Source organism: Acomys minous (assembly GCF_964271855.1).
Source record: "Acomys minous genome assembly, chromosome: 16".
NCBI lineage: Eukaryota > Metazoa > Chordata > Mammalia > Rodentia > Muridae > Acomys > Acomys minous.
Genome location: NC_140498.1, coordinates 70293458 through 70365133, shown reverse-complemented (window position 1 = coordinate 70365133; position 71676 = coordinate 70293458). Strand labels below are relative to the sequence as shown.

At 51.2% G+C, this 71676-nt stretch overlaps 2 long non-coding RNA genes across 2 annotated transcripts; one reads left to right on the top strand and one right to left on the bottom strand.

Annotated features, from left to right (window-relative positions):
* Window positions 1-53266: 53266 nt before the first annotated feature.
* LOC311586265 lies at window positions 53267-57274 on the bottom strand. The gene is made up of 3 exons (XR_014775500.1): window positions 57122-57274; window positions 53826-53961; window positions 53267-53441 (listed from the first exon to the last, which is right to left on the bottom strand). It is a non-coding gene; the product is annotated as an uncharacterized lncRNA (long non-coding RNA).
* Window positions 57275-57377: 103 nt separating this feature from the next.
* LOC311585967 lies at window positions 57378-71023 on the top strand. Its single transcript, XR_014775407.1, has 5 exons — window positions 57378-57552; window positions 66738-66976; window positions 68071-68347; window positions 70265-70386; window positions 70789-71023. It is a non-coding gene; the product is annotated as an uncharacterized lncRNA (long non-coding RNA).
* Window positions 71024-71676: the final 653 nt, after the last annotated feature.

Sequence of the window (71676 nt, the reverse complement as noted above, 5' to 3'; positions counted from 1 at the left end):
AAGCAACAGAGCCAAGGGACCACAAACTGAAAACTCTGAAACCATGAGCCACAATAAATCTTCCGCCCTTTACCTCAGTGTTCACGGGTACTCTGTAACAGAGAGGCTAGCTAACTAATGCCTGTGAAGGTGCCGCTCACGTATTCGAAAGCTCACCCCATACTTGCATAGCCCCACAGTATGACTTCAGCTGGGTGTGGCTATGGAACCTGGGTTTGCCTGGGGCCAGTGTGCCCACTCCACCGCCAGATTTGTAAGTGACTCAAGGGAGTGCGTAGATGGGGGTAGAGGAACCTCTTTCTGGAAGCAGGTGCTAGGAGATCTTTGGGGGTCATGTGGTAGGATGCTGTGCTGTGGTAGTGAGATGGAGCCACGCTATCACGAGGGCGCTGGAGACATGGGGCCTGCAGTGGTCATAGTCAGATTGTGGCAATATATCTAGACAAGTGTTTGGTATGGGCATGGGACGGTAAACACGGGTTGCGAGAGACGCCACCCACACTGTTTTCTAAGATATCAGTGTGCCAATGTGCCCTCCTGTTGTATGAGATCTCTCTCCCTGGAGACACACACACACACACATTTACTCACCCCCCAAAAGAGGGAATGGCAAGAGAGCAAATTAATGACTGCACCAAAATGAACTCGGTGAAGCCGGTCAGTGGTGGTGCTCACCTTTAATTCCAGCACTCAGGAGGCAGAGGCAGAGGCAGAGGCAGGCAGGTCTCTGTGAGTTCGAGGCCAGCCTGGTCTACAGAGTGAGTTCCAAGACAGCCAAGGCTAACACAGAGAAAATTCTAACCCTGTCTCAAAAAACAAACAAGCAAAAGATCAGCTCAATGAGCCAGGATCTGTTAGGGTTACTAATAGGGGTATGTGTGCGGAGGGGACAATGTTACTTATAAAAGCAGGGGTGACCCAAAGGAGGCTCCATCGCCAAAAGCGCACTCCAACACAGGTGATGACTCATGAGAGCTGCAAGCGCGGTACTCTCCGCATAGCTTGAAGGCAGCTCAACAGGGTCCGACAGATCTCCTGATAGCTCTGCAGGCCACAAGGCTCCACCCCCAGCAATTGTTTATGAAGCTGGAGAGAGGCCTTCTAGAATCTTCTAAATTTCCACTTTCCCCAGACATGTGACCTTCTGTTTACCTTCAAAGAATCTAGGGTCACCTAGGAGATAAGCTCTGAGTGTGTGTGTGTGTGTGTGTGTGTGTGTGTGTGTGTGTGTGTGTGTGTCAGGGAGGGAGCAGTTTGTAGACTGGGTTAACTGAGGAAAGAAAACCCATGCTGGATGTGGGCAGCAGCATCCATGGGCTGGGGGCCAAGATGCAATGAATAAGTGAAGGAAGCTGTTTTAGTTACTTATTCTTTATTATTTATAGTTTTATTATTTAGAGTTTCTATTGCTGTGACAAAAACACCATGACCAATGCAACTTATAAAAGAAAGCACTTGTTTTGGCTTACAGTAAAGTAAAGCCGTGGTGGCAGAAACAGCTGAGGGCTCACATCTTGAACCAAATGTGTGAGGCAGAGAGAGCTAACTAGGAATGGCAGAGATTTTGAAACGCTGCAGTTCCCTGCCCCCCCCACACACACACCCAGTGATACACCCCCTCTAACAAGACCACACTTTCCAATCTTCCCCAAACAGTTCCACTAACTTTAGGACAAAGTATTCAAACACATGAGCTTATAGGGACCATTTTCACTCAAACTACCACAGGAACTGAGCACCAGCATCCATCTCTCTCCCTGACTGCAGATGCAATGAGACCAGCTGCCTCATGTTCCTGCTACCCTGCCCTCCTCACCATGAAGGACTGTGTACCCTCAGACTGTGAGCCAGAATTTAACCCTTCTTCCTCAACTTGCTTTGATCAGGAGTTTTATTACAGCAATGAGGAAAGTGACTAAAACAATGGCCTATGAAGACAGAAACTACAGTATTCGCTCATCTCCCTCGGTGGCTCAGCATACCTGAAGTCAGGTGGGGTGGGGGTGGGGTGGGGAGGGAGGGGTACTGTCAAGATTTTCTTTATCATGTATGTCAGGTCCTGTACTGTATCAGCTTTGGGGATAAGGCCATTTTCACTCTTCAGGAGGTTTTGAGATCTGGCCATGTTTGTTTTCTGTTTCTTTTCATTGGTGAGTAGTATTCTTAACTATTTTAATTGATATATATGTATATATATATACATATATATATATGTATATGTATATAACTTTTCAGTCTGGTTGCTTTTTGCTCATTTCTTGCTATGTCATCCTACATATAATGTCCATCCCAGTGTTGGATGCAAGAGTGGACACCTTTGCCTGATTCCTGGTCTTAGGTGGAGAAGCCTTCAGGCTTTCATGGTCAAGCGTGTTTCTTATGGATATGCAGATACCTTTCCCAGACTGCAGAATCCCCCTTCTGTCCCAATGCTGCTGGGAAACCTGCAGCTCTCCTTGGTTTATCCCTCTGTGTAGAGCATGTCTTTCTCTCTAACAGCTTATAAAATCTCCACTGCATCTGTTTCAGATGCTTTGGTTGGGAGATGCCTCGGCGTGGTTACTGTCTGGTTTCTAGTGCTCGGGGCTCATCAGGCATCTTCATCCCCTATTATCACTATTTTCACCATCAAATCTGAACATCAGTCTGTCTTCTTTATTTTCTCAAAATCTCTCTGCCTGCTCCCTTTGAATGCTCCAGTAGTTTGTGCTTGCAAGCCTTTCCTGGCTCACCTGCTAGCCAGTCTCACTCTGTTGCCTAGTATCTCCCTCTGAAGATTATAGAAGGTCCCTCTCCAGCTTTATAAACAAGTGCTGGCAGGGGGTGGGGTGGGGGTGGGGACTGTGACCGGCAGAGCTGTAAGGGGATCCATCTGACCTGCTGAGCTGCCTGCAAACTGGATAGAGAGAATCAGGGTTACAGTTTTCATGAGTCATCAACCATGTGTGCTTTTGCTAATGAAGCCTCTTTTGAGTTGTCCTCAATGGCTGGGGTAGGGGGTGGCTCAGCAGTAGAGCATCTGCCTAGAATCCCTCAGTAAGGGGCTGAGAATGGCTCAGCTGTAAAGCATCTTTCTAGAATCGCCCAGTAAGGGCCTGAAGTTGCGGCTCAGCAAAGAAACGTTAGATCCTAGGTTCCATTCCCAGCACCACAAAAATAAATAAATAGTATGGCATTTTTGATTGGACGTTTTAGGTAATAGTGTACATGATGAAACTTGAGTTTATTGTGCTCTCGACACACACACACACACACACACACACACACACACACACACACACACACACACCTTGAATGCTTTGAACAGTAATGGCTGACCAGGACTGGATTCAGCTGAGAGCCTGGGCTATTTGTTGAGTTGACATTCTTTGTTTCTCAGGGCAGGGTCCAAATGGGTAGGAACAGGGGGTCAGTGTTTTCTATAGAGATAATTCCGGCTGTGGAGTTGCAACACCCATGGGACAGCCTTTGTATGCTTACTTCAGAGGGACAAAAGCACGGGTCCCATGGTGCGTCACCCCATTCCCTGCTGATACTCTATGACCAGACAGCCTGCACCGCAGGACACAATGCCAAGGAGGGAATAAAGGCACCCCCGCTTCCACAATTTGAACAGTTTAACTGGTCTCTCCTACTTGTCCACAATGCCAAGCCCCCAAAGCAGCCAGCAGGACCACAGCGCACTCCTCTTCTGGCGCACAGGCTGTAATTATATCTGTTTTTGCGTTGCCCTTCTCCGTTAGCTGTCCACTACACAGTCCAGTCTACGCTTACCAAACTCTGATCACTTCTCAAGCTCAGTCAGTGCTCAGCAGCCTGAGGTGCCGAAGGCAGATACGACTCAGCTTTCCCAGAATGCACCTAAGCATGCATCCCTCTGTTTGGCCCGGCTTCCCCCCACCTCACCCCCCCCCCCCACCACCACCAGGAGAATTTAGGAACATTCTGTGATTGTGAGACCTTCCTGTTCACTGAGCTCTTTACTGTGCCCTGGGTCTGGAACGTGCCTAGTCTTGGATGAGCTCCCAACCAGCCTGGGGGGAGGGGGGCCCCGTCTGACTACCCTATCCCGCGGTCAAGGGCACACAGAGAAGCCAAAAGTTAGGTCTGTATCGCAGAGTGTTGAGAGGCCAGGCTGTGGTCCAGGGCCACCCTGTGTGGCTGCAGCCCATGCTCTCAGTCCCTTCTTTCTGGGTCATTTGTTCTCCAGCTTCAGATGAAAGCCTAGCCCTGGAAACCCAGCCTCCGAGTCAGAGAGCCCTCCTTACAGCAAAGGACTTAGCAGAAGGGCTTGGCAGGGGGCGGGGCGAAGGGAGGCCGTCTAAAGGCAAGAGTTACAGGCAGGGGCAGGAAGCCTAGGGGTGTGTCCTGGGCTGAGGACAGTGGAAAGGAGAGGGAAAAGTGTATGGAAGATGCCATCCCTTCATCATTTCCTGTCCCTAAGTTTTCTTCTAGGGCATGGCAACAGGAAAATGACAACCTCCCCAAAAAAACAAAACAAAACAAACAAACAACCACAAAACCCCACAAAGGACGGACCAGAGAATGGCTCTTTCTAGAGAGCACTAATTCTCAAGCTGCTGTTGGTTGGCTATGAGCCTCCAGGCCAGCCGGTTTCTGGCAGGGGCTTTTACTTTCTCATACTCTGTGCCTTCACCGCCATGAATGGCAGCCTGTGCCCCCTGAAAGTGGGACCCCTCCCTTCAGATATTTTTGGTCACAGTGACCAGAAAAGCTAACTAGTAAAGACAAATTACTCCTCCGCCTAAAAAGGGAACTGCAGAGATGGCTTGGTTGGTAATTGTTTGCTTTGCAAGCATAAGGACCTGAGTTTGTAAAATCAATTAAAAAAAAATCAGTTAGAAAAACGGGCAAGATGTTCGATGACAGGTGTCTCCAAACAAGATGCCCAAATGACTGACAAGCTCAGGAGGATTGTCCAGGATGCTGGTTACTAGGAGATATGAACCAAAGCCACCACGAGACACTATCTCACATCCTCTAGGGAAAAAGGAGAGAGCTGGGTCATGGAGATGGCTCAGTGGATGAAGGCGCTTGCTGCCAAGGCTGACAATCTGAGTTCGATCCCTGGGGCCTACACAATAGAGAGCATGAACTTCCACAGGTTGTCTCATATGAATGCCAAGGCACATGCATGCCCTAATCGCCCGCAACATAAACAGGAGTTTTTTTGTTTTGTTTTGTTTTTAATATATAACAGAGTTGGTTGGTAACGGTTCAAAGAAATGGAGACCCTCCTACCCAGCTGGTGGATACACATTGGGATGGCTGCCTTGAAACACACATTAGCATTTTCTGACAAAGCTAACCCAAATTCTCTGATAAACAACCTCACCCCTAGGGGTATGCCCAAAGAATTGAAAGCAGGGGCTGCTGAGATGGCTTTCCTTGCGAGCATAGGGACTTGAACTTGGGCACCCAGGACTCATGTAAACCTCAGCAACAGTAGCATGTACTTGAAATTGTTGCTCATCCAGGTAGGAGGCGGAGACAGGAGGCTACCTGGGAGTTTGATGGACAGCTACTGGGCTCTACAGGGTGAACATCAAGGCCAGGGACAGACCCTGTCTTAAAGGAAAGGCAGAAGACATCCTGAGGACACCGCAGCCTGTACTCTGACTTCCAGCCCCCCTGCCCCATCCTTACTTCTGCACACCTGCTGAGAACTGAAAACAGGGGCTGCTCCATGAACGTTCACAGCAGCATCGTAAGGGTTCAGCTGTAGGGCTCACTCAGCACCCATCGACAGACGACAGGGGGAAAAAAAATGGCACACCACACCACGTCACACCTCGGACCGCCACTTCTTCACCAGACAGTAACGTTCCACGATGCTTGAGGACATTCTGTGGGTGCGAAAGGCCACATACTGGGTGACATAACATATATATATGATGCATAGCCAGAGAGGTCAAAGCCACAGGCTCAGTGGCCGTCAAGGGCTTAGGTAGCTTGGTTTTGTGTGTGTGCGTGTGTGTGGGGGGGGGGAACCTCTCACTGAATTTAGGGACCATCCTATCTCTGCTCTCCTACAACTGGGATTACAAGCATGTGCCACTACATGAGGCTTAACTCCAATGGTTCTCAACCTGTGGGTCATGACCCTTTTGCAGGGGGGAGGGGGGGAAGAGGTCAAATGAACCCTTTCCCAGGGGTCGTTTAAGACCATCAGAAAACACAGACACTTACATTACAAGTCACAGCAGGAACAACATTGCCGCTATGAAGTAGCAACGAAAATAATTTTAATGGTTGGGGGCGGGGCAGTCACTACAACATGAGGAACTGTATTAAAGGGTCATGTCATTAGGAAGGTTGAGAGCCACCGTCTTACGCAGACACTGGGAACTGAACTCAGGTCTTTGTGCTTGCCTGGGGAAGCACTTTCCTGACTGAGCCATCTCCTTAGCCCCTTAGGTTCTTTGGGGACGGTGTGAATGTTCTAAAGTTAGGCAGAGGTGATGGCTGCGCAGCACTGCGAACACACTGGACTCCTCGGGGGTGATACGCTTTGAAATGGCGAACATCCATCAAGGGAGTGGCTACCTTAATACCGAAACAGCACACACCCCAACCCTTGCGCTGTTGCCACCTGGGATGAAGTCACCGCTGTTGCCCCTGGCTGCTGCAGGAACAGCAACCCTGTCACCTTCAAGCCTGCTTCCTTGTGCCTTGAACGGGGGACAATAAAGCCTTACTCACGCAGCTGGTAGCGTGCCACGAAAAGAGATAAGCCCTGCCTTGCCCCGGGTTTTTATGCTCTGTAGCTAAGATAAAGTGTGGAATGTAACACCAAGCTCAAAACAACAGGGCCATTTAAACAGTGTCCTGGCGAGGAGCCCATCACACCTGTGTGTGATCCCAGCCCCAACCTGGCAGTTGGCCCTAATCCTCATTGGCTCCCACTCCCTGCAGATGCCCAGCCTTTATGATGAACTCTGAAGCCACTTGCGGCCTCTCCTGAGCCTTTCACCTCAGAGCTCACCAAGGCCATGCACCTGGTACGTGCCTGTTCCCCTCCCACCGGCCTTCTTGCTGCCAGGGGACCTTTGAACTCGGTTATTCCCAATGCCTTCCCTGAAGCCCCCTTAATAAGATCCCACCAAGTACCTAACGTAAAAGCCCACATCTGCAGCTCCACCCCCTCCAGGCCCTGGCATTCTCCTCGGCCTGGCTCCTTCCCTTGGTTTTGTGTCGAGGCTGAGGGTTCCAAATCCATGGCCTTGATCCCACTGGGCCTTCAGGTCACCCAACATAAAGCCAGAGCAGCAGAAGCATCCTGTGTCTTGTCACTTTATTTTTAATTAGTCAATTATTTTTAAGACAGGGTCTCGCTATGAAGCTCTGGCTGGCCTAAAACTTAGCCTCACAGAAATCTACATTCCTGCCTCAGTCTCTCCAGTGCTAGGTTTAAAAGCATGTGCCATGACACTGGCCACCTCCTCCTCCTCCTCCTTTTCTTTTGTTTTTTGAGATTAGATCACACGTTGCCCAGGCTGGCTTCAAACTGGCTACGTGGCCTTGAGCAACCGCCTCTCCTGCCTTTACTGTCCCAGTGCTGGGATTAAAGTCTCAGGGCCTTCCTGCAAGTTTTCAACTTAACGACAGCACTAACTTTTGTTTTTGTTTGTTTTATTTAGGATCGGGTCTTGCTATGGTAGCCCAGGCTGCCCAGAAACTCCCCATCCCTCCCATCCTGGAGGATTACAGAAGAGTTTCCCCCAATTCCCCACATCCTGTCATTTCCTTTGAACTATACTTCCCAGTGAGGAAGCACTGTGGCCTTAAATCATAGGTTGTGAGGGCATTCATTACAGTACACTTTTCTGCTTTGCCTTCCTCCCCCCAGGAGACGGCAACTCCACCCACAGGCAGGCCTTGATCCACCTCAGCCCTCTAAACAGAACTGGTGCACTCCACCGTGGGCCAGAAGATCGCTTCCCCCCTCCCCCCCCCTCCCACCCCCACTTTTTTTGTAACCTCAGGGACTCCTGTTGCAGCAACCCGCCCTCCAGGAGCATGCGCGCATCTGCAACGCCAAGGTGAAGTAAAGAGGATGCCTGGCCAAAACTAGACACCAGGTGGCAGCAGAGGTCTAGCCATGAACCTCTCCCCAGCAAGTACCGGTAGCCCAGGCCCCTGGTACAAAACAAGCCTTGCTTCCCACCCCTTAGGACACACATCCTAAGCCACATTCCCTGAGGCTCCAGGGCCCCCTGCTCTGACCCAGTAGAGATGAGACCCTAGGGGAGGGGGAGAGAGTGGAGAGCTCTTCACACTGGTCTTTCTTCATTTATTCTTTTTTTTTTTTTTTTTTTTTTTTTTGCAGAGAGCTTGGGAGTTAGGGCAAACAAAAGCAGTCTTATGGGAACATAGGTAGAGGAGACCCACAAGGAACAGGACAGAGAGCCCTCGGGTGGGGTGAGACTGTTAGCATATTGCCCCCAGTCTGCCTAGCAACCTATGACATCATTACCTGCCCGCCGCTAGGTGTGCCAGCTACCCCGATATAAAAAAAAGGCAAATCCACCTCGTCTTTGTCTTTCTCTTGTTTGTTACTCCTGCTTTCTCTTCCTCTTCCTCTCTCTTGCTGTCTCTGTCTCTCTGGGGTGCTCCTCCCTCTCCCTTGCCCTCCCCCTCCCCCTGCCCCCCCCCATGCTTCTATAATAAACTTCTCCACACTGTATCCGTTGCCTGGCCTCTCATTTTTTCATCGTGTTTCATCAGAGACAGCTTCTCATGAAACCCCAATACAAAGTGAAACCGTGACCATTGTAGACACGGTGGGTACACTCACCCTAAAGTTCTGCCCAGGAGCCTTGGCCCCAAGACCAGGTGAGATCTGGCCACACAACCCTGTAGACATTTGTCCTAGAACCCACTGTGTTCTGGCCCATGGTCTAGTGGGTCTTTGACCTTGCACAAAGTTTCTGGAGACTTCTTCCCTTGCCTTCTAGGAGGGGTGTCTCAGGGGACACTGTCCTCAGGGAGGCTGTGAGTGAGAGGCTCACGCCCTTTCCAGCTTCTTTACCGTTGCATATCTCACCTGACCCTGGGCCTCTCTGAGACTCACTTAGGGGGTCTCTGAGCTATCAGGGTTCACGCCCTGTTTGCCTCAGGGTAGTTCTAATTGGCTGGGCCCTGAGGGGCTGGAAGGAGGGGGGGGAGGGAGCACAGGGTCCCTGAGTGACTACCCAAGAGAGACCCCAGGAGGCCCCTGGCTCTCCTGCTGACCTATTGCACAACAGTGACCCCTCAGAGAGCCATCGGGTTTGGAAAACCCAGAGCAGTGGCTCTCAACCTTTCTAACAACTGTGACCCTTTAATACAGTCCCTCATGTTGTGGTGGACTGCGTCCCTCCCCAACCATAAAATTATTGTCGTTGCTACTTCCTAACTGCAATTTTGCTACTGCTATGAATCGTAACGTAACTATCTGTGCTTTCTGATGGTCTTAGGAGAACCCCCCCCATGAAAAGCTTGTTCAACACCACCCCCAAGAGTGGTAACGACCCGCCCCCGCCCCCCAGGTTAAGAATCACTGAAGTAAAACACATCCACCTGAGGGAAGCCACTGACATGCTGTCGAGTGCTAACACACACAGACACTCTGACACTGAAGGCAAAACTTCCTTGAAACCCAGAAACGCCGAAGAAACTTTGAACCCGAGAGGAGCTGCTTGAGGTCACGTCCACAGATGTGTGTGGAGGTGGGGGGGGGGAGGGGGAGGAAGGGGACACATTTAGTGGCCTCTGACTTTAAAGCCATGCCCACAGAAATACTGAACGATACCACGGAAAGCCATTCCCCTGACACTCACATTGTATTAAGAATAATTTAGCCAGAAGCCCCAAGAACCTGTGTGAGCAACGGTGGAGTAGCGAGTCTCCATATGGCTGCCTAATTGGGTGTGTTTCCAGGAACAGCAGGGCAGGTCCAGCACCTGCAAGGCCTTCCTGCCAGGTTCCCCAGCCGCTCGCTCCAGAGCTCAGACCCACCTGAAACCAGGTGGATAATAAAGAGACCGTGGCATGAGGCCGGTACTCAGAGGTTTTGTTGAACTTAGGAAGCAATGAGGAAGCCAGTAAAACCTCAGACTGACTGCCAGCACGGAGATGGGGATGCCCTGGTGAGCTTGGGTGTGATGTGGCCGTCTGTCCCCAAGGGGCAATCCACGGGGTTCCACCAGAGACAATTCATACATGCTTCTAAGAACATGAATCATCATCCCCCGAGGGCATCGGCTTCTCTAGAAATGGCCACAGTAGCCTGGAAGGTCCCGGAAGGCAGTGGGTACAATCAGTCCGCCCGTCTCAAAGTCTTTCGAAACATCATGGCCTGGGTGGGTCTGCTGAGACACACCCCTCGGGTCTCCGGAGCATGCCTGAGTGTGTTCTCTGCTTGTCTTGAGTGGAGCTTCTGGCCAGCACGTCAGTCTTCCGATGTCCAGCCTCTGGTCTCCAGCAAGCTCTAGTGCACTGGCCATCCCATGATTCCTCTCGCCCTAAACTTTACATAGCCCTTATCTGAGAAATAAACCCAAGTGATAGCTGGGGGGGGGGGGGGGGGGACGGCGGAGACGATGCTCACATCTGAACCTTTGGGCAACAGAGGTCACCATTACGTACCCAGCATGCATCGCCCGCGTCCGTCTCCTACACATCCATCACATCTTCCTCCCCCCCCCCCCGCCCCCACTTCCCCCCTCCCTCATCACATGTGCATGATGAAGGGTAGGCACCTAACCTAAGGGGCCCCATTACGATTCTCTGTGTGAACAGCTGGAACAGATAAGTGCCCCCCCCTTCTCTCCCCCTCCCCTGTGTGGGGGGGTGGTCCTTGGATTTGAGGCCTGGAACTACAGCAGCTCTTTTGTGTATAAGTGTGTCCTCCACTTGATTTGGAATGAGGCCAACTAGGCAGAAGGCAGGGATAAAAAGAAATCAGGGCCCTGTATCTTTGAGCCATTGATACCAAAACCCACCCTGCTTGAGGCCTTGCCGCCTTATGTGTGGGCCTACTCTCTCCTTGTTCAAACAGTTGACTCCAACTAAACTTCACTCAGCCATCCCTACCTGAGGAATGCCCTCCACGAAGCTCTCCATAGGTGATCCAGGCTCCGAGTGGCCATCTGTCATACCCACCCCACTTAGCATTGTGCCCAACACTTAGCTGGCACTGATAGCCAAGTCCTCAGCAAGACTGGCTTCCTTAAGAGGCTCCTCCATCCTTCGTAGAATCAGATACCCCAGCCAATGGCCACGCCAATGACCCAGCCCAGAAAGCAGAGGCCTGGGGTTCCTAATGCTACCATTTCTTCTGTTTTAGTCTCTTTTCTCCCCTTTGTGTGCAAGAGTCTAAGACCTGGGCAGGAGGTGAAGAAACAGCCAGACCCCCAGGAACCCACAGGCCCAAGAATGTTCCAATTCCACATTGTGGACTTTGTAGAGTCTCTGCTTTCTGCTGCCCCACAGCAGGAGTAGAGCACGGCCTGACGGCCTGGCCTCTTTCTTTGAATGACACTGGCTTTGTTTCCAGAACAGGGCCCAACTGACCTGGTAGGGTGGCTCCCAGGGGTGGGGGTGGGGGGGACTCAGAACTCACAGAAAGCCATCACCCTGCTACCGCCAGAGCCTAAGGAGATTTTCGAGGAGAAGGCAGAAGTGGGGAGACCAATAGGCGAAAATGACTAGCCCTATCCCAGCCACCATGACCTCTGCCTTTCTGATCCTAGCTTCCCCAACCCCTTCCTCTATAACTTTAGGCCCTTCAATGCCAGCTCCTCTGTTCCCTTGTCTCTACCTCAAAAGAAATCTTGGTGACTTGGTTGACTAAAATGTTGTGTCATATTTTTTTAAGCATAAAAGCATGGTATTTAATCACCGCCCCCATGTTTGGCCTTAATTTTTCCTTTCATCCTCCCTTTTTCATGGGTGGTGGTGGTGGTGGAGGAGGAGGTAGAGGTGGTGATGGTGGTGATGGTGGTGATGGTGATGGTGGTGGCAATGGTGACGGTGGTGGTGATGGTGGCAGCGGTGGTGATGGTAGTGGTGAAGGTAGTGGTAGTGGTGGTGTTTAACCTGAGGCTCCTGAGGGTGAGGCTCACTCTACCCATGACTCACTCGGCTGTCACTGCTTACCCAGCCTCATCTATGCGTAGTCCTCAGATGTGTGTTTGGGTGTCTTCCTGGCTTTCCCGGCATAGTCTGAATGACTGAGTAGTGAGGACAGGATGTTCCACTTCCCTGTTGCTCCAACACGGATGAGGCCCCTAGTGGTGTTTTGAGTGAGAATGCCTCCCCCCTTAGGCTCACATGTTTGAATACTTGTTCCCCAGTGGGTGGAGCTGTTTGGGAAGGATTAAGGGGCATGGCCTCGTTGGAGAAGGTGTATCACTAAGAGCAGGCTTCGAGGTTTCAAAAGCCCAGAACATTCCAGTTGCCTCTCTATGACTCATAGTTGGGTCTCAAGATATAAGCTGCCAGCTACTGCTCCGGTGCCATGCTCGCTCGCCTGCTGCCATCCTCCCTGGTGTGATGGCCACGGTCTCTAGCCCTCTGAAAATGACAGGCCCCAAATAAAGTCTTTCTTCTATAAGTTACCTTGACCATGGTGTCTTTTTTTTTTTCTTTCTCCTTTTTAATAATTTATTTTCTTTTCTGTGTCTGATTGTTTTGCCTGCATCTATGTGCACCACACACTTGCCTGGTGTCTAAGGTGGTCAGAAGAAAGGATCAAGTCCCCCGGAACTGGAGTTACAGATAGTTTGTATCTGCCATGTTGGTGCTGGGAATTGGACCCAGGTCCTCAGGAAGAGTAGCAGGGGGTGCTCTGAGCCACTGAGCCATCTTTCCAGCCCCCGGTCATGGTGTCTTACCACACAATAGAAATGTAACTAAAGACACCCCTCTACTCAAGGATGGTCCAAGGGCTGGGAAGGTGATTCAGTGAGAATGCTCGTCATACAAGCATAAGGGTCTGAGTTGCATCTCCGGCACCAGGCAAAAAGTTGGACGTGGCTGTGAGCACCTCTAATTCCATTTCTAGGGGGTTGAGAGAGGAGGGTCACAGGGGCTCACTGCCCAGCCAGCCTAGCCAAATGGGTAAGCTCTAGTTCAGTGAGAGACCTCCGAAGTAAGTCAGAGACGTGACTGAGAAAGACACCTGATATTGTCTCTGGCTTCCACGTGCACAGGTTGGTGAGTGGCCACTGGTGAGTGTACCTGTGTACGTGTGCATGCACATACACACACACACACACACACACACACACACACACACACACACACACACACACACAATAATAAAATAAAGAGGATCCTACACTCTATAGAGTTCTACAGATGCCATGTACGTGCTTGTCATCAGCCTGGCGGGACAATAATAGAATTTGAGCCCCCTCCTGGCCTCAGGTAGCAGGATGGAGTAAGGTTGGAGACCATGCGCCCTAAAGTAGGGCAAAACTTCAGGCAGAGGCTGAGTGACACTCATCCAGACCAGGCCAGGAAGCCGTGAGCCAAAGGTGAAACCCAGCCGGCCACCAGGAAAGGAAGTGACAAGGAGTCACATCCCAAACACGTGGAGAGCACCTAGGAAATCATCAGTCTGTGGGGAGACTCAGGAAGTGGAATCGACTTGCTCAGTCCACGGAGGGGCCTGGCCTGGAATAGGAAATGAGAACAGGAAGGAAACGGGAATCCTCTTTATTACCAGACGGACTGGCAGAGAGGAAGGCATTGGCTGGTGTGGCGTGTGGCAGGCCAGTGGAGGCACTGTCTGCAGCTGATGAGCTGCAGGACACTCATGGTCGATCAACCAGTGGGGTCAATAGAAAGTGTCAACATGTATACTCTTTACCCCCAACAAAGCCCCACACCCTTATGGCACCACTGCCAGCAAGCAATCATTCACTGTGACATTTAGAATGTTCTGGAGCTCTCCAGCCGGAGATGGCTAAACGATTTCTAACAACCATACAGTGGCATGCATCTCTGCCGGTGTCGTTTTGAGACAGGGTCTCACCTTGTAGGCCAGGCCGGTCTGGCATTTTCTATGACACCTGGGCGGGGCCTGAACTCATGATAATCCCTCTGCCTCAGCCTCGGCATGCCGGGATTGCTGACAAGAGCTACTACACCTGAAAGTGCAACCTTTACAAAGAACGAGAGCTGCATATGGAGGTACATACCCGCGACCTCAGTCCCTGCGATGCTGAGGCAGGAGGATCAGAGGTTCAAGGCTACACTTGTCTTTTTCCTTCCCAGAAGCTCAGAAACTGGAAAACACCCACACTGAATCCTACCTTACCTTCATATTTGAATGCAGGAGCCTGATTAGAGAGGGTGGGGAGATGCCTTAGTTGGTAAAGTACTTGCTGGGCAAGCATGAAGACCTGTGTTTGATTCCCAAAGTCTGGGGGCCTCCACCTATCCAAAGTGAAGAACTTGTCCCCCCCCCAATTCTAGGGTAAGACTTTTCTCACTGTGGCACTTGCCCCCCCCCAACCCCCCATGCTGGGATCAGACTTTTCTCACTGTGGCTGCTTTGGGATTGCCCACAGTCCTGTAAGTAACCTGTTTCACATACGTTCTGCAAATAACACTAATAAACTCATTGGCTCTCCAGGTTGAACTTGTGTAGAACTGTACTTTGGCCTGCTGTTGGGGTGCTATCTGGAGGACTGGAGGGAATAGATTTCTCTCCATTAGAACGTCTATACGGCAGACCAAAGATTTCCTAAAGTGAATGAGCCAGTGTGCCCCCCAGCACTGTTGTCTCAGGTCTGGATCTTATTTATCGTGACTTTCTCCAACTGTGCCTCTCTGTTTCCACCCCCGACAGCATTTGGCATCACGTGACTGTCACCCATCAATGGAACTAGTTGACTCTTCTTCCCTTCGTTTTTCTTGGGACAGGGTCTCACTCTGTAGGCCAGGCTGGCTACATGTTTCCAGCAATCCTCTTGCCTCAGCCTCCTGTGTGGCAGGACTGTGGGTAAGGACTTCTCTACCTGTCTCCAATTGTTTAACTTTTTTTTTTAATGCGTCTCTGGGGGCCGGGGAGATGGCTTTGGCAGTTAGAAGGCAATGGTGTTCTTTGTTTGTTTGTTTGTTTTGTTTTGTTTTGTTTTTCGAGACAGGGTCGCTTTGTGTTAGCCTTGCCTGTCCTGGTCTCGCTTTGTAGATCAGGCTGGCCTCGAACTCACAGCGATCCACCTGCATCTGCTTCCCAAGTACTGGGATTAAAGGTGTGTACCCAGGCGGCAGTGGTGTTCTTACAGAGGACCGGAGTTTGGTTTCCAGCACCTGCCTGTGTTGGGAGGCTCAGAGCTGCTGGTAGCTCCAGCTTCAGGGCATCCAATGCCTTTGGTTTCTGAAGCCACCTGCACACAAACCCATACATAAACACCCGCATATACACATAACCAAAAAAATACATCTTTAGGAACAGGTTTCTGGGCTGGAGATGTGGCTTGGTTGGTAGAGCACTTGCATAGCATGGAAGCCATGCTGGGGTCCCATCCCCAGCCACGCCCAAGACAGGTGTGAAAGTGCATACCCACAGTCCTATGGCTTAGAAGGTGAAGGCGACAAGATCCAAATGTCGAAGTATCTTTGGGTACACATTGAGATAAAGGTCACTGTGCTGGCTACTTTTATGTCAGCTTGACACAAGCTGGAGTTATCTGAGAGGAGGGGACCTCGTTTAAGGAAGTATCCCCCATAAGATCCGGCTGCAGAGTATTTTCTTAATTAATGATTGATGGGAGAGGGCCCAGCCCACTGTGGGTGGGGCCATGCCTGGGGGCGGGGGAGTCCTGAGTTCTATAAGAAAGCAGGCTGAGCAAGCCAGTAAGTAGCACCCTCCATGGTCTTTACCTCAGCGTCTGCCTCTAGGTTCCTGTTCTGTTTAAGTCTCTGCCCTGACTTCCCTCAGTGATGAACTGTACTATGGACGTGTAAAGCCAAATAAACCTTTGCCTCCCCAACTTGGTTGTTTTGTTTTGTTTAAGTCATGGTGTTTTATCACAGCAACAGACACCTAGAGCTCTGTGAGATCATGTCTTTAAAAAAAATTTAAAAACAAAACAAAACAACCAGAAACAAAACAAAACACACAACAACACTAGCATTCTCCCAACCCCACACTGGCCAAGGAGTAGCCTCAGATCGGTGGCCTGGGTTCCGGCCCTACATGCCACCCGAGACACCTCAAGCAGAAAATGCCACTTTGGGTATGGCTTCTGGGAACATGCATTGCATGTGGGGGGTCTAGGGGCCCCCTGGAGCCTGGGTTCTAGGTGGGTCCTTAGCAGACTAGAGACCATTGTGGACACTGAGCTTCAGAGCATATCCTGCACCACCACCACCACCACCACCACCACCATCACCACCACTACCACCAGGACGTACAGGCAAACACCAAGGACAAAGTTCTGGACAGAAACTGCAAGAAACAGCAGAGAAGGTTTTTTTGTTTTGTTTTGTTTTGTTTTGTATTTGTATTTGTTTGTTTGTTTTTTAAACCCCAGCTTTAAGTAAAGCTTCAGGACAGGGACCTGAGTCCAGGCTTGTAGGATGCTGGGCCACTGGGCCACCAAGGCTAGGAAAGGCGGGCTGTACACAGGTTTCAACCCAGCCTGACAGGACCAGGCCCTGCGCATGTGGGCTGGCACCTGCCAGCAGGGGGCGCCTTTCTCCAATTCTTTACAAGTGGCCACTGTACCCCTGCCTGCAGTACAGCTTGTGTCTGCCTGAACCTGCTCTTCCATGTGCCCGTGTGTTAATGAGCTGTATCAGACTCCCATACTTACAGCAGGAGTCCCACCCAGTTCTAGGAAGCACCTCTGGAGTCGCCTAGACAGTGGCAGGCTGTCACCATCCCTGCCGTGAGCCTTTGCCCCACCCCCATCCCACCCCCATCCCGCAGCCACTGAGGAGACTTTGGTGGGGGTGGGGGTGGGGCGGGATACCAGGCCTTCGGCAGGTGTGGCTAAGCTCAAGCCCTAGTAGGGACTTCTATGTGGGCCTGGATGGGTGGGTGGGGTCCTTCCGAGGGCTATTCAGCCCAGAGTGGGCACCACGGAGCCCTGCCACCCTTCCTGCCTCTGCCCCCTTGAAAAGCCTTTGATCCTCACGCTGCTGGCCGCATCAAAGAACATCTACGCTAAGTCATATTTTTCCCCAAACCAGAGGAGTTCAAGGTCGGGCACAAACATTTGGCTCGTTATTTAGAAATAACACGTCCTCTGGGGCCCAGTATCAGATCAAAGCTCAGAAATTAAACTGCAGAGAAGGCGGCGGCGGCAGCGGCGGCTACGATCAGTGGATTTGTGTTTGCTTATGGTTTTTCTTTTTCTTTTTTTCCCCTCCCCTCGGCAGCTAAAAAAGGGCCTCCAGATTGGCCTAGCGGTTTGGAAGTCTGGTCTGGGGTTCGCAGCCGGGAGGAGACAGCGCTCCGAGGCTTCTGGGCGGGGAGGCTGAAAATATTTGGTTGACATGACAATAGAGATAGCTTGGCAGCTGGTCAAGCGTGGCCTCCAGGAAAATCATCTTCCCCACTTGTGCCCCAGCCCCATTCCTGGACATTCACATCCATGTACACAAGCCCGAATGTCAGGGGCCCCTGAGATCTCGCTTGTGTGTACCTAGGCACACGCACGCATGGGTACATGAGCGCACATGGGTGCACACAAAGACATGGGTATAGAGGTACATAGAGGCACAGAGGCTCACAAAGAGAAGTCACCCACAGGCATATGTAGACTCGTAGGTATGTACAGGCACGCAAGTTTATATGTACACTCGCACGCACACCCAGAACACATAGGGACACACATGGGCACACACAGACACATGGGTATATAACACAGGCTCATAAAAGCATCCACAGGCACACACACAAGGGCATACAGATACATACAGACACACAGTGACCCATAAGAACAGACAGGTGCACACTGAGGCACACACACAAAGGTGAACCCACAGAGGTACACATGGCTACACACAGGCACACATAGACTCATGTGCGAATGACACACAGATTCATAGCAACCGGTAGGAAGGGAACGGGAGCTGGAGACTGGCTGCAATGGATCTAGAGGATGGCACATGGGTCTGCCTGTTCCCCCTCAGGCAGGCTGCTTTTCAGTAGAGCATCATCTCCTCGTTCTGAGGCTCCCAGATCCTAGTGTGCCTCACTATCCATAGCCAAGGGTGTGAGGAAAAGGGGGGGAAGGGACACAGGGCAGAGATTATGACCATTCTCTGGGGTAACCTGTGACCTCTATTGTCCTTTCTTTCTGACTAAGCAAGTGCTCATAAGGACATGGGTGGGGCTGGAGAGGTGATGACTCAATAGTTAAGAGCACTCACCGGCTGCTCTTCCAGAGGACCCAGGTTCGATTCCCAGCACGCACATGGCAGCTCATAACTGTCTGTAACTCCAACTCCAGGGCACCTAGCACTCTCCCATAGACAAACAGGCAGGCAAAACACCAACCTACATAAAAAAACAAAACAAAACAAAATAAATCTTTTAAAAAAAAGAAAAGAAAAGGAAGGAAGGAAGGAAGGAAAGAAAGGAAAGGACATGAGCTACCCAACTCATGACCTCACTCCTCGCTGTGTCCCCATGTCCCTACCCTGTCCTGCCATGTCCAAGCCTCCAGCTTAACTCCCAGCCCACTGCCCTCTCCAGGCCGTGCCTCAAGTCACAGCCCCACAGCCCACTCCCCTAAAACTTCTATTCTGTTCCAGACCCTCATGGACTGTCCCTACAGAGCTCCCATCTGTGGTCAGGTGCAGAAACTGCCTTGACTCTATGGCAGGGTCTAGATTTAAGCCCATCCCATTGGCTGCAAACACTGGTTCACCTGTGCATGTGACCAGGGACCCATGATGGGATGGCGAGGTATTTGCTGGGGCTTCTGGAAAGACTTAGAGTCTGTGTCCTGGATGGCAGGTGGGGAGGGTGGACCTTTAGCCTATGACAGTGTCACTTCCATGTGGCAGTGCTGTCTTGGAACAGATCAACACTGCAGAAAGCCCAGGAAGCCAGGTCCTGGAGGATGGCACTGTGAGTCACTTCACCATCTTCTGCCACAAGACAGATCGGCCCTCAAATGCTCCGGAGGTAGCCGGCAGCACACAAAGCCACAGGCTCTGAATGGCTAGGCCTCGCAGCTCATAGGCTGCACCCACTGTCGGCCTCCTCGGGCTCCTGAACACCCAAGCCTTCCATTTGCAGATTCTCCTGCTCCCGACCTACACCCCTATACAGGAAGCACTGGCTGGGAGGAAGCCTACCTGGCTCCTCCACGTATCTCCTAGGGAGCCCCTTAACCACACCAGTAGCTTCCTCGTATACCTGAGAAGGGAGCACTCACACCCAGCCCCAATATGGCACTTTTTTCTCTGGGGCTTAGCGGTGTTGGGGGGAGGGTGAGGGTAATATGCTGCCTACTACCTGTGCATGTTCCTGTAAACATGTACATGACATGCATGGACACAGGTCCACATCACACAGCTATCTATGTTCATCTGTGTGGAGACAGATAGAGAGCATCTGTGTTCCCCTGAGAAGAGTGAAGGGTACAAGTGTTCAGGAAGAAAATTGAGGAAGCAGTTGCGGGGTGGGGGTTGGGGGGGTGAGGGGGAGTGGTGAGCCTGCAGCCCGGAAGCAAAGACCAGGAGTAGCCAGAGGGTGCTAAGTCAATCTCTAAGTGTCCCGGCTGGTTCTATGTCAACTTGACACAAGCTAGAGTCGTTGTGGAAGAGGGATCTCAATTGAGAAAATGCCTGTGGGCGAGTCTGTAGTGCATTCCCTAATCCCCACCCCCTACCCCACACCCACAATTGGTGATTGATGTGAGAGGGCCCTGCTCACTTCTGGGCAGGTGATCCTACCTGCATACGAAAGCAGACCAAGGCAGCCAGTGAGCAGCACTCTCCATGGTCCCTGCTTTAGCTGCTGCCTTGACTTCCCACAGTGATGGAGTTGTAAGCTGAACAGTCTCCTCCCCGAGTTTTGGTCACAGCTTTTGTTTTGTTCTGTTGTTTTTTAATCACAGCAACAGAAGCCCCCAGCTAAGACAATGGGTGACCCCCCCAGAAAGGTCACAAAGGAGCTGAGGATGCAAATCTTAGTTATGTCACCCCACAATGGAGGGTGACTGACTCCAAAAGCATGCGGGCTCCAGCTCTTCTGGGCCCTAGCCTCACAGACCGGGGCATCTCACTATGGGAGTCTCCAAGGTGGATACACCAAAACAGATGTGTGAACACATATGTACCACTAGGCATGTGCTCCGAGGCTATGGCTTCGCCAGCCTGTGACACAGCAGGAGAGTGTTCCATGTGGTTGGGACCTCCTTGTCCCCCACACCCCTTGGGAACAGGCACTGTGCTCTCAAGGAGCTGTCACAAGGAAGGAAGACAAACAAAAGCTGCTGGAGGGGCCATGGCTCTTTACTGTTCCTCCTGAAGCCTCAGTTTAGCACCAAACACAAGACACATCAGAAGAGGAGAGAAACGGAAAGCAGCTGGCAGGAAGACAGCGTGACTCTTCATCTTCTCAAAAACTGGTCAACATAGTGGCCTAGGTAAATGCATTTTCTAGGCAGCATTATTTTTGGCGCTGGGTATTAATGACACAAGAATTAAACCCTGGGTGTGGCAGGCACCTGGAGCAGCAGATGCTCTTCTGTTTCAGGCATCCACACCTGAGGGCTACAGGAGAGGGTATGGAGTAGGGGTGTTGGTCCAACCCTTCTGGGAATTCCTGGGATACTCCCATCTTCCAGGCAGATTGTGGGGAAAGGATGGTCCAGTTTGGACACTGTCACAACCATGCTGCAGTGCCGTGAGACCCAGGGTTTCTCGGACACTGCAACTGACTAGAGCTGTCCTATGCTGTCCGAACACCGACCACATTGCTAGCAGGGGGCAGGGGGCGGTCAGGGCATGGGCACCCAGTGACTCCCAGATCTCTAAGGAGACTCATGCCCTGATGGTACAGTAAGATGTATGTTCTTTTGAGTCTATGAAAACTTGATGGGCAGTGACCTCAACCATGTCACCCTTTCAGAGAGAAGTCGAGAAGCTTCTAGGCTCATCCACAGTCAAGGAAACAGATTGCCAGAATTAACCAACTTTCCAGGGACACACAGAGCTAGGAGTGGAAGAATGGGTCTCCCGACTCAGCCCTCATCTCTTTTTCAGGTCTAGAATCATCACAGAGTCCAATCTGCGTGGACAGCGGACAGGGCATGGCTTGAGGACAGCTGCGGGGACAGGACCATCGGGGCTCTAAAGCCCACCATACCAGACATCGTAAAGCCTTCCGTTTCTCCTCCACTGTGAGGAAAATGGTTGAAGATGTCCATTGTGAGTCACAGTGCCCCCAACAAGCTCAGAAAGGAGGCACAAGTTTCTACATAGGGCAGGGAGACCCAGGCACCCAACGGTGCACAGGAGCTGCCTTGTGAGCTGCAAGTGAACTTGGCTGCACCAACCAAGCAACACATCTCAGGGGCGGGCAGAAGGCACCCTCTCTTTTGCACCCCCGCCCCTGGCACAGTGTGCACAGAGTGGTTTCCCTAAGGCGAATCGGTGGTCCACGAGCCCAGAGCACACTCTGGGAGTCTGAGAATCTCCTGGGAGTGTTAGCACCACATGATACTGACTAAGATCAAGGAAAATGCTCCCTTGGACCCCCACAAGGGTTGGAGTCTTGTGAGCAGGAGGTCTGAGCCAAATAAACCCTTTTCTCCCTGACTTGCTGTGGTGTGTGTTTGTCCCAGTGACAGAACACCAACTTGAAAAGGACACACACCCAGTGTCCTCCCACAGGGGCCGTGTTATGGCCATCTTTTGTGTATGTCCCAGGTCCCTCGCCCAGGTGCCTTCAGCTGTACATAGTGAAGGCCTTGCTCTCCTGATGCCCAGAGCTCTGACCCTTCCCACTCTCCTTGTTTACCAGCAGGAAAACAGGCCCAGCAGGCGGGTGGGGTACAGGCCCGTCCCTGGCCCCAGCTGTGGAGCAGCTGAGCTCACTGGAAACCAGCTAGGGGCCTGAATGCCACTCTTGTCTGCTGGCCTGGTCAACAGCCTCTGTGGCTGCCCAGAGTCTCTATTGACTCAAGATAAGTTCCGGGGGCCCAGAGAACTCACTGTTTGGCCCAGTGTCCAGGCAGGGACAGCTGGGCCTGGTGAGTCCCAGGCTGAGACCCAGCGGCCGGTATTGCCAGCTCTGCAAACACGCAGCTGGCCACACACCGTGTCCCTTAGGGCAACACCTATCAGCTTCTGTGGCAATGCCAGCTATGAGGTGGACCGCATGCCCTTAGAGCTCTGTCCAGAGCAGGTGTTGGAGTGACGTCATATCTTGCCAGCGATGATTTGGTCTTCCGACTCTCACCAATATTTACCTTGTCAGCTGTGCAGAAAATCTAATCAGACTTCCAGCGACACCTGCCAGATTCTGCCACAATGGTCTCTGCCCCTGTTAGCCTGGGGTTTAGACCTTCTGGGAGTGTAACAAGCTAACAGGTGGGGCCTGAGGCGGTGTGGGGGGAAGACTAGGGTAACAGCAGCAGGGACTCAGGGAGGAGAGACAAGGTGAGATGGGCAGGCAGATGCCGCTCCAGCCCACAGGCCCTGACCCCCTTGGAGGCCTCAGGCCTCCCTCCGCTCTGCCCAGAGCTCAAGGGGACATGTCCAACTCATCAAGGCTTGGGTCAGAGGGCAGCCAAAAAGAAAGGGGGGATAAGCCGGGCGGTAGTGGCGCACACCTTTAATCCCAGCACTTGGGAGGCAGAGGCAGGTGGATCTCCGTGAGTTCGAGGCCAGCCTGGACTACAAAGTGAGTACAGGACAGCCAAGGCTACACAGAGAAACCCTGTCTCAGAAGAAGAAGAAGAAGAAGAAGAAGAAGAAGAAGAAGAGGAGGAGGAGGAGGAGGAGGAGGAGGAGGAGGAAGAAGAAGAAGAAGAAGAAGAAGAAGAAGAGGAGGAGGAGGAGGAGGAGGAGGAGGAGGAGGAGGAGGAAGAAGAAGAAGAAGAAGAAGAAGAAGAAGAAGAAGAAGAAGAAGAAGAAGAAGAAGAAGAAGAAGAAGAAAGGGGGATATGAGGAAGCACTTTCTAGAAATGTCCTTCAGGAAAAAAATAGCAGCCCTACCATGTGGTGCTCATGAGGCAAGTAAGTTGCTAAGCCAGCGTGTCCATGGGTAAGTGAATGAGAACCTGGCGTGGCCACAGGTGAACGTGGGAGTGCCTAGGATGGTCACCGGTGATCGCCCAGTACAAAGGCCTTCTGGGAGGTTTTGAAGCTTCATCCTCAGAGAGGCTCCACCCCTTGCCGAGGGAGGCTTTCTTGCTTTGCTCTGACTGCCCCCCCCCACCTTTAAACACAAACAAGAGATGAAGCTACACCGACAGGGACGCTTGTGGACTGTGCCTCCCTCAGATCCCCAGTGTGGCTTATCCCTTCAGCACACCCACAGGGCCCAGAACCTCTGAGGACCTGTCTGGGGCTCCCATTTGCCATTAACTAGCGATAAAGCCCTCCTCTGCCAGAACCAATAAGACCCTGAAACCAGAGAGGCCTGGAAAAGATAAACCCAGCATTCATGCGCAGCAGAGAGAGGCTGTGTACCTCTGCCTCCTGTACTCCCCCCGCCCTCCTCTGCCCCCCCCCTCCGCATACCCCGCCCCCTCCAGCCCTAACCCAGCAGAAACAAAGATATCAGAGCCAGTCACACTAATTATAACCGCTCAGCCCAGGGTGAAGAGACTGGGCCTCTATTTAAAGCAGGAAAGGAGGTCCCATCTGCCGGGCCAGGCTGGAGCCCCATGTGGTCCTCGAACCTGGCACTAGCCTGGCCCTGGGCCCATGAAACAGCACCATGCCTGCCCTACACACGCTTAGTCTCTGCTTATTCCAGAGGCCACCCCAAGTCCTAAGGCCTGTCCTCACCGTGTGGGGCAGGCTACCCAGGCAAGGCAAACTGTTTGACCTGGCAGCATCATAAAGAATGCTGAGGCAGGTCTGCCCCAATCCCCAAGCCCAGCCCTCGTGAGGCCTCCAGGGCGCACATGGAGGGGGACAAAGAGGCTGTTCTTAACTTGTCCTCTTGCCGAAGAAGCTGCCACCACCCTGCTGGGGCTTTTGGAATTCTTAGAGATCCAAGTTCAGGTGACACCACCCCCAAGCCCCTCCAGCAGCCATCAGAGAGGTGAAGCCTGCGCCAAAGGCCACAGGCAGCGGGGCACAGCTGGCAGTCTCCACCTGGTCCCCTGCCCAGGCTTACATGGCTGAAGTCTAGAGTGGGAGCAATACCTTCTCAGGAGCAGGGGAGAGGCCAGGAACAGAGCTTCACCCTGTCCTAGAAGGCAGGGTCTGTAGAGTCCTCCCAGAGGAGGGAAGTCGAGGGTCCTGCTTGGTGAGGGCCACCAGGGCTACAGGGAGGCAACAGGCACTTCACAGAGCTGTTGTGGAGGCCAGCTCTAGACATGTTGTACCCAGTGGTCTATCCTGGTACAACTGCTGTTTTAGATGAAACAGACACTCTCTGGGGCTCTGGGGGTGGGAGGGATGGCTGACCAGGCTCAACAGAGGGAAGCTGGGACCACTGACATGGACTTAGAAATCCCCTTCCACTTAAACAAGGCACAAGGTCACAGGGCAGCGAGGGCGGAGCCAGGCTCTCCATGAGGGAAACAGAACCAGCATGAGGTAGAGAGGCTTGTGGCTCCTGGAGATCACGTGTACAAGGGTCTATGTGCATACATGTGTGTTTATGCACATGTGTCTGCATGAACATGTGTGTGTGCATGTGCCCACATATATGTTCACTACGTATACCTATATGCACACATGCACACATACATGTCTGTGTCCATGCACATGTATCTGAGTACATACACATGTGTGCTTGTATACATCAGTGTGTACTTACATGTGTATATGTGTGTGTGTTATGTACACATCTGCATGCCCACATAAACGTCTGCATGCTCACACATATGTTTATAAACACATCTGTGTGTATATTTGTGTGCAAAGTTATTGCTGCCCTCAATGATATTCTGAATATAAATATTCACTTATAACCTTGACTAATTAATGTTCAATAACAGAAAAAATCTTTTGCAGAGCAAACTCTCCTCACCCCTTAGAAACCCTCCTGACTTAGTTAGCTGTCTAACCTTGAAGTTAAATACTTTTCAATTAATTTGTTTTTCGCTTGACTGAACTTAAGTTCACAGGGATAACTTCTCTCCTGCTTTAATTTCATGAAGAAATTATTGCTTGCGTCTCCTCCCCAATAAACAAGATCTCACTATGTAGCCCTGGCTGCCATGGAATTCACCATGTAGGCCAGAGTGGGCTTAGAACTCAAATGAGATCCACCTGCCTCTGCCTCCCAACTGCTGAGATTAAAAGTATGTGCTGCTAGGCCCAGCAATTCAATTTCCTGATGAAATTCTTGATTGCCTCGTTGGCTAGAACCCCTTTTCATGATTCTTCTCATACTGGGGGCCTTTGGGAGCCTCGTACACACACACACACACACACACACACACACACACACACAGAGAGAGAGAGAGAGAGAGAGAGAGAGAGAGAGACAGAGACAGAGACAGAGACAGAGACACACACACACACACACACACACACACACACACAGAGAGAGAGAGAGAGAGAGAGAGAGAGAGAGAGAGAGAGACAGACAGACAGACAGACAGACAGACAGACAGACAGAGACAGAGACAGAGACAGACAGACAGACACACACACAGAGAGAGAGAGAGAGACAGAGAGAGACAGAGACAGAGACAGAGACAGAGACACACACACACACACACACACACACACACACACACACACAGAGAGAGAGAGAGAGAGAGAGAGAGAGAGAGAGCTTTCCAGGCTATGCCTAACCCCAACTATGTGTCTTTCCAGGTGTTCTGGGTGTGTGTGTCAGGGTGTCTCCTGAGAGGTTCCTTGGCCCTTGGCCGTCCTACGATTTATACCTACACAATAGAAAAAAGATTTCCAAAGTGGAAGGTCTTGAGTCTGCCCTAGGGTTCCCGGGGAAGGAACAGGACCATAGTCCTGCCCACGGGTGATCATGCTTGAAATGTTTGTCCCAGCACTGACCCAAAGAGTGTCTTCTATCCTCTGCCATGCAGAGCACAAGTGGGGGCCCAGAGAGGCTGTGAAATTGGCCTGCAATTCCCCAGAGGGTTGTGAGCAGTGGCTGGGTGTGAGGCCCCTGGCTACCCTGGCCCTGCATTCTGCCCTGCTCTGGATTCTTCCCAAAATCACTCATCAAAAACACCCCAGGGCTAGTTTTCCTCTGCATGGTGAACAACGGTTCAGTTCCTCTCAGGGAGGAATGTCCCCATATCCCCTGATGCAGGTTGCCCTGCCTCCACACACCACCTGCTCCTGTCCTTGACGACAAGAGCCTTCAGAACAGGCTTTGGTAGGGAGAGCCTGGGGGAGGGTCTCCTGTCCACCTGGATCTTCATTCATAGCCCAGGTTGATTCTGTGCACTTCCTGGTATCTCCTTTCCTGGGGACCCAGGTCAGCTTACTGGGGACTCAGGTCAGCTTACGGGGGCTGGGGTGGGGTGGCTGTCATCCCAGGAGGCCCTAAGAAAGCTCCCAGGTAGGCATAGCCAGGCCACTTCCTGGGAAGATCAGCTTGCTCTGCAGGGCTCAGATGGGTGCTCACCAGCAGCACTAGGCTGCGTGTTTACCCAGACTTGCAAAGAGATTTGAGGTGGCCATGTGCCTGTAAAGCTGCAGCCAAAGTCAACAGAAAACCCGCACAGAGGAAGCCAAGGGATGGCTGCAGGCTATTTGACCTGCAGGAGAGAGAGTGGCTCTACACACCAAGAAGTGCTGGCAAGTGGGAACAGAGCATGTGCCCTGCGGCCAGACGCAAACAAGATCAGCAGAAAAGAAAGGAAGGACAGGTTCTCTGAGCAGCTCCAAGCCAGCTCACTAAAAAACACAGACTCCTCCAGCAGTCTGCATTTGGCATAGCAGCCTCAGGAGCTCAGACAACAAGATGGGAACAGCTGATCTTGAGGTGCCCCTACCTCATCCCCAGGAATTTCCTAATGGATTTGAGATGCCATTGCTTTGTTTCTGTGTGCTTTTTGCAGCGATGGGGATGGAAACCAGAACCTTGTGCATATGCCTAGTTAGACCCCCAGCCCTTCACTGGGGGATTCTAGGCAGATGCTCTATCACTAAGCCACACCCCAGGCCCTCACTGGGGTATTCTAAGCAGGTGCTCTACCACTGAGCCACACCCCAGCCCCTCACTGGGGGATTCTAGGCAGGGGCTCTACCACTGAGCCACACCCCAGCCCCTCACTGGGGGATTCTAGGCAGGGGCTCTACCACTGAGCCACACCCCAGCCTCTCACTGGAGGATTCTAGGCAGGGGCTCTACTACTGAGCCACACCAGCCCCTCACTGGGGGATTCTAGGCAGGTGCTCTACCACTGAGCCACACCCCAGCCCCTCACTGGGGGATTCTAGGCAGGTGTTCTACCACTGAGCCACACCCCAGCCCCTCACTGGGGGATTCTAGGCAGGGGCTCTACCACTGAGCCACACCCTAGCCCCTCACTGGGGGATTCTACGCAGGTGATCCATGACTGAGCCATACCCAGAATTCTTTTTACACTGTATTTTGAAACCAGCTTCTAGCTTGCCCAAGCCAATCTTGAACTCACTCTGTCGCCCAGGCTGGCCCTGGGACATGTGATCCTCCTGCCCCAGCTACATGAGTGCTAGGGTTACAGGTGAGTGTCACCATACTGGCCTAGTGATAAGCTTTTCAAATAATCTATTTCAGACTAGTGTCTAGGAGTGTGTGTATTTGAGTGTGCTCACCTGTTCACACACATATGGAAACCAAAGGTCAACATTGGATGTCTTCCTTAACTGCTTTCTAGCTCAGTTTTTGAGACAAATTCTCACTGAACCTGGAGCTTGCTGATTTGGCTGGCTCAACAGGCCCATAGACCCTAGGAAGGCCCTGTCTCCGTTCCCAAATGCTGAGATTACAGGCACGCATACCTGGCTTTTTAAGTGGGTGCTGGGGATTGAACTCAGATCCTCATGCTTGCATGACACTGTACTGAGCCATCTCCCCAATTTCTCAGATTCTTCATGTAATTGATGCTTTGGTTCTTTGGAGCTTTTTTTTTTTTTTTCCCTTCAAATTCTGCACCCGTATACTTTGCCTTTTTCCTCTGGTAATCCATTTCTGGTGCACAAAAGCTAAGTTTCCATTTAAATGTGCTTTCCGACCTCCTAAGTTTAGACAGAGCACAGGTGTGGACAGGCCCCTTCTGTGTGATTCCATCTCCCCAGCGGGGCCTGCTCTACCACTTGTCTCTGGGTCCTCAGTCTCACCGGCAATCTGGGCACCCTAAGTTATGCAACGGTGAGCCATGTCCCTAGGCTATCCTGCCCTCCGCAATCTCTGTGGGTAACCTGTTCCCACTTAGACACAGCACAGTCCCTGGGAAGGGTGGACCCCAGAATCCACGTCCCTTGAGGGTTCTCAGGTGAGTCTCATCTCCAGTCTCCACACAAGAGCCTGTGGGGGGTGAGTCTGTGAAGGGTCCCCATAAAGGATTCTTATCTGCAAAATCAGAGGTCTGGGGGGATTGATCTGCACACCGCTCCTCCAAAGGGTGGGAGGACAGCGGAGCACTGCTACAGGGAAACAGTATGTCAGCAGGCTGGCGGGATGGTGGCAGAGGAGCTGTGCAAGGTGGAGCATTCGAGAGCATCTCATTGAGCAGGTGGGGAAACTGAGGCCCAGAGAGAGAGAGAGAGAGAGCAAAGGGCCTGGAGTGAATCGCTCCAGTCTGCATCATAGTCCCTGTCAGGTTTACATCCGCCTGTCAGGCGGGAGGACCCCGGTGGAACTCAGTACCCCTTGGCTCCGTGCAGTTCCTCAGAACAGAGCTCCAAGCCTCGTTGTTTTCAGCAACACTATGGGCACTGGTCTCCTGAGTCCCTGACATGAGAAGGTTCCATGGTCTCCCAGGGAACTACTATACTATGGGCCCACTTCCCTGTGTGTCCAGCAGACTCCTGGTTGGCCCTCTAACTCTTGCATAGGGTCAGTAGCATTTCTCCAGGATCCAACACAGGACAGAAGAAAGGAAAAAAAGCTACCCTGGGCTTCTTGCCGCACTCCAGCTACTCGGAAAGCTGAGGCAGGGGGATCACACATTCAAAGCAAGCCTGGGCTACAGAGGGACTTTACTTTTATTTTTATTTTTTTATTTTTATTTATTTTGAGACAAGGTTTCTCTGTGTAGCCTTGGCTGTCTTAGACTCACTTTGTAGACCAGGCTGGCCTCGAACTCATAGTGATCCGCCTGCCTTTGCCTCCCGAGTGCTGGGATTAAAAGGCGTGCACCACCACGCCCGGCTTTACATAGGGACTTTAGAGAAAGCCTGTCCAACCTAGTGGGACCTAATTGCACAATTAAAAGTAAATGAGAGGTCCACAGATACAGACACAGATACAGATACAGATACAGATACAGATACAGATACAGATACAGCTCAGTGGTAGAGTCCCCTAGAATCCCCAGGAAGGGTCTTGGGTGTGGCTCGGTGGTAGCCAAGGTACCCAGAGGGTTTAAGGATCTGGGTTTCATCCCCATACCAGAGAACAAAAAAATATAATGGGTGGGTGGGTAGAGGGGGGCTTTGCAAGCACAAGCACACATCAGAGCCCACAGCCACCAGCCCGAGGGTGGCATTCCATTGGGGAACCCAGAAGACCTCTGCTTTGGCCTTGAAAAGGCTTATTTCTGTGTTGTCACATCTGCCTGGTGACCCTGCCTGGGGCTGGAAGTGTTAACTCTCCTGTCACTGATGAGCCCTGGATGACACCAACCACAGGGCTTTCTTTTGGTATTCATTTGGGGAGGGACAGGATGCTGCTGTGCTTAGAGTCACCTCCACTCAGAAGGCTCCAGAGACCCTAGAACCTTTCCCTCTGGCCAAGCAGTGTACCTTTCATGCATTTGGGGTGATTCCTGGGACTGTGCTTCCTGAGATTGGGGGACAGCGCAGCATGCTATACGGATGCTCCTCGACCCGACCCGGTGTCACATAGCAGGGACTCTCAGGAAAGAGCCCTGGAGACCGTCCCCCCCCCCCCCTTCAGGAGGGTGGGACATTCCAGGACAAGAGCAGACAGGGCCAAGAGGAAGCCCTGCCATCAAATTCCGGATGTGGCCCCAGGCACAGGCCTGGTCTTGTGGGGACAGGCGGCCCCTCCCGGTGCTGACAGCCTAGCCCCATGGCGGGCTCTGCAGGCTGCAGGTGGCCTATCACAAGCGGAAGATCAAGTCCCTCAGGGGCTAGGGGAGATGGATTGCATTCCTGGGGGACCCACCCAGCCCCCTGTACGCCAGCCTTGCAGAACCGATAAGGGGGCTGAGGCACTTGGACTAAGGCTCATACAAATCAGCCGGAGTCACTGTGGCCTCCAGAGCTCAGCACCTAACCAAGCTGGGCACAGAGATGGACCAGGCGGCCATCCGGCACGCATGCACTGGCAGATAAGACTCCTACACAAACAGTGACACAAAGGCCACTCTCACGCTTTCCCCAGCAGCATGCCAAGCCCTCGGCGGGCATTTTATGGCCTACTATCTCATCTGTACCCCACAACAACCTCGCCAGGTGGGAATTCCGCTCCCTTGAAACAGATAAGGAAGCAAGTTGAGAGAAGTGAGAGGTGGCCAAGGTCACACAGGTTATAAAGCGGCTGGGTCCGGACCCAGCCCAGGCCCACCTGGGTGCAGAGCCCACCTGGGCACACACCCCACGCCCCTCTACTGAGCTGCGATAAAGGGACTCTTTGTTGAAAGGTGGCTTTTTACGGCCACGCATGGATGCCGTTTCAGGTGACAAGAGGAGGAGGGACTCAGTGAGGGACTGGTCCACTAAGTCCTACTAATGTCATAGGGCCCAGGGCCCAGGGACAGTGAGAAGCAGGGCAGAACCCACAGGAGTCCTGCTTGCAGGGACATGACCTGTGACAAATGGGGCCTGACACACAGCTCACCTCCCTAGCTCAGCACCACACGGCCCCCATTCCTTGTTCCAGGAGTTCATTCCGAAAAACCAGATGTCGAGAGAGCAAGGACAAGCAAAAACAAGCTGGGGCGAGGGCTGAGGAGATGGCTCAGCTGGTCACGTGCTTGCTGAACTAGCGTGAGGACCTGACTTTGGATTCCCCAGCACCCCCCCCCCCCATAAAACCAGACATGGTGACACGCATGTCCTACTGGGTGGTGGTAGGCAGACAATCATCCACTGAGTGTCTCACTTAGTGACATATTTTTAGGCCAAGTCCCTTCCGGTCTTTTGCAAGTGTACTTCCGTGTTACTTTCCAAAAGCGTCTGCCTGTATTGGGTATTCTGTTCTTTACGGAAAATCTCTCTTCCCCTCCCTCCCTCCCTCCCTCCCTCCCTTTCTCCCTCCTTCCTGCTGTTGTCTATAAGCCAGGGTCTCAAAAACCAGGAGTGACAGCCCACACCTATAATCCCAACATTTGCGGACAAAATTGGGAAGTGTCACCTCAGACCTTGGGTTCAAGGCAAAGCTCGACCACATAGCAGTTTCTAGGCCAGGCAGGACCATAGGGTGAGACTGTCTCAACACTCAAAACCCGAGATGTCTCAATAAAAACGTGGATGACAAATGAAGGATGATACCAGAGCTTGTACTTCAGCCTACACACACACACACACACACACACACACACACACACACACACACACACACACACACACACACTGATCCTAATATACCAACATATATACACATATGCATACACACAAAGTAAACGCATACATGCCTACACACACACACCACATGATCCTAATATACAAACATATATGTATATATACATACACACAAAGTAAACACATGCATGCCTACACACACACATACACACACACCACACACACGTGATCCTACATATGCATATATACATACACACAAAGTAAATAAAGGCATACACACCTATATACATGGAATTGAAGAGAATATAACTCATCCTACTCCTTATCCGTTATTTTTACAACCTGTATAATATTTCTTTGCTGAGAGGAACAAGATTGATTTAATCTGCTCCCTGTGGACAGGCTTGGGATGCGTTTCAACTCTTTATTTTTTTTCTAACCTTTCCCCCCAAAATTATACAGGCCTCTACTTTGGATCTTGGGAGTCCTCCAAACCCCAGATGCCATGGACTCACGTTATGAGGCCACCAGCAATGAGGCCATCGGCAGGTGACTGAAGTGATGAGGAATGATCCCTGGGTGGCAGGCCTCATCCTTTGGGATGTGAGTGGAGGGGTTAGGGGTCCCCCCCCCACAATCCTTTGCTTTCCTTTATTCCATCTTCCAGACATAAAATGATCTGCTTTGTTCCTACCACACTGCCCTGCCTGCCCCCAGGGCCCCAGTCAACAGCTACAGGTGAAAAACGTTCCAGAACTTTGAGCCAAGGTAAGATTTTCCTTTTTTAAAGGTTTGGTTTGTTTTTGTTTTTGTTTTTGTTTTTGTTTTGTTTTTGGTGGGGAGGGATGCCTATATATGTGACATGCTCACATGTGCATGCGTGTGGAGAGGCTAGAGGCGAGCACGTGCCGTCTTCCTCAATCGTGCCTCGACTTATGTTTTTTGTTTTTGTTTTGGGGACAGGGGTCTCTCACTGAATCTGGGTTCAGCATCTGGGCTAGACTGGCTGTCCAGAAAGCCTCTGAGCTCCGCGATTCCCACCTTCCCAGGGTTGGCGTTGCCAGTTTGCCCCGCCGTACCTCTCTTTACTTGGGTTCAGCACGTCTGGACTCGGGTTCTGGCAACAAGAACTTTCCCACTCAGCCATCTCACCAGCATCAAGAATAAGCTTAATAGGTTGATGGAGCTGTGGGAACACGAGGATGGCCTGTGAGCCTTCCTCCCAGCTCACGGGCACCTTAACAAGAGCTAGCCTTCAGCGTAGCACAAGAGCTAGCCTTCAGCGTAGCACAAGAGCTAGCCTTCAGCGTAGCACAAGAGCTAGCCTTCAGCGTAGCACAAGAGCTAGCCTTCAGCGTAGCGCCAGGAAGCACACCACAGTCAGCACACACAGTGAGGGATCTGGCCGCTCTAGAGCCTCTGAGGCTGTCCACCCCTACACTGTGCAGAACAGATGCCCATCCCATTGCATGCTTGCAAGTGCTCCTTGCACCCTGTCTTACATGTAGTGGCTGTGGCCCACAGAACGGGGTAGAGCTGTTCATAAAACGAATGTGGCTTTCCCAGACTCCCTTGTGCCCCTCTGTCCTTACTCTTTCCTCACTTGGTCTTCCATTCCTCCACTTGCATTTTGTCATTGATTTATAGATACTCTGTAACTGAATTGGTTGGTTTTTTTTTTTTTTCTAGACAGGGTTTCTCTGTGTAGCCCTGGTTGTCCTTTGTAGACCAGGCTGGCCTTGAACTCACAGAGATCCGCTCGCCTCTCCCTCCTTGCGTGCTGGGATTACAGGACTGTGCCACCACGCCCACCTACAACTGAACTATTAACTCTGTTGTTGTTCCCATGTGACTTTCCCTGCTGAAGCATGAGTGCCTCCAGCAGGACAATGACAACAAACCAAACCATGGTTCCTCCCAAGTCTCGCTCAGTGAGCCGGCAAGTTTATAGGGCTTCACCTCAGGAGCATGGACAAGGACTTACGTTCAAGAGTATGGGCCACCCCCCCCCAAAGCAGCCACACCAGTGAAAAGTCTCCCCCAGCATGGATAATGACAGCCCTATAGTGGCCCAGATGGAATGTCCGCTTCTATGTCCTCCAGCACTCCCAACACCGCATGCAATGGGAGCAGAGTGACACACGGCTGAGAAGAGCTGCAGGAAGCAGAGGCTGTGGTCTCAGGTGAGGGTATAGGGCCCTCCTCACTCTCCTTTTCTGAGGGAATCAGCTAGCCTGATTCTTAGGGTCACTCATGGGTAGATGCAGTGCTCTAACAAATGAAAATGGTACTGGCTTTTACGCTCAGAAGACGCCACTCCACCACACCCCACGCACCTGAGGAGCCTACGCATAGTTGGTACTCAGGAGAAAGTGGGTTTGTCCTGACAATTGCCACCAGGGACGCTGCAGCGTAAGCATCAGGTGGGAAGACCTCCTTTTGGAGTGATGATGGCCTTGTGACCATGAACGCAAGGCCCAAGGTCAAGGGCACTGAGCTCCCGTAGTGATCCCTTGCGTCACGCCAAAGGGCCCTCCTACATCTTCTTCGTGGCTCAGGGCCTGACCCTTGGCCAGACATCACTCACAGCTGACCCAATGAGCTTCATTTCCCTTATCTGTGTGGAGTTATCCACCTTGCTCCCACCTACCGTGAGTTGGCTCGCCATCTCTGTGTCCTCCTCCCCCCCCCCCCCCCAGAGAGCACAGAAAGACAACCATAGCTTCCCACAGCTGTCCTCTGTCACCAAAGGCCTCGAGGCCAGTCTCCCAGCTTCCGGACCTGGGATCCCGACTTCTGAGCCCATCAAAACGCAGACTGTGGGGTCTCAGACGGTGGTGGTGACCTCTCTGCCTTCCTGAAAGACCCAATGAAGACTTGGGGCTCAAAGACTACGGCAGGATCCAGAATCGTCCAGGAGACAAGTCTCCACGCTCGTCTGTGAGGAAGTTTCTAGACTGGACTAGTGGAGATGGTAAGAAAGAGGGCTGAGCCCCAGCATTCATCCCTCTCAGCTTCCTGACTGTGGTCACAATGTGACCAGCCACTTCCCGCTCCTGCCACCATGCCTCTGTCACCGTGATGGACCTGCAAACTGAGAGCCAAACTAAAGCCATCCAGACTAAAAGCCATCCTTCCTAACTTTGCTTTTCTCAAGTATTTCGTTACAGCAGTGAGAGAAGTAGCTAAAACCAAGACCCTAAGGACAATGAGAGCATCCCGCCCACCTCCCCGCCTCCCTACAGACCCCCACCTCCCCCCCCCTGCATCTCCACTCCCCACCCCCATATGTTACTTCTTCACAAGCCAAAATACTAGAATTAGAATTTTTTCTTTGTAGCCCTGGTTGCCCAGGAACTCACTGGCCTCAAAGTCAGGGATCTGCCTGCCTCTGCCTCCCGAGCGCTGGGATTAATGCTATATGCCGCCACTGCCCAACCAAGAAGAGTGAATTCTACTTCCTAGCAGGGACTGAAGGCTGTTGGAGCCCTGATTGACAATGAGCCTTGGTGGCGCTCTGGTAGCAGCAGCCTCACCCTATGCAGTGGACACATCAGAGGAGGAGAGAAAGCACACCGGGCACCAGGGGTGGACACTGAACCTGCCAGTTTCTAGATAGAAGAGCCAGATATTGTCACCAGTTGGGAGCCCTCAAAGTGGGAAGACAAGGAGCCACAGGGCCACACAGAGCTAGCATTGACCTGTGCTTGGCCCGCGGGAAGCTTACCACTTAGCCCACTGTCGCCCTAGACAGCTCTTAACTGGCCTGAATGCCTCAGTCTGGGAACCACATGAACAGCTCACCGTACAGTACATCAGCCTCTGATGGCAGAGTGGTCAGTAACTTAGTGACAATCCAAAGACGGGTGCAGGGAGGATTTTAAGTCTTGGAAGCATGGGCCCTCATACCTCTACAGAACTTCCAGAGAGCTGTTGGGTAGTAACTTCCACATATGAACACTTCGTGTCCGTCTTTGCAGCAGAGCGGCCAAGGGCTGAGCACAGAATCCTGAGCCTGGGGTTTCTTTCAGCATCATCACATCCCCCAGACCCCATAAATGTCAGTATGCATGTGTGCATGTATGCATGCTCATGAGCATGCAGGTGTAATGTGCATATACACACACATGCAGATGAACATGCATGTGCATACATGCGAGCATAAGCATGGTTTGTTAGTGCACACACAAATGTAAGTGGTGCATGTGTGGTTATGGCTACCTATATGCCCCTATACGGGTGGGTGAACATTGAGCATGTGCTTGCACATGGGCAAACCATGTGGTATGCTAGCTCATGAGGGTCCACATGCGTATGGACATATGTGTGTGGATTGACATGTGTGTAGGCATTTATGTGGTTTGCTAGGGCATGTATGCATGTGCATATATATGTTGGTGACCATCTATGCAGGTGCATGTGCAGTTAGTAGTGCACACTTGCGCGTGCTTGTTGCACGCCTGCATTTATGGAAGCATGTGTACACATGTAGCAGTGAGGGCACGTACAATGGTGTATTTGCACAGACACGACAGGCCGTGTGTGAACGCATGCCTGTGTGGGTAAGGGGTGTGCCCAGTTCATCCTGCTCTGGAAGCCGACCTCACTTCTCTGGAGCAGTACTTGCAGCCCAGCTCACACAGATCCTCGCAGCTGTTCTGCGGAGCGTGGTGCCTGTTGAGCCCGCCCACCGCAGCCTTTGGCAGTGCCTCTGCTAGGGATGTGAACGAGGCTCAGGCTCTGCCTCTCTCTGCCCAGAGACCTCAACTTCCTGGTGTTCTGCTTGGGAAGAGCACGCTCGCCGTGCCAGCTGCGAGCCCCGCAGAAATGAAGGGGGCAGGAGAAGCGGTTCCACTACTGCACACCAGTAAACGCACATGCCTCGTACAAACGGACTCTGTTCTTAAAATACTCTTCTCATGGAACCTCGAATGACCTCTGTGTGGGAGGCAGTGGTGTCCTCGCCATCCACAGCTCCCCTGCTCCAGTGAGAGCCCTTGATCTTCCCTGTACCACCTCGGTCTGGCAATCTCTATCCTTTCCCTAGATTCCTTTGGATGGCACTGGCTTCTTTCTCTCCAAGGCAGTCAGAACTTTTCAGAAACGTACTGTCCACGCACGTCCCCAGCCTGTTCCTGTAAGTCTGATAGGCCCATAAAAGCCTGTTTCCAGAAAACAGGCACCAAGGACCCATGGGCTAGTGCATAGTGGAAGGGGCTCGCCTAGGAGTCACGTGGTCTGCCACAATGTACATGCAGCTCCTTGGGACTCTCTAGGAGCCTCGTGTCCTCTAAGCAATGGCCAGGCTTAGCCCACTCCAGCCACAACTCAGCAGAGACCCTAGGAGCACACAAGAAGCTGGTTCTGTCTGTGTCATAACTGGCCCCGTTTCTGTTCCCGCTGGCCAACAGTAGCTCAGTGCTGGCTCATGGCAGAGACTCGGCCTCGGAGGTGACAAGGCACTGCTCAGCACTGGCTACTCCTCCAAATTCCTTCTCTCTCTCCCCACTCGGAGCAGAGGAGCCCACAGCAGCCTCTGTCTCACCTCCCATAATCACCAAACAAAGGTTCAGGAATGGGATTGCAAAGGCTCTGAGCGGCCCCTAGCCACATCACCCTGGCCCCTAGGCCACAGCTTTCTTAATGGTTAACTGCTTAATAAAAATGGGCGGTAATGAGAGTTTTGATCCCTTGTTGGCCTCGTGGCTGAGGAGGCCATGGGCACAGTGAGAGCATGCCTCTGAGGTGGCCCGAGCCCGACCCCCTTTCATCTTCAGCCAAGCTGCTCCAAAGAGCCTTTTTTTTTTTTTTATTCCAAACCAGATGCTCTTTGCCAGGGCAAATTCCACAGTAAAAATAGAAAAGGAAATTCTTAACCCACTGTTTCATGTGTGACAAGCGGTTTTGTGGTGAGACAGTGGCCTCAAGAGTACACTGTCCCCCTCGAAGCCTCACCACTGTTCCCTGGGGGCAAGCAAATGTGGCATCTCAAGGCCTTTGGTGTTCTGTGGCCAGCCGGCCATGGCTCTATGACGGAGATCACTGGGGCTGCCCACAGCCCCTCTTACTTTGATCTGAATCTGCAGTGTAGACACAGCCGGCCACCGCAGAGCCTCAGATCCCTGGAGTTGCAGGTCATCACGGTACAGTTCACACATACACTTGCATGCCAAGCCAGACGGGCACCACAGAAGATGCTGGTACCCAAGCCAGACATCAAGGAGAAATCCCTGAAGAGGTCTAAAGCTGGTTTGGGGGGGGGGGGTGATGGGAGGGTGGTCCAGTACATCTGTAGATGACAACATCACACTGTGAGGTCAAAGGTTAGATGTCTAAGCTGGGGAAATGGCTCCATGGATCCAGTGCTTGCGTAGGAACTAAAGTTTGGATTCCCAGTCTCTACAGTGCAGCAGTATACCCCTGTCCTCCGAGCATGGGGGAGGTAGAGACAAGGAGATTCCTACAGTCCAATGGCCGCCTGGTTTAACTAAATCAACAGAGCTCCAGGTTCTGCGAGAGATCCTTTCTCAGAAAACAAGATGGAAAGCTATAGGGGAAGATGGCCAGCATCAGCTTCCGAACTCCACACGCACATGCACTATGTACATGGACACATACATACGTTTAACATATATACTACATATTACATATTCATTAACAGAAAGAGAGAGAGAGAGAGAGAGAGAGAGAGAGAGAGAGAGAGAGAAGGCTAGACACGCTGCAAAGGGTTGAGGTTTTAACTCTCATAGATAGGGTTAGAACCCTGGGCAGATATGCCCCGGACAAGTCCCTAGTGTAACCTGACTTCTCAACCCTACAAAAAACTCTACAGCATCAGTCAATGTCCTACGGGGATTGGACCAATGACCAAGCAGGGAAACTGAGGACCACGGAAGGACAAAAGGAGGAGGGTCTGGACCCACAGTTCTGTCCTCCGGGGTGGTGCTCCTGGGAATATGAATGGCAACTAAAAAGCTTGCGACTGAGCTTGCGAGGTTGAAATTGCAATATTATTTTTGAGATGAGACTCGACTGTTTATGGACTATTCTTGGGTCTGCACCCTGGAAATGCAACTTTGACTGTGCGCAAAACCTCAGCTGACAAGAAGACCCGAAGAAGGTGGTGAGCCTAGGGTATAGCTGGGAGGGGAGGAGGGTGGAGAGGCCAGTGCCCTTGGACTGTAGAACAAATGACCATCAACCCCTATTGGGCCTGGAACCCAATGCGGAGCCCTGCAAACACTCACATCCCCCAGGAAGGTGTAAACCTGTCATTGTGAGGCACCAAGGTGGAGGCATGTACTCCTTTTCTGAGCACGCTGTTCTCTGATGCTTCTCCCCTTACCCAGAACCTGCAGTGCTTCCCACTTCCTGCTGTGGTGGTGGCCTCCACCTTCCCAGAGGAAGTAGCATTTAAATTAGGCCAGGCACGGGGAGGAAGGACCCACCAGAGTAGGCACAGGGGAGAGAGAGAGAGAGAGAGAGAGAGAGAGAGAGAGAGAGAGAGAGAGAGAGAGAGACAGACAGACAGACAGACAGACAGACAGACAGACAGAGACAGAGACAGAGACAGAGACAGAGACAGAGAAACAGAGAGAGACAGAGAGAGACAGAGACTAGATAGAACAGAGGCCTGTGTGGCCCAATGATGCCAGAAGGTGACTGGAAATGGAATGAAGCGGAGGCTGGGAGAAAGAGATACAGTCTCTCTGCCTATCAGCCGGGCCATGGAGGAAAGCAGAAAGGTCCCCTCCACCCCCCCGAAGACTATAGATCAGATTATAGGCCCCACGACCAGGACATGGCTACCTGGTTACAAGTTTTTCCTTTTTCCCAGCTGGAAATGAAACGAGGAAGGTGAAGCCAGGAGATAGGAAAGCAAGATGGGAGGTCTCTCCGACAACACTCAGAGCAGTGCTCAGCCTGAACAAACAGGAGGAAGGAGGCACAGACAGGAGGCAGCGTGTTGGAGCTGGAGGGAGGCTGCCTGGCCAGGCATCTGCTCTGCAAGCTAGGGCACGCCAGTCAGCCAGCCCCCTCACTCCCTATCACAGCCTCAGGCCCCTGCTCACCCAGGCCCAGCCCACCCCCTTCTTGGTCCCAGGAATTCCTGGCTGCACATCCGCTTGTTGCTGTCTCTCCTGCAGGTCAGGGCACAGCCCAGAGGGAGAAGGGGTCACTGCGGCTGGTGACTTGGGTTCGCAGTTTCACGCCTGCTCTGAAGCCAGCCTAGTGCTCGGGTTGTGAGGGTGGAAGGTTGCTTCTGCAATAGGGAAGGCGTGGGACATCTTGGGGAGAAATGAGGCAGCGGGAGGAGATGAGGAATGCTGCCAACGATCCCGGCAAGAGTGCAGAGGACACTGAGGGTGGGATTAAAGGACCTGTGTAGCTTTGGCAAGTCCTTTCCCTCACAAGGAGCCTCAGACTCCTTGTCTGAGCAATGGAACCAATAGTTTGCTGTGAAACGCATGTAACTCAGAACCTAAAGAATCAGGGTCTCACTAGAGGCTAGGAAGATGGATGGATAGATGGATGAACGGATGGATAGATGGGTAGATAGGTGGATGGATGGGCAGGCAGCTGGATGAAAGGGATGAATGGATAGCTGGGTAGATTGGTGCATGGGTTGGTGGATGGATGGACAGATGGATGGATGGATGACTGGGTAGGTGGGTGGTTAGGTGGATGGATGGATGGATGACTGGGTAGGTGGGTGGTTAGGTGGATGGATGGATGGATGACTGGGTAGGTGGGTGGTTAGGTGGATGGATGGATGACTGGATAGGTGAGTGGTTAGGTGGATGGATGGATAGATGGATGGATGCATAGATGAATGAATAAGTGTGGGGGTAGAAGAATGGATAGGAGGATGGAAGAGTGAACGAGTGGATGAATGTGTGGATGCATGGGTGGCTAGAAAGATTAATTGGCATGTGGTGGATGTATGTTTATGTAACCGCCGAGGTTTTTCTATGTCTGCCCTTGCTCTGAGTAATGACACAGAGACCTTTATTAATCGCTTTAGAGACTATAGCTGGGCAGATACTCGGCTGTTCTTACCTGACAATGCTAGCCTGGCCTGTATCCCACCACTTGGCCCGTTACCTGCCATCTTAGTCTCATTTTGGCACCTGCTTCTTCATCCGTGTTCGAATGGCAACCCCCCCTGTCTCTCTGATGCCTTCTCACTGGGCTCAGAAGTCCCATCTTCCTCTTCTGCTCAGCTATTGGCTGCTCAGATCTTTATTTAACCAATCAGACGGTGATGGAGAACCATGCTTACAAAATACTAAGACAAGAGATGCTTCATAAAAATCACAATACCAAAGCCACCCGTTGAAGTTATTTTTATAAATCAGTGATTGCTTCTCTTAGCTTATTTCCTAACCCAGCTATCACACAAATAATTGAGACTCTTTCATATTTGTTTAAAAATAAGCTTCACCGACAGCCTACAAACTGGGAAAAGATCTTCACCAACCCTGCATCTGACAAAGGTCTAATATCCAAACTTTATGAAGAACTCAAGAAATTAAATGCCACCAAACCAAATAACCCAATTGAGAAATGGGGCTCAGAATTAAACAGAGAATTCTCAACAGAGGAATATCAAATGGCTGAGACACACTTAAAGAAATGCTCAACATCTCTAGTCATCAGAGAAATGCAAATCAAAACAACTCTGAGATTCCATCTTACACCCATCAGAATGGCTAAAATCAAACATTCAAGTGACAACACATGCTGGCGAGGATGTGGAGAGAGAGGAACACTCCTTCATTGCTGGTGGGAATGCAAAATAGTACAGCCACTTTGGAAATCTATCTGGTGCTATCTCAGAAAAATGGGAATAGGGCTTCCTCAAGACCCAGCTATTTCACTCCTAGGAGCATACCCAGAAGATGCTCCAGCACACAACAAGAAAATTTGCTCAACCATGTTCATAGCAGCCTTATTCATAATCGCCAGAACATGGAAACAGCCTAAGTGCCCCTCAGTAGAAGAATGGATAAAGAAACTGTGGTACATATACACTATGGAATACTACTCAGCTATTAAAAACAAGGATTTTACAAAATTTGTGGATAAATGGATTGAACTAGAAATGATCATAATGAGTGAGCTAACCCAGAAGTAGAAAGAGTCAAATGGTATATACTCACTTATTACTGGACACTAGCCCAAGGGACAGGTCCCATGAAAGTCTGCACCTACCAGGAAACGGGGATAGAGGTGAGGACATCCTATTGAGACTCTAGATGAGGAAAATATAGAGGATAGGCAAGTAGGGGGACCCAGAGGGTCCTAGAAACCTACAAGAAGAACATTATGATGGCTAGATTTGAGCCCAGGGATTCTGCTTGATCTAAGGCACTAACCATGGACAAAACGGGCAGTCATCGTCAAACCCCTACCCAGATCTAGCCAAGGGACAGAACATTCTCCACAGCTAAGTGGAGACTGGGGACTGACTTTCACAGGATCTCTGGTGCCCCATATTTGGCCATGTCCCTTTGTTGGGGAGGCCCGATGGCACTTGGAGGAAGGATAGCGGACTACCAAGAAAAGACTTGATACCCTAGCACCATACTCAGGGGGAGGAGGTCCCCCACAGCCACAGTCATAGGGAAGGGGGATTGGGGTGAAAGAGGGAGGGAGGGAGGAATGGGAGGATGCATGGGATGGGATAGAAAAAGAGATATAATAGTAATTATTTTTAATTTTCAATAAAAATGTGTTATTAAAAAATAAATAAAATAAAAATAAGCTTCACAACAGCAATCTTGAGCAGTTTAAGTCTGTTCTTAACCTCTGTGCTATTTTGTCTTACTCCCAGCAAACACCCCAGCAAAACTTGCACTTTGTAGCTTTCCTCAGCTCCAGCTCCTTCCTCCTGATCTTCCTTGGACCTCTCCTCCTGGTTGAATCTCCTGCTTCTTCTCCTAATTCCCCCTCCCATGTCTAGCAGGAAATCTGGGCCTATTCCTTCCACTGCTCACAGATTGTCTGTAAGCTGCTTTATTTTATTTAGATAGATAGATGGATGGATGGATAGATAGATAGATAGATGAGTCTGTGGATAGGTGCATGGTGGGTAAATGCTCTCAGTTGCCATGCTTGATAGCTCTTATCAAGATTCTTCCAGTAGGTTCTCCACTGACTGGGTTGCTCTCCCTCCCGGCCTTACTGGCTCCTCCTGTGAACCTCAGCCTAGTGCTTAACACTCACTCAGCTCGTAGTCTTGACCTTTCTATTCAGTTATCAGTGCAACACCCGCACCCTGTGCACACAAGCCCCAGTATGTGTTGTAGTGGCCAAGGCCACCTTAGTTGTTTATTGCTTGGGGTCTAATGCCCAAGAGCTCAATGTGGGGTGAAGGTATGAACATGAACATTGTCTGTCGTCTGTCTGTCTGTCTGTCTGTCCGTCCGTCCGTCCGTCCGTCTGTCTGTCTGTCTATCCCAGCAGCCTAGCACAAAAGAGAGTATGTGTAGGGAGCTCTGACTGTCAACAACTCTCCAACTGCAGGGAGAGCTGCCAGCTACAGAACTCAGCCCGTGTGCCCAGAGAGCTAGCAGAGCGAGCGGCCTATAGGGACCTGGGCCGGCAGTGACTCCTCCGTACTCATGTCTCTGTAGTCCACCACTCAGAAGGCTGCCAGGCTCTGCTCCAAAAAGGGTTCCTGGTACCAAGCTGGGTCAAAGTCAGTGATTCTTTAGGGGGGGGCGTCGCATGTGTAGACATGCATGTTGTACGCACACGTTGCACTGGGTGGGGTGGCAGAGGACAATGTGGTTTCCTGAGGAATGACTATCCCACTTGTTCTTGCTGTTGTGGCTTTTTTGAGTCAGGATCTCTCATTGAGAACTGGGGCTTCACTTGTAGCTGAGGCCAATGAGCCTCCAGCATCCCTCCTTCCTGTTTGTCCCCAGTGCTGGGATTACAAGCACATACCACCTTTACATGCGTTCTGAGGATTGATTAGGGTCCTGATGCTCTCACAGCGAACACTTCATCTCCCCAGCCCCAAGCTTGGTACTTTGGGCCTTAAATGAGAAACCCTTCTCACCTCTCTATGGCAAAGTCCTGAACGTCTGCATAGGATTCTGGCATAACATTCACCAGTCTGTGTCTCAGTTTCTAGCTCTGTAGCACTTGGTAAGTGTCCAAGGCCTGCTGTGAGGACCACGTCACCTGGGTCATGACTGGGGAAAGCACATAGGTTCCTCAGTGCCTTGGGAGGTTCCGTCACTGTCACTGGTTCCACAGAAGGAAAAGAAATCAGTACTTACAGTCCGGGGGTGGAGGGCACAGAGGCCACACCAGCCCATGCCCTGCTCCTGAAAAGACAATGGGCACGGGAGAGGCCCGGGCACGGGGGAGGCCCAGCCACGGGTGGGAATCCCCTGTGGAGGACACAGTGGAGACAAACAGGCAGTCTTTGCTCACCCCACCCTAAGGGCCAGGTTCCAACTTGGCCCGAGGTGAGAGATGAGGCTTCTGCTCACTGGCAGGAGCCACAGCCTTTTCTTAAGGAACAGGAAACAGATGTCTCTGCAAGGTGGGCTCCACCTATGGAGGGGGCTCAGAGAGAGGCGAGCCTTGCAGGATTGGAAACAGGTCTACACACGGGAGAATCTGGATAGGCCAAAGGCATCTAGTCAGCCTGGGTAAGAACAGTGACCCCAAGATAGACACACAAGGAGCCAAATGTCGGGGAGGCCGTAGGGACTGAGCTCCTCTGTGCCTAAGCCTAAGCTCAGCAGAGAATGTCCTGTAAGGCCATCTATCTATACATGGGACCACTGAGCATGTTCAGCAACCACTTAACTCTGCACCAAAGGGAGCCACAGAAACACATTGAAGGGGTTTGGGGTGCTGGGCGTGGCCAAGGAATGTGATGAAGCCAGGACTAGATACGACCCCACAGCACAATAGTGGTGTGGTCCATCGTAGCAGGGAAGCCACGGTGGCCTGAGCATCAGGAGGCAGCTGGTCACATCGCAAACACAGTCAGGAACCAGAGAGATATGGGTGCCGGTGCTTAGCTCACTTACTCCTTTTCAATCAGCCAGGGGATGGTACCGCCCACATTCAGGGTGGGCCTTCGCATCTCAGTTAACCCATTCTAAAAAGTCCCTCACAGCAGACATGGCCAGAAGTTTTCCTCCTTAGGGCATCCTAGATGCTGTCACATTGACTGTGGACAATAATCATCATCACAGGGAGTTACAGACCCCTGGGGGGAATCCCAGAGCCCTATAGCTAACATGTGACCTGAGCAAATAGCATCTTGGGGCCTCAGTTTGTCCTCTGTGAAATGGGAAAATAACGCGCCTACCTCATTAGGTCAATGGGAAAATAGACCAGGGAATTCACATGGACCAGAATGTAGGATGCAGTAAGTAGCTGCTGCCATCACCACTACCACAAACAAGGATTACTTTCTCAGCCAGTAAAGCTCACAGGAATCCAACCAAGAGAAAGAAATGGAAGAGGTGCCCAGAAGGCCCTGGCATCTGTCCTATCTGGGATTCAGAAGCTCACAGGCATTTATTTGATGGCTTTATCTCTGGGATCTTGATAAAGACCCACCCATCCTAGGAGAGAGAATAGCCTGGGCGTGAGGACTCTGCTAAGCCTTGGATACAGTCTAGGTGTCCCCAAGTTTTGTGCACTGAAATCAAATCCCCAGTGTGAGGAAGAGGAGGGAGAACTGACTGCTAGCCTGTGACTTGAGATAGGGTCTCAGGAGTTACCAGGGCTCTGTGATGTCAGGGTGAATGGAAGTCCTGTGACAGAGTCCTGGTGGCTTTACAAGAATAGGGAGCCACAGAAGGCACACACATGCATACGTGTGTACATACACAGCTTCCTGTCTCTCATCCTATGAGGCCTCGAGCCACCTCAGGACTCTGCCCACATGAACGTTGGCAAGGGCTGGGAGCATAGCTCAGTTGGCAAAGTACTTGCTGAGAAAGCCTCAGGCCATGAGTTTGATTCCCGGCACCCACACAAAAATGTTAGGCTTGGTAGTGGGTGCTTGATGTCATGGCACAGGGAGGTGGAGACAGGTGGGTCCCTGGGGGCTCCCTCGTCAGATAGCCTAGACTACCCAGCAAGCTCCAAGTCAGTGAGAGATCCTGACCAAAACAAAAACAAAACAAACAAACCAAAGCCCAAAAGACAAAGACAAACTAAACCAAATCCACACACACACACAAAACCTAGAGGACATGGCACCTGGGGAGGGACAGAGTAGATTGCCTTCTGATACACACACACACACACACACACACACACACACACACACACACACACACACACACGGAAGGGGGAGGAAGGAAGGGAGCGAGTCAAAATGAGGCCCCTTGACGTCGGACTGTAACTCTGTGGTCTGAGGTGAACCTTTTTTCTTTGTAACTCCCCCAGCCTGTGGTCTAGTGGGATAGGCAGCTGAAAACGGCCTAACAACACCGAGGGATGGAGAGAAGACCCTGTCAGGCTCCTTTGTTGGACTCAGTAGCTCTGGGCCTGACAGACAGTGCTGAGCTTCCTGCTGGCCTCTGGCCTCCTCCTTATCCAGACCTCTGACTGTCTCTATGCTCTCCAAGCAGAACTCCTGACCTACCCGCCTGTGTGTTCCTGGCCTGGACCACTGGCCACTTCAGGTTCCTCTCAAATGTCGCTATGGGCAGCTCTTGGACCTGAAGCTATGGGGCTCTGGGTCCCATGGTGACAACAGTAAAACACAGGGAAGCCCAGGGCAGGCAGTCCTGGCTGACAAGTCAGACTTCTGGACAATGAAAACGGGTCTTGAGGAGAGGCTGCTGGCTCTGGCTTCTCGCAGCATTCAAAGGCCAATAAGCCCTATGCCCTCCCAGGTATGGAACACTGGGCCCTGTGGGTCCAAGGAAGGAGTACAAGAAATCTGTCCAACCTCTGCCTTGGGTGGTGAAGTGTTTTGTTTTTTGTTTTTACCTTACCTCCTCTATGGCTCCTGGGCAGTCCATATCCCTGCCACGGGGAGCTTGTGACCTCAGACAGATGCCCCTGTGGTACCCAGGGCAGAGAAAGATGTCACATTGTATGTTGCCCCCACCTTCTAGTTCTGAACAGATAGTCCTAGGGACGTAGATATGAGGTCTGAAGTGCTAAAATGGCCTCCAGACACCAGCTGTGCCTGTGGCAGCCATGGCAGCGGTAAGGGCCTCACGCAGACTTGGCCACAGCCTGCAGGATGCCACAGATTTCAGGGCTTGGCTGTGGTATATGGCAGACAAGAGATGAGAGACTGTGGCCATCAGACATGGCCATGGATGGCTGAGTGACCTTGGACAGGTCCTTCCCATGCTTTCTACCTCGGTTCCAGCTTCAAATTTGTGTTGGGGCTGGGGGTGGGGATGGGGGTGGGAGTGAAGAGAGACCTAAGGCCCAGAGGACCTGACCCAAAGAGAAAGGTTCACTGTCCAGCCCTAGAGAGAGGGCAGGATATGCCTGACAGAGAGAGAGGGCTGGAAGACGCTGAACTGGCTGCCCCCTGCTGAGAGACCTTTTTTTTTTTTTCCCTGAGAGGCGGGGCCTGAGCCCAGGGTGGCCCTCCTGGCAGCCGGCAGCCTGCTCAGCCCTCAGCAGTCCTGGATGCTAGGTAAAAGATAAATATCTTCCGGAAGAGGGAAGGGCTCAGGCCGGACACAGGAACCCCGGGAATTGGAAAGGGAGGTGTCAGGAGCAAAGGCTCCCCCACTTCAGAGGTGATGGCCCCACCCCGTGAGTCAGCTGGATGCTAGACTCCTGTCTCCCCTCCCCCTGCAGGGACTCACTCCAAGTGCCCCCACCCAACCCTGTCTACATGCAAAGCTTTCCCTTTCTATGAGGACGCCTGGACACACTGCGTGAGGGCACACTCTTTCCTCTCCAGAAAGAGGCCATTGAAACACAAATGCATCTGGAATGACTTCTCTGCCACATAGGGGTGTGTCAGGTGTATTAGGACCCCAGCTCATGAACTGTGAGAACAGAACATCACAGAGGCCCGGGGTTGGGAGACGACAGTGTTGCCAAGGCTAAGGGTAGGGTGGAAGGTGTGATTGGTGAAGGTTTTCATTTCTGCTTAGAGTTTGTTTGTTTGGTTGGTTGGTTTGGTTTTGGTTTTTATAAGACAGGTCTCACAATATATGGCCAACACTATCCTTAAACTCACTACGTAGCCCACAGAGGCCTTGAATTCCCAGTAGCTCTCCTCTCTCAGCTTGCCAAGTGCTGGCATTAAAGGGACTGCTGTGCTCAGCTGGAACAAGGTTTTTCTTCTTAGGATACATAGTCTCTAGAAGAACCGAAGGAGCCCTAGAAAGCTGGAATCCTACCTAGATACCCAGAGAGAAACTGTGCGGCAAAGAGGGCAGGCAAAAACCTCATGGTAGTGTGTGTGGTCCCAGGCAGCAAAAATGGGGAAAGATGGGCCAGAAAGCAAGCTACCACAGCCAGCAGCCATGAGGACCAGCCCAAGTAGCTTCAGGGACTCCTGGCTTCCCCACAGGAGAAGAGCTTACCAGCTAGCCTCTCTTGCCCCCTAGATTTTACTGAGAAGCAGTCTTGGGGTGTAATTCCTACAACCTGCCTGTGGGCTATTCAGTCTTTCAGAGCAAATCCTGGGGGAGTGGAAGCCAGTGGGAGGGGCATACAGCCAGGCCAGCTGAGCCACTGCATTGGTGGGAGCTGCAGGAAGCTGCCTTCCCTGGGAGTGGGGCTAGGTTGGCTAGGCTCCTCTCAGGCATAAGGTCAGGGGACACAGGACTCACACAGGTAGAGGAAGAGCCACCCTAAGTGGTCACACTTGCTTTCCTGAAAACCCTGTTCCTATGGGAACCCTAAAGCCACTGTCTCCACCTATTCCCTCTGTTGGGTCCCAGATAAATGGCTGCTCTCCAGCACCTGAGCCCAGGCTCCTTAGGCTTCTTCAGGGGCTCATGCAAAGCCAAGGTCAACACCAGATTTAGGACATGCCCAGCCTAGGCAAGAAGCCGGAAGCGCCTGGGTTCTCCTAGAAACTGGAAATCTCAGGGCAAAAAGCTTTGTCCCATCCCATCAGATCTGGTAGTTCACTCTTGTAATCCTACAACTTGGGAGGCTGAGGCAGGGGCATTATTGAAAGTTTGAGGCTCCCGTAGGCTGTGAGTTTGAGATCATTGCAGACTACACAAGGAGACGCTGTCTCAAAAACACAAAAAAACAAAAACAACAACAACAACAAAAAAACAAAAAAACAAAACAAACAACAACAAACAAAGCAAGAAATACAGAATAAAGGCTCTGTTGATCAAGTGCCTACTGTGCAAATAAAAGGACCTAAGTATTGATCCCCGTCACTCACATTAAAAAAGAAAAATAGCATGGTAGCACTCTCTTGTGATCATAGCTCTGAGGGGACAAAGGTAAGAAGATTGTGGGACGCACTGGCCAATTAGTCTAACTGAATCAGAAATTTCCCTCGCCCCAGTGAAATGCCATGCCTCAAACTAAGATGGCCAGCACCCGAGGAACCGTACTCAAGGTTGATCTCCTGCCTGCCTGCCTGTTTGCACACTCATGCATACCGACATGCATGTGCACGCACACATATGCTCACACACAAAATCCTTGTCCCGTTCACATTTCTCCATGTAAGAACATTGAGGCAACGATGTCCGGAGATGCCCAGTCCGGACACATACTCTTTCCTGCACACCCCTCCCTCAACGCACAGGTAGACTCCAGAAAGTAACGCAGATGAGCCGGCTGGAGAGAGGGCTCAGAGGTTAAGAGCACTGTCTACTCTTCCAGAGGCTCTGAGTTCAATTCCCAGCAACCATGTGGTGGCTCACAACCATCTCTGTCCTCTAATGGCCTCTTCTGACCTGCAGGTGTACATGCAGATAGAGCACTCATATACATAAATTAAATTTAAAAAAATTTTTAAAAAGCAACACAGGTGAGCAAGGCAGGATTCCAAGTCAAGAACCTTCAGGAGCCTCAGCAGGAAGATATGGGCTTCTGTCATGCAGTGCACCGCCCCGCCCCCCACAGGGGAGGGCTCTTACCTGCACCCTAACCCAGCCAGGCAAACCAGTAGCTAGGGGCCGGGTTCTTGCCACAGGTGGAGCAGGCACCCTGCCAGGCACACCTGGCAAGCTGGGGGCCACGGGCTCACTCAGTATAGCTATCACTCATGCTATGAAGAAGCCCCTTTGTGCCATGGACCTGAGACCCTCCCCAACCATGAGACATGGACTGCACCCATGGGGATCCACAACAGTAGTGAGCCTACAGGAAATGCTTCCTCACAGGCCAGAAGCCTCCCCAGAGCCATCACAGGACCTGGAGCAGCCCTTGACTCCTCCCCCAAAAGCAACCAGGGGGAGAACCTAGCACCAGACCATGCAAGTACACTGACCAGTAGTAACCAGAGATAACTCACCACTGAGAACCGAGCCTTTGTGGGCTCTACCCAACCTGCTCCCCACCCTCACCCCTATGGTCAAAACGTAATGCATTCACCCAGGACAGAAGCTCCAAGATTCAAACCCAACTGTGAAGATGTACTGCTTTGAAGATGGATGGTCCTTCCAGGCTCAGTCTCCAGCAGTTATGGTTGTTTGGGGGAGGGAGCAGAAATTTTTGAGGGAGGCCTTGTTAGATGTGGAGGTCACTGGAGACAGGCTTTAAAACAAACAAACAAACAACAACAACAACAACAAAAAACAACTTTTCTCTCCCTGCTCCATACTGTCCACAAGGTGAGCAGCCACTAGCATGTTACTCTACCACCATTGGCTCAGAAACAAAGGTAGGGACTGAGCCTTCTGAGACCGTGAGCCAAGAAAGCATCTTTTTTCCCATTAAGTTGTTTTGTCAGGTCATTTCTCGCCATGCTGCAAAGTCTTCACATATGAGTGTCCAACAGAAATCACACATTGGCTGGGCCTGATGGCTCAGGCATGTCACAGAGGCTACTCAGAAGCCTGGGGCAAGGCCAACTTAGGCTACGCAGTAAAGTCAAACCTGGCCTGGGGAACTTAGTGAGGCGCGTGTCTTAGAGTTTGTATTGCTGTGATGAAACACCAGGACCAACACAACTTATTTTAAAAAGCACTTAACTGGGCTTACAGATCCAGAGGGTTAGAATCCATGAGGACAGAGGGAAGTGATTAGAACAGCTGAGAGTTCACATGCTGGTCCCCAGACACGAAGAGGAGAGAAAGCACACTGAAAATAAAGTCTTTTAAAACTTCAAACCCGCCAGGCGTGGTGGCGCACACCTTTAATCCCAGCACTCGGGAGGCAGAGGCAGGTGGATAGATGTGAGTTTGAGGCCAGCTTGATCTACAAAGCGAGTTGAGGACAGCCAAGACTACACAGAGAAACCATGTCTCTGAAAAAAAAAAAACAAAACAAAACAAAAAGAAAACAAACAAACAAACAAAAAATTTCTAATTTTTTTGACATGACACACCTCCTCCAACCAGGCCACACCTCCTAATCCTTCCCAAACAGTTTCACTCACTGAACACCAAGTATTCAAACATGTGAGTCTATAGGGGCCATTCTCATTCAAACCATCACATTCTGTCTCAAAATAAGAAGTAAAAGGAGACTAGGGACACAGCTCAGTGTCAAGGAGCCTGCCTAGAATCCCCCAGTGAGGGGCTGGGGTGTGGCTCAGTGGTAGAGCACCTGCCTAGAATCCCCCAGTGAGGGGCTGGGTGTGGCTCAGTGGTAGAGCACCTGCCTAGAATCCCCCAGTGAGGGGCTGGGGTGTGGCTCAGTGGTAGAGCCCCTGCCTAGAATCCCCCAGTGAGGGGCTGGGGTGTGGCTCAGTGGTAGAGCCCCTGCCTAGAATCCCCCAGTGAGGGGCTGGGGTGTGGCCCAGTGGTAGAGCCCCTGCCTAGAATCCCCCAGTGAGGGGCTGGGGTGTGGCTCAGTGGTAGAGCCCCTGCCTAGAATCCCCCAGTGAGGGGCTGGGTGTGTCTCAGTGGTAGAGCACCTGCCTAGAATCCCCCAGTGAGGGGCTGGGGTGTGGCTCAGTGGTAGAGCACCTGCCTAGAATCCCCCAGTGAGGGGCTGGGGTGTGGCTCAGTGGTAGAGCACCTGCCTAGAATCCCCCAGTGAGGGGCTGGGGTGTGGCTCAGTGGTAGAGCACCTGCCTAGAATCCCCCAGTGAGGGGTTGGGGTGTGGCTCAGTGGTAGAGCCCCTGCCTAGAATCCCCCAGTGAGGAGCTGGGGTGTGGCTCAGTGGTAGAAGCCTTGCATGTACAAGGTCCTGAGGCTAGTGAGATAACTCAGTGTCTAAGGGCATTTGCCATCAAGCTTGAGAACCTAAATTCAATCCTCAAAATTCATACTGTGCAGAGAACTGGCTCCTACAAGTTATCCTCTGTCCTCTACATGTGAATAGCATGCCCCAACTCTCACACTGGTGTTTCTTTGGTGTTTTGAGAGGCAGAGAGAGAGAGAGAGAGAGAGAGTAGCAACTCACATAGCATACTGAGAACCAAGGAATCATTGCACTTTGCTAGCTCCTTGCTGTCCCTGGGTTGCCCTGGAGGTCACAGACACCCACTCAAGCCCATGGTTTCTACTACTCTGCATATCACAGAGCAGCCACATGGAAGCCTGCTCATTTGTCTGTCTGTTAGTCACGGCTGCTGGCTTACAAGCTTCCAGAAAGCAAAGACACATCATCTCGATGCCCCTTATAACTGTGGTGACAAATGGAACCGGACAAATGGGAAATAAGCATTGACATTTATTAGATGTATAACTGAATCAATTAAGGCTTAGAGCAGGGAAGAGGCACAGTTGGATTTGAATTTTTAATCCTTATTTATGTATACATGTGTATACTTGTGTATATATATCCTTGTACATCTGAGTCCCTGTGGGAGCTGGAAGAGGGCATTGAATCCTCTGAAGACAAAGACCCGAGTGGTTGTGAGCTGCCCGATGTGGGGGCCGGGAACTGAGTTTGGCTCTTCTGCAAGAGCAGCCAGGGCTCTTAACCATTGAGTCATCTCTCTGGCTCCCTTGATTTCTATTTTCAAGTCTCTTGGAGATAGCCTCGGAAATGGTAATCGGTCAGAGGTCACCACCAGACCAGTCCAGGAGGAGGGGAAGGTGGGACACACGATGCATTTGAACCATGCAGCAACCAATGGTGGGTGCAAAGGTATGAGAAAGTCATGTAAACTCCTGCTGCCCTGTCCTCCGTTGGCTGGGACGGTAGGCATGTAACACTATGCCTAGGGTAAGTGGTACCAGGCATGGAACCTGGAGCTCCATGCGTGCTAGGCAAACACTCTACAGGAACAGATCTAGCCTTGTTTTTTGTTCTGTTTTTGTTTTTTAGCTAAATGAGACAGAGTTTTACTATATAGCCCGGCCTGGCCTCGAACTCAGATCTCCTACCTTCAGTTGTGCTGGGATTACAAAGCGATGGACCACACCCAACAAAGGGCTATCAGTACAATCCATAGCTGCTACAGACAGGAAGGGATACCGTTTGGATGGGGATGAATATGAGCATTTTTATGCTCCCTGCTCAATTCTTCTATGCAACTAAAATGACTCTGAAAAAAAATAAGACGGGTTCATTCAAAAGCATCCCTCGGGAGCCCCAACAAGACCATCGTGCACCCCCGATGGCTAAAGTGAAATCAAGCAAGAGCAGGCGTGGGAGAGACCAGGAGCAGGAATTCTCCTTTGGCTGCTGGCGGAAAGCTGGAAGTTCAGCAGGAGCAGGAGCCAAGCATATGCCCAGGGAAGCGTGCAGGCGTGTGCAAGTGCGTGCGTGCGTGCGTGCGTGCGTGCGTGCGTGCGTGCGTGCGTGCGTGCGTGCGTGCGTGCGCCCACGAAAGCCCATGCTGTGCGCGACACCTGACTATGGTGTTTCAGGCTCCAATAAGGAAACAACCCTGATCCTACAATGTGTGAAAGGAGAGAACAGGCTGTACCTGTTGCAGGCGGCGGGGATGGCGCTGAGGTGACGCAACACGTACGCTGTGGTATTCTCTTTATAAGAAGCATAAAAGCTGTGGCCCGGCAGGTGACGCTAGATGTGGCAGAGAGGGTCTTTTCCCAGGAGAGGAGCTAGGGAGGAGGCAGGGAGTGGAAGTCAGCTCATCATGGGAGCTGGGGAATTCTTTTTTTTTTTTTAAGTTTATTTATTTTATTTATATGAATGCTCCATCTCCATGTACACCTGCATGCATGCCAGAAGAGGGCACCAGATCTCACTATAGATGGTTGTGAGCCACCATGTGGTTGCTGGAATTGAACTCAGGTCCTCGGGAAGAGCAGGCAGTGCTCTTAACTGCTGAGCCATCTCTCCAGCCTCCCCACCCCCACCTGAGCTGGGGGATTCTTAGGGAGCTGAAGGTTTTTTCACATTTATGTATTTGTCATGGGCAGGGCAAGGGGGGAGGAGCCTGGGTGCCATGGACAACTTTTGGTAGTCGGTCCTCTGTTTCCACTATGTCAGTTCCAGAGCTTGAACTCGGATGGCCATCAGGTGAGGCAGCAAGGGCCTCTGCCCGTCAAGCAATCTCGCTGGCTTGAATTAAACATCTCGGTGATGTTTCTGCAATGCACGAGGACCTGGGGAGATAACTTGGCCAGTGCAGTGCGTGCCACCCAAGTGTGAGGAGCCGAGTTCAATCCACTAAATCCAAGAGGTATGGACTGGTGACCACAGAGCTGGGGAGGCAGAGACAGGCACATCCCCAAGGCTCTTTAGATTAGGTACTACAGACTCATGTGACCAGTATCAGGCCAGTGAGAGTCTCTGTCTCAAAATGATTCATGTGGATGGCACTTTGACCTCCACACCTGTGCATGTGTACCCGTCATCACACGCATCGCACACATGCACATATACACAAAAATTATTTTATAAAATAGAAGTAAAGGTGGGAGAGATAGGGTTGATTAGTAAAGTGCTTGCTACTGAAATATGCCACGTGAGTTGGCAATTTCTGTACTCAGGTAAAATGGGGCACAGTGATGCATGACTGTAACCTCAGCTTTGGGGGCGGCTGAGATATTTAGATACCTAGAGACCACTGCTTGACCAACCTAGCTGAGTCTGTGTCCAGGGAAATCTCTGATTCATTGTTCACAAATCCTCTCTGTAAAGGCTCACAGGGGTATATCGCCATCACAAATGTCCTGGCCTAAGTCAGGGCACGTGATCGGTTTGTTTCCTCTTCCCGCAGGCCTGTCCTAGCACCCTACCCTCACCTAGATCAGGGGAAAGGGTTGGAGCTCTGCCCCAGCCTTTCCAAGGCACATACGTGTGTTACCAGTTTCCACCTGTGCTTGTGAGAGTCACAACCACCTGGCTGGAGTCATAACTCTTACCCACCTTTGCATCTCTGGCCACACGTTGACATGGCCACAGAGGGGCAGGGAGGAGGAGGAGAGCTCAGAGAAGTGCCTGACTTGGAACAAATCCACCCTCGACCTCCAGGTCGCACTATTTGGGGGGACAAACTTCTGCTGCATCTGGCCAGATGTGGTGATGCCGGCAGCCTGTCTCTACTCTTCCTCAGCCCTTGGCCCACTAGTAGCCCTCAGATGCAGGTGCTGCGACCATTGTGCATTTAAAGATGCACAGAGAGGTTAGGCAAGCTGTCTGAGGTCACACAGCTGGTGATGCAAAGATGAGGCCTGAACACAGGATGGCTGGTTCAGAAGTCAGCCTCAGGACACTGATTTTAGGGTGCATGGGTAGTAGGGGGGGCTGGGACTGGAAAAGGCTTTGAGTGATTGAGTCAGAGTTAGAACGGGAGACTTCCTACAGATGCCCATTTCAACCTGAGTCTGGGGAAGTGATATTAGGCAAAGTAAGCCAGATATGAGAGGACCAATGGCACTCGATTCCACTAGTGAGAGGTTCCCAAGGGGAGTCGGACTCATAGAGAGAAAGCATGAGAACCAGACGATGGGAGACGGGCAGCCATTGTTCAGTGGGGACTGACCTGCCTGGGAGGCTGAGAAAGTTCTAGAAATGGAGAGTGATGGTGGTGTGATGGTTGTACAAACAGTGTGACTGTGTATGGTATCCACCATGGTTCCTATGCAAAAGTGGTGTGTGTGTGTGTGTGTGTGTGTGTGTGTGTATGTGTGTGTGTGTGTGTAAAACCTTAATCAATTAAAAAACGGCGCCTGGCGTGGTGACGCACGCCTTTAACCCCAGCACTTGGGAGGCAGAGGCAGAGGCAGGTGGATCACTGTCAGTTCGAGGCCAGCCTAGTCTACAAAGCGAGACCAGGGCAGCCAAGGCTACACAGAGAAACCCTGTCTCGAAAAACCGAAAAAAAAAATAAAAAAATAAAAAATAAAAAATGGCCCTGTAGCTACCTTAAAGGCACAAAGACACCTAGGCCAAGAGATAACCCCTCAGTTATTTAAGAGCCCATTGTCCAAGAGTAAGGACCTAAACTCGCACTCCCAGGACCCATGTTAAAAAACCAAGTGTGGTACGGCATGAATCCCAACTCCGTGGAGGCAGAGACAAGTGGCTCTCTGTGCCTTCTGGCCAGCTGGCCTAAGCAAACCAGCAAGCTTCAGGCTGGCGAGAAACTCTGTCTCAAAAACTTAAATAAATAGAAAGTGGACAGTGCCTGAGAAACAACACCTGAGACTGTCCTCTGGCCTCCGAATGTATTCACCTGCCGGTACACACACACACACACACACATACACACACACATATAAACACACACACACACACACACACACACACACACACACACACACACACGAGAGAGAGGTCAGAGCAGTTTGATCACCATTCATTCGTTCATTCATTCATTCACCTAACAAGTTCTCTGCTCCCAGCATGTGAGAGGAGACAGGTAGAGCCTTGAGGGGAAGACTGGGGAGAAAGAGGACCCTGGGGGATGGGGTGAAGGGTGAGAAAAGCAACAGGCAAAACCATCCTAGATACAGGGAGCACCCTAAAACAGGATGTGTGGGGATCCCACGCTAGAGGCGGGACTCCTGAACAGGAAGTCAAGAGAAGACCAGCTGAGACGTCAATAATAGGGACCAGCTGGTACATGGATCCGAGAAGTGTCCGCAGCAGGCAGAGGGCAGCTGCAAAGACCTAGGGCAGGAAAACACTGGGCGTACAGGAGTGGGAACCAGGAAGGCTGGCACGGTTGTGGGCTAGCTGAGGCTGACAGGGGCCTGGCAGGGAAGGAACGCATGCGCATCAGCCAGGCCCGTCGGACTCTTGAGAATTTACCTCTGTTTAGTGAAGTTGCAGGTCCTCTGCCTCCTCCCCTACCTTTGCGGGACCCAGTGGTGGCCATGTCTCAGGCTGCCCTTGTTCTGGTTAATTCATCTTCTGGAATCCTTTGAACCTGGCACACACTGGAATTTCTCTTCTCGGAATAGAAGGAAAATGGCTGTCCAAGAGGGCATGGACCTTGCTGGACATAGTTCCTAAGCTGTGAACAGCTCAGGCCTTTGGACCTTGGTACCTAGTCATGTGGCCAATACAAGCCAGTAAGACAGAGTCATTTTTCAGCAGAGGACACCACCACTGTGGCCCACCACTGTCCTGTTAAGGGTAAGGCTAGGGAACTTTGGTTATCCGTGCACAGCAGGCTGCCTGCCGCAGTGCCTCCAGATGAGCTGCATGGAGCCGAGTTTTGGCTTGGGACCATTTTCCAGGTGAGCATGATGGCCAAGGGACATAAGAGAGCCAGTGGTGCACAGAGCACGGGACTACTGGGAGTCCTAGTCTGGAGTGGGGCCAAGGGGTGGGACCCCGAGGAGCCTTGAAGGAAGTGGCTGGTGTTAGTTCGCAAGACAGCTCCTCAGATTTCACATTTCTAAGATAGCCTAGGGGCCACCTGAGGATGATGGGGGGGGGGTTCCCAATTCCTCTGTGGAGTGGCCATCCTTGGGCGGGCTGGAGCTGGCCCAGCCTGGGGCCTCTCTCACCTCATGCATACCAGCCCATGGTGCATCTGACTTCTGATGGGTGCAGCAGGCCAGCTGGCCCTAGGACACAACCCCTGTTGGTTTCCAGCTGTGACAATCTGACCTACTGCCATCACAAGTGAGGACAGGTTTCCGGGGGAGCTCCTGCTGGAGGTTCGCTGATCTCATTGCAATGGAATGTGTGCTTGTCTGCAGGGCACAGCTCTCTCAGCTCTCGGGTTGAGGACAGGACAGCTGGGACCATGCCATGTAGCACAGCTCTGCACCCAGCCTGTGCCCTCCAGGGTGGTGAGGAGCCACCTCCAGCTTCACCTGACTGAGGCAAAGGGCCTCCCATTCTGTGCCCTAGGGTACCCTAGGCCCAGCCAGGCTTGAACTGAGCATGTGTGCTTTTCCAGTGCCGGGTAGGGCACCAAGCTCAGAGAATGATCTGGCGGGGGGGTAACAAAAAGGAGGTTCTGACCCCTGCTTGTGCCCCTTGGAACTCACTTGCCATAGATACCTTCACCTTGAGGGTTGGCAGCCCAGGCTTCTAGCATCATATTCTAGTTGTGGTAAAGGTAGAGTTAGCCCCATGGGTAGATTTGGGGATGCGGTCGTCCGGTGTCTGTAAATAAAGGTCCCTACTGAGGCAGGGTTACTGAGGCCATGCATACCAACTATCCTGCACCAGGGTCCATGGGCACTATGGATAAAAGGGATGCTCATGAGTCTGAGCTCATAGAACATGCCAACCAGCAAGAGAGAAAAACGAGGTTCAAAGTCTTGCAGTTGAAACCATGAAGAGCTTGCAACTACGTCTGTGGCGCCCAAGAGGGCACATGACGTCTGCGGACTAGAACAGAGCTGAGGAAGAGAAGCGAGCGCCTGACGGAGGCCTGCAGGGGCTGGGAAATACTGATGAGCAGACAGAGCCCCAGGCCTCAGGCTGGCATCCTTGCCAGTGTCTGTTGGACAGATAGCTTCTCTGCCATACCTGTCCATCACCACACCTTCCCCACCCATGGCAGAGCCTGTGTGAGGACAGCCAGGCTTCAGTGAAGATGAACGGTAAAGCCACCAGCCCTGGGGGAAGAGCAGGCAGGGTTAAGCCACAGGTGATGTCCCTACAAGCAGGCTTGAAAAGTGATGCCCAGTGGCACCGACAGACAGAATTTTCATCTTGTCCCCGTGACACACATAAATAATCCTAGGAATAGATGAGAATATAACACCAGGGCCCAAGCTGAGTCTGTATACTAAGGACAGAGCCTAGGACCTCACATACTCTAGTGCCATGTCATACCTCCGAGTCTCTCGTTGGGAGGTTCTAGACAGGTGCTCTACCACTGAGTCACACCTCCGAGTCTCTCACTGGGGGATTCTAGGCAGGGGCTCTACCACTGAGCCACACCCCAGCCCCTCACTGGGGGATTCCAGGCAGGGCTCTACCACTGAGCCACACCTCCAGCCCCTCACTGGGGGATTCTAGGCAGGGGCTCTACCACTGAGCCACACCCCAGCCCCTCACTGGGGGATTCTAGGCAGGTGCTCTACCACTGAGCCACACCCCAGCCCCTCACTGGGGAATTCTAGGCAGGGGCTCTACCACTGAGTCACACCTCAACCCCTCACTGAGGAATTCTAGGCAGGGGCTCTACCACAGCCACAGCCCCTCGCTGAGAAATTCTAAGCAAGTGTTCTACACTGAGCTACGTTCTTTAGCCTATTTTTGTTTGCTTGTTTGTCTGTTCTGTTTTAATGTGTATGCATATGTTTGTGTTGAGATATGCATGCATATAGAGGCCAGAGAACAACCTTGGGTGTCATTCCTTCCGTTCCATACACCTTGTTTTTTGAGACATGGTTTCTAATTGGCCTGGAACTCACCAACTAGTCTAGTCTGGGTGGTCTCTAGGGATCTACCTGCCTCTTCCTCCTGGGCATTAAAATGGCAAGTCTGTGCAATGATGCTCGTCTCGTATGTGGGGGCTGGGGATCTAACCTGAGTCCTCGCTTTTGCATAACAAGCTCTTTGCCTACTGAGCTATCTCCCTCAGCCTGCTTTTATGCTTTTGTGGATATATGTGTTTGTGTTAACATGTGTGTAGGTACATGCATATGTAGGCACATATGCACGTGTGTTCGTACACTTGTGGAATACAGAGGTTGATACAGAGGATGAATGTTTGCTGTTTTTCTTGATTGCTCCCCACTTTACTTATTGGTAGAGTGTTTCTCACTGAACCTGGGGATCATCAATTTAGAGAGTATAGCTAGCCAGCTTGCCCCAGGGCTACCTGTCTCTCCCTCGTGGGCACTGGGCTTATAGGTGGGATGCCATGCCTTCGTAGCTTTTTATATAAGTACTGGGGGTCCAATATCTGCCCCTCAAACTCGTGCAGCAAGGGGTTCAGCCCCCGAGCCACCTCCTGTTTTTATACGATCTCCTTCTGTGGTACAGGCTGGCCTTGAACTTACTCTGTACTGGCTCCTCTCCACATATCTGAACTGACTCACTCCACAGTTGTAGCAGTGGGCGTGAGTGTGCCGGAATTGACGCAGGGAGGGATCAGCTTAAATCCTAGCACCTTCCCACAAACAGCTCTGGCGGAGTGGAGCCATGTCCGACGGGCTCCATGTGTAAAGTATAGAACTGATCAGCGTGACTTATAACGCAGGCCCCATACAGTCCTGGCGACAGAGCAGTCAGCCCACGCTCACACGGGCCATACTACGCTGCCTACCCAGAATCCCCTAGGGCCAAGGCTCTTCATGCTGTGCAGCTGAGCCCACGCCTCCTTTCTGCAGACAACCACGAAACAACACTAACGGTGTCCTCCCGATTGTATCCTCTGATATGTGGGGCTCTGGGTTGCTTCCGGTTTGAGACTAATCCAGCTAAGCTCGCTGCGAACATTTGTGCACAAGTCTTATATGAATGTATGTTTTCATCTCTCTTGGGTGAATGCCTGGGAGAGAAACAGCTGGCCCTAGCAGTTGGGGATGTTTAGCTTCTGAGAAATTGCCAAAACGTTTCCCAAAGTGTCTCTTGTTGTTTTTTTGTTTTGTGTATTTTTTGTTTATTTTTTGTGTGGGTTTTTTTTGTTTGTTTTTTGTGGTTTTTTTGTTTTTTGTTGTTATTCTCTCTTTTTAACATTCCTGTCAGCCACAGCGAAGTGCACTGGCTTTTTCACATTGTCCACTTGGGATGGGCAGGATCCCAGTTGTAACCACTCCAGCAAGCGTGTGCTGGACTTTATTTTGCTCCAGTTATTTCCCCAGAAGCTAAGGCAGCTGAGCGACTTCTTGTGTGCTGATTTGTCACCTCTACATGTTTCGCATCTTTCTTACTAGTTTTTTTTTTTCCTGATGCTTTCATCACTGAGTTTTCAGAGACTCTAGGCATACTCCAGGAGTGAGTCCTTTATCCAATAAGCTGGTTGCAAGGATTTGCTCCAGGTTGTGACTTGTTTGTTTGTTTGTTTTGTTGTTGTTGTTCTCTTAGCAAGGTCATCAGAAAAATAAAAGCACCGCTTTTGAAGAAGTCACTGTATTGATTTTTATTTCTATGGGTTCTGGTTGTGGTGTCATACCTAAAAAAAAAAATCTTTGCCAAACCTGAAGTCACAAAGATTTTCCTTCTTGTCGTCTTCCACGAGAGCGTAGTGTGTGTGTGTGTGTGTGTGTGTGTGTGTGTGTGTGTGTGTGTGTGTGTGCGCGCCTGCACGTGCGTGCACACATGTACAGAGACCAGAGGTCAGCATTAACATTTCTCAGACACTTTCTACTTTGTGCTCTGATATGGAGTCTCTTAATGAAGTTGGAGTTTCCTTGTTTGTCTGGATCGGCTGGCTCATGAGCTGTACGCATCCCCTGTCTCTGCCCTGGTGGCGCAATGACAACAGTGTGTCTCGGCACCTGGCTTCTATATGGGTGCCAGGGGTACTCATGCTCTCGTGACAAGCACTTTACTGGCTGGGCCATCTCCACAGCCTCTTCTGAAAGGTTCCAAGGTACAAATTTTACACTTAAGCCTGTAATCTGCTTTGAATTTTTTTTTTTTTTTGTCTATGGTGTAACCGATGGATCAAAATGTAGCTAAAAGGAAGACAAATTAGTAGAGCTGGATGACAGAAATAGAGATAGAAATCAGATGCTGAGTAAAGTGCTTGCTGGGCAAGCCTGAGGACCCGAGTTCAGATCCCCAGCACCCGTGTAAAAAGCCAAAAACTAGAGAGGCAGAGGAGGGAGGTTCCATGAAGTTTAATGGCCGGCCAGCTTAGCCAAATCAGTAGGCTCTTCGTTCAGTGAAACCTTGTCTGAAAAACAAGGTAAAAGACAATTGAGATAGACGTTCAATGTTGATCTCTCTCTCTCTTTCTCTCACACACTCTCTCTCTCTCACTCACTCTCTCACACACACATACACACACAGGGACATATGAACATATATATATATATATAAAATAGATGGTCCATAGGTATAAAGTGATGACAGGTTATGATAAATATAGAAATGATAGATGACAAATGGGTACATAGATCTTAAGTAGATGAGAGAGTTTATATACAGCTACAGAGGATGATAGACAATTCCTCACAGCATGACCTTTATCCTTTCTCAATACTTAGCCATCCACATGTGTGTGTTTGTATCTAACTTGACCTTGACACGCTCTCCTGATTGCTAGAGCTTTGTAACAGCCATTGGCATCCTGCTTTATTAGTCTGCCAACTTCGCTGTTTTTTTTTTTTTAAGTTATTTGAGCTCTTCCAGGTCCTTTGCAATTTCACATGAACTTAGGGAGGTCTTTATTTCAGGTACAATGCCTTTAATAGTTACTAAGCTACCTGGACCATCTTTCGAGAAAGCGTCTCTCTGTATAGCCTTGGCTGTCCTGGACTCACTTTGTAGACCAGACTGGCCTCACACCCACGGTAATACGCCTGCCTCTGCCTCCTGAGTGCTGGGATTAAAGGTGTGCGCCACTATGCCCAGCTTCTCTCTCTCTCTCTCTCTCTCTCTCTCTCTCTCTCTCTCTCTCTCTCTCTCTCTCTCTTATGTATACAATGTTCTGCCTGCATGTGCACCTGTACACCAGAAGAGGGCACCAGATCTCATCATAGATGGTTGTGAGCCACCATGTGGTTGCCGGGAATTGAACTCAGGACCTCTGGAATAGCAGCTAGTGCTCTTAACCCCTGAGCCATCCCTCTAGCCCTGTATTGTTGTTCTTGCCATCTCTTTAATCTCTAGAGTCGGTGGTAATGTCTCTTCTCTCCTAAGTTCTTTGTCACTTTGTTGTTGTTTTGTATGGCTGGTGTGTGTGTGTGTGTGTGTGTGTGTGTGTGTGTGTGTGTGTATGGGTGCGTGATGCATTTTGGTGAATTTAGTTCTTGTTTTGTCAAGACAAGATCTCACTGTGAGGCTCTGGCTGGTCTGGAACTTGCAATATAGACCAGTCTCACCTTGAACTCACAGAGATCCCTCTGCCTCTTTCTCCCTAGTGCTGGAGATAAAGGTGCATGCCACCACACCCAGAAAACAGTTTACCATGGTACTTATAGGCTTAGGGTTTTATTTTTTTCAAGATTTATTTTAATGTGTATGGGTGTTTTGTCCACAGGCGTTTTTGGGGGGAGGTTAGTTTTTCAAGACAGGGTTTCTCTGTGTAGACTTGGCTGTCCTAGACTTGCTTTGTAGACCAGGCCAGCCTCGAACTCATAGTAATCCACCTGCCTCTGCTTCCTGAGTGCTGGGATTAAAGGTGTGCACCACCACGGCCGGCTTGTCCACAGGTTTGTATGTACCACGTGTGTTACTGGTACCCACAGGGGCCAAAAGAGGCTGTCAAATTCCCCAGCTGTGAGCTACCTAAGTGGATGATTGGAATCGAACCTGAGTCCTTTTCAAGAAGATTGGCAGGATGTGCTCAGTCCTGACATGGCTTGATGTCCCAGGGTTGTTTTATTTTGTTTCCTGTTGCTTATTCCCTTCTGCTCCCTTCCCCTGTGACCCTGAGCCTTAGGTGCAGAAGTTAGAACTGTAGATGTATTCCCTGTGGATGCTTGGCTTTTATATGCAGAACCCAGAGTAGACGTTTTTCTCACAGAAACCACCTACAAAGACTTTGAAGAAGAAAAAAAAAAGCCTGTGAGCCTTTTCCAAACTGAAGTTGATGTCTAAAATATATTTAATTTTTCTAAGTCTAAGATAATGACTTATTCCTTGTAGCAATATGTAATCTATTCAGTGTAACAAGGTCAAATAAGATGAGACTGTGTAGTGACTTGAAGAAGAATGGCCCTCACAGGCTCATATAGCTGAATGCTGGGTCGCCAGGGCCTGGGCTACTTGAGAGGGATTAGGAAGTATAGCCTTGTTGGAGGAAGTGCGTCATTGGGGGGGGGTGGGCCTTGTTGGAGGAAGTGCGTCATGGGGGTGCGCCTTGTTGGAGGAAGTGCATCATTGGGGGTGGGCCTTGTCAGAGGAAGTGCGTCACTGGGGGTGGGGTTCAAAAGCCAAAGCCAGTCCTAGTGTCTGTCTCTTCCTACTGCCTGCAGATCCGGATGTAGAAATCTCAGCAACACCTCTAGAATCGTATCTGCCTGCAGGCCACCATGCTTCCTGACATGATAACAATAGACTAAACCTCCTAAACTGTAAGCCAGTCCTCAGTTAAATGCTTTCCTCTATAAGAGTTACTGTGGTCGTGGTGCCTCTTCACAGCAATAGAACACTAAGACAGAGCTGGGCACAGTTTGAACCAAAACTCTGTCACACAATTCACTGGCCTTAACCATCTTTTGGTGACTAACGTACAATGTTTTTTGAACACTTATATACAAAATGACTTCAGTGAGTGCTGTTATTGTTGTTGTTGTTGTTATTGTTATTATTATTATTATTATTATTATTATTATTATTATTATTATTATTATTATTATTATAGTCTAAAGAGCCAAGAAAAACAGGAGTTGTTGTTGTTATTATTATTATTATTATTATTATTATTATAGTCTAAAGAGCCAAGAGGAGTCAGGAACTATCTCAAGAGAAAGCAGAGCTTCCTGCTCTGGCTTGCTCAGGATGTACACAAGGTCTGGTACACACAAGGCCTTACAGAGAGTGAGCAAGGCAGGCTGCAGGTAGCTGAGAGTAGCCTTGTCATGCTGTGACTATACAGTAAGGGTGACAATAAGCTTCGGAGCTGACACACATGAAAATAGTAGTAATCACAGAAGAAAGAGCATGGCCCATTAAACTACATACCTGTCACATAGCTGCCACAAAATACCTGACAGAACAACCTAATAGAGAAAATTTTGTTTTTGGCTCACAGTCTGAGGGTACACAGTCCATCATGGTGGAGAAGGCAAGGTGGCAGGGGCGTGAGGCAGATGGTCACATGGCATCTGCAGTCAGGAAGCAGAGAAAGACAAATGCTTCTGCTCAGCCCAATTTCTACTTTGTGTTCAGTTCAGGATCTTAGCCCAACATATGTTGCTACCTACATTCAGGTTGGCTATTCCAGCTTCAATTAGCCCAACTCTCCCACAGACATGCCCAGGGGTTTGTTTCCATGGTGATCCCAAATCCTGCCAGGTTGACTGGCAATCAAAGATTAGCTATCATAGCCACCACCCGCTGGCGTCCATGGCTAAGGCACTATCTGGCACACGAGATCTGCAGTTCTCATGGTCTGATTTCCAGGCTCCCAGAATACAGAACTCTCACTAGCCACACGTATCCACACGTGTGTAAACATATGCCTGTCTATGGAGGGGCTGGTACAGACTGGAGAGTTCTATCTCTGATCTCTTGCCCTCCATGGTTTAATCACATGAATAAAGCTCCAGATCATTCAGTCATCACCTATGGAAAATGGACATTGGACAAAACACCAACATATTTCTCATTTAAAGTGACCTTTAATTTTTTTTCTTCTCTTCCATTATGGAAATTAAATCCTCATGGATGCTAGGCAACTCTACTATTACACCGTACACCCAGCCTCTACCAAGGGACTCTGGGTAGGTGACCTACCACTGAGCCACACCCCAGCCCCTCACTGGGGATTCTAGGCAGGGGCTCTACCACTGAGCCACACCCCAGCCCCTCACTGGGGATTCTAGGCAGGGGCTCTACCACTGAGACACACTGCAGCCCCTCACTGGGGGATTCTAGGCAAGGGCTCTACCACTGAGCCACACCCCAGCCCCTCACTGGGGGATTCTAGGCAGGGGCTCTACCACTGAGCCACAGCCCAGCCCCTCACTGGGGGATTCTAGGCAGGTGCTCTACCACTGAGCCACACCCCAGCCCCTCACTGGGGGATTCTAGGCAGGGGCTCTACCACTGAGCCACACTCCAGCCCCTCACTGGGGGATTCTAGGCAAGTGCTCTACCACTGAGCCACACCCCAGCCCCTCACTGGGGGATTCTAGGCAGGGGCTCTACCACTGAGTCACACCCCAGCCCCTCACTGTGGGATTCTACACAGGTGCTATACTGCTAAGCCATAACTACAGTCATCTTTTCACTTTTGTTTTGTTTTGTTTTGCTTTGTTTTTTGAGACAGTGTCTAGTCTCTCCGTTACCTAAGTTGCCCTCAAACTCACTCTCTGGTCCTGGCAGGCTTTAACTTACAATCCTTCTGTTTCAGTAGCCTGAGGAATTGGACCACAGGCCTGTCCCAACAGGCCTGGCTTTGTCTGCGAATTTCATTTTCACTCTTATTTGTTCATCTTGGTGTTTTTCCTGGCTGAAGATCCTAAACTCTTTCTAATAACATTGCTAACACTTCTTGTAAAAAAAAATAATAATAATAATAATATTGGTAGCATGGGAATGTATGTAGCGTGGAGTAGAGGCCTCTTGCAGGAGACGCACATGGTCAGGTATGTATTACATGTGGGTGTGCTTACAGGATCTCCATATACAAGGCCTACAACAGCCCAGGGTGGGTTTGATGACACTGAGCCAACGCAGAAGCCACCATCTGCGTTGTCTCCAGACCTCTCCATGAAATGCAGTTCTCAAAGAGCAAAGTCACCAACCAGGGGTTGGATATGCAGGATCAAGGCCAGGACAGTGGCCGTGAGGATGGAGCCTGGGGTATCCACACTGCCCGGAAACTTCTAGAAGCGTCCATCTTCTTGACTACAGGTGAGTCGACCTAGAGGCCTCCGTGTACAGAGTCAAACCCAGAGGATTAATGGTTCATGGGACATGCACAGGCTTAACTGATTTTGGTTAAAATCTCTGCCCTTTAAAGTATTAACAGCAGTGGGGGCTGGAGAGATGGCTCAGTGGTTAAGAGCACTGTCTGCTCTTCCAGAGGTCCTGAGTTCAATTCCCAGCAACCACATGGTGGCTCACAGCCATCTATAATGAGATCTGGTGCTCTCTTCTGATGTACATGCAAGCAGAACACTGTATATGTAATAAATAAATCTTTAAAAAAAAAAGTATTAACAGCAGTAACGCAGAGGAAATCAGCGACAGCACACGGAATGGGGATGCTCCCGTAACACCCAAAGATGACAGAAAGAGGGAAGGGGTGGGAGGGGACTCAGCGTCATCACCTGACTGATGACATGCCAGCCAGAAGCCTGTTCACACGTGGGGCCCAGGAACCAATGTCCTGGTTAAACTGAACAGTACCACAAGGCTGAACTGACTGGAAATCCCTGTCTTGTTGGGGCATCAAGTATAGCTGGATCCAGGAACCTACAGCGGCTGTCAATGTTGACACCCTCAAGCCTAGCAGTTTCTCTAGCGTCGGTCAGCAGTTACGATGACGTAGGGTACCTACTACACATGTTTGGTTGTCTACGTTAACAGGAAGACCACAGCTATGGCCCGGCTCCCATCTCTACGATGATACAGGCGGCGGCAAAACGTACTGAATCTGGGGCCCGGCAAGAAGGTGAAGCAGGTAAAGGCCTTTGCTACCAACGCTGAGGGCCTGAGGTCAATCCCTGGGAACCACGTGACAGAAGGAGGCGAGAACGGACTCTTACAAGTTGTCCTCTGACCTTCTCCATGCGTGGTGTGGCACACCTGCCCTAAAATTAACTAATTAATGTACCAAGATTGTTTTGTCTCTATTAGTTGGTGTCTTTCACTGGGTGTAGAAAATTATGAATAATTAGTTTCTTCTCTCTCTCCCCCTCCCCCGCTCCTGTCCTTTTTTTTTTTTTTTTTTTTTTTTTTTCTTTTTTTTCTTTTTTTTTTTTTTTTTTTTCCTGTTTTTCAAGCATACGAGATAGCAGTCCTTCATGGTAGTTTGATGCCTACCAGGGGTCGGATGAAGCTCCCCCATCTCTCCCCTTCCTCATCTCCCTCCCTAAAGCCAGGATTCATGCAGGGCAGACAGATGAATTCTGACCCGTGTGACCGGAAGAAAGAGCTTTTCTGTGCCTGTTGTCTACCTCCGTGGAAGACTGGTGACTGGACAGCCCCACACCCCTGGCTGAGGCCACTCACTATGAGCCGGTGGATGCTGGGGCCTGCAGCAGAGACCAGGACTGGCTGGTGAGCCCTGCCCTCCAAAGCCTCGGGCCCCCCTCGGCTGTTTCAGAAACATGATGGCAGAAAGACAACACCACTCAGGGCCCTGAGGAGGCCCCTGTGCCCTGCCCCCCAAAGAGGGAGATGGACTACACTAAGCTTCCAGAGACCCAGTTGCTTCATGAACCAAATGGCACACACAGTACGTATTAGTGATAGTCTCCACCATCACCTATAGCCTTAAATCGCCTTGTGAGGTCACTTTGAATCAGACTGTGGAGCTAGGCCTCCTATTATCCCAGTTAACAGGAGATTGAGACAGGAAGGTCACAAGGTCAAAGGCAGCTTGAGTACAGAGCAACTGCAAGGAAAGCCTGACAACTTAATGAAAGTCTGACACAAAATAAAAAAAGAAGCCCGAGGATATAACTCAGTGGTAGAGCACCTGCCTAGAATCCCCCAGTGAGGGGCTAGGGTGTGGCTCAGTGGTAGAGCCCCTGCCTAGAATCCCCCAGTGAGGGGCTGGGGTGTGGCTCAGTGGTAGAGCACCTGCCTAGAATCCCCCAGTGAGGGGCTGGGGTGTGGCTCAGTGGTAGAGCACCTGCCTAGAATCCCCCAGTGAGGGGCTGGGGTGTGGCTCAGTGGTAGAGCACCTGCCTAGAATCCCCCAGTGAGGGGCTGGGTATGGCTCAGTGGTAGAGCCCCTGCCTAGAATCCCCCAGTGAGGGGCTGCGGTGTGGCTCAGTGGTAGAGCACCTGCCTAGAATCCCCCAGTGAGGGGCTGGGGTGTGGCTCAGTGGTAGAGCACCTGCCTAGAATCCCCCAGTGAGGGGCTGGGTGTGGCTCAGTGGTAGAGCACCTGCCTAGAATCCCCCAGTGAGGGGCTGGGGTGTGGCTCAGTGGTAGAGCAACTGCCTAGAATCCCCCAGTGAGGGGTTGGGGTGTGGCTCAGTAGTAGAGCACCTGCCTCAAATCCCCCAGTGAGGGGCTTGAGTGTGGCTCAATGGTAGAGTACCTGCCCAGAAATCCACCAGTGAGTGGCTGGGGTGTGACTCAGTGGTAGAGCCCCTGCCTAGAATCCCTCAGTGAGGGGCTGGGGTGTGGCTCAGTGGCAGAGCACCTGCCTAGAATCCTCCAGTGAGAGGCTGGGGGTGTGGCTCAGTGGTAGAGCACCTGCCTAGAATCCCTCACTGAGGGGCTGGGGATATGGTTCAGCTATAGAGCACCTGCCTAGCCATGTTTTACAGTCAAAAAAGAAAAAAAGAAAAAAAAGAAAAAGAAAAAAGCAACAACAGGAAGCAATATAACTGTCCAGTAACCAAAATAAATAAATAAAAAAAAACAAAAAACAAAAAACAGAAAGCAAAACAACTCAACAACTGCGATATATAACAGGTCAGGCCTCAGCCCGAGGAGGCATCCAGCTGCTGTCCAATACCACCCACAGTGTATCTTAAAACACCATGATGCATGCAGGCAGGAGAACCCACACCCATGTGGGATTCTGCAAGGAACAAAACCAGCTAATCCAGGAGTCATCGGAGCAGTTGTGTGGAAGGGTGGTGACCAGGAAGGGTCACCAGGAGACCTTCAAGTGGCACGTGTGCTCTGCCTGGACAAGTTCTGTCTAATCCTGTTGAGCAGCATCCTTGAGATCTGAGCACTGGCGAATCTAAAGTGGACATGAAGGGAGGCCCTTCAGGTCTCGTGAAATTAATCAGGATGTCAGGAGCTGGGAGGCAGCACCCTTTGTGGGAGGCTTCAGGCAGGGGCCCTCCTGGCCGCTGGTCATGTTTTCATTCCTGGCCAAGCTCTGCTTCCCTTAGCAGGCAGGCTTTGTGATAGAAAGTGAGCCGTGTGCTTGGGTCATGTGCCCCGCCATGCTCATGAGATACTTGGGGAAACTTCCCAAAATCAAAATGCAGGCTTTGTCTTTGGCAGGGCGCATCCAAGATCAACTTTATTTTCAGCTGCTGTCCCATGTTCCCGCCTGGAGTCTCATGGCCTCTGTCAATACAACAGAGCCACCACCACCTGAGACTAGCAATTGAGACATCTCCCTGGTAGGTTTTTCAGATAGGGGTGGGAAGGGCCCTAGATTCTAGAGGGAGTGGAGGACTCACTCCACATCTCCAGGGCCCAGCAAGAGCTGAGATCTCTTCCTACCATTGTAGGGTTCTCACTCCCAGTACCGTTCAAGCTCTGTCCCCTTGTCTGTCCCCATTCCTCTATGAAACCCAAACCCAGCATCCTCAAGACTGTCCCCAAGCAGGGCCAGGGCCCAGAACTGTGGAAGCAGATGAGACTGGGGTGGGGGAGCACAGGCAGGAGGGGATGGGCACCAGCTGGTGTTTTGGAAGAGTGGTGCCCCAAGCTCGAGGGATGGTGGGCCAGATGCCAGCCCCTCCCCCACAACCCCTCAGGGCACATATCCCACCCCCACCCCTCCCTCTCCCTCCCACCAGACCACCCTGAATTCACAGACCTGTCTGCAGTCACAGACAGCTGGGGCGTCCTGTCACGTGACTGGCCCTGGGCTGGACCCCCCACACCCAGGAAGAACCGGTGCCCAGGTTTCTGTCTTCTCTTTCCTGGTGGGACCAGAGTTTTCTCCCTATAGTCCTCCCAAGGAGGAGAAGGCCTTGTGGCACAAGCCTGTTTTGAATATCAAGGTTTGCAAAGATTTAAAAAAAAAAAAAAGCGGGCAAGGTATTTTGGAAACACAGAGTGTGCCAACTAATTAAGGGTCTGATTATTAGGAAGCTCTGTCATACAGGGGGAGAGCGGAGGCAGGCAGCCAGTCCCCAGCCACTGCAACAACAGAGAGAGGGGGAGAGAGAGAGAGAGAGAGAGAGAGAGAGAGAGAGAGAGAGAGAGAGAGAGAGAGAGGAAGGGAGAGAGAGGGAGGGAGGGAGTGAGAGAGAGAGAAAAGGGAGTGACAAAGGGAGGGAGAGAGAGGGAGAGAGAGAGAGAAGAAGGGAGGGACAGAGGGAGGAAGGGAGGGAGGGGAGGGGGACAGATAGAGAGAGAGAGAGAGAGAGAGTCCCCTATCAGCAGCTTCATCAAGGAAACAGAAACAGATAGACGGGTTATGCCTCTATATAGCAATGAAAATGATCAATAGCTGGGTGGGGGAACCCCCAAAGGACAGAGAGTATCTGTCAAAGCAGGAGCTGTATCTGGGAAGAGGTCAGTCTCCTGTACAAATCCAGAAGGCCTTGGTTCCACAAGGATGCTACCACTGATCCTGGTGAAGCACAGCCAAGGGGCTGAGGAGATGGTGCAGGAGTGCGGGACCTTCGTTATGCCAGCACGAGGAGCTGAGCTCAAACGAACAGCACCCACGTAGACAG